At 48.8% G+C, this 68,579-nt stretch overlaps 4 protein-coding genes across 19 annotated transcripts; 3 read left to right on the top strand and 1 right to left on the bottom strand.

Annotated features, from left to right (window-relative positions):
- Nucleotides 1–23,547: 23,547 nt before the first annotated feature.
- On the top strand, nt 23,548–37,834 carry SYPL2 (synaptophysin like 2). 3 transcript variants are annotated; one of them, XM_046015966.1, is made up of 7 exons: nt 23,548–23,800; nt 23,963–24,037; nt 31,079–31,203; nt 32,290–32,491; nt 33,913–34,104; nt 35,288–35,448; nt 35,650–37,834. In XM_046015966.1, the coding sequence occupies exons 1-7, from the start codon at nt 23,747–23,749 to the stop codon at nt 36,044–36,046; spliced, it is 1,206 nt and encodes a 401-aa protein (XP_045871922.1). In that variant the 5' UTR covers nt 23,548–23,746; the 3' UTR covers nt 36,047–37,834. The 3 variants fall into 3 exon arrangements, with proteins under 3 accessions (XP_045871922.1, XP_045871933.1, XP_045871929.1); XM_046015977.1 differs by lacking the exon at nt 35,288–35,448 and having other exon boundaries at nt 35,650–35,887; XM_046015973.1 differs by having other exon boundaries at nt 35,288–35,728.
- Nucleotides 37,835–40,055: 2,221 nt separating this feature from the next.
- Nucleotides 40,056–48,965, top strand: ATXN7L2 (ataxin 7 like 2). 5 transcript variants are annotated; one of them, XR_006815040.1, is made up of 11 exons: nt 40,056–40,245; nt 42,142–42,207; nt 42,581–42,685; nt 43,100–43,310; nt 43,592–43,902; nt 44,491–44,573; nt 44,932–45,182; nt 45,962–46,160; nt 46,304–46,425; nt 47,064–48,240; nt 48,832–48,954. XR_006815040.1 is itself a non-coding variant. In XM_045979008.1 (11 exons), the coding sequence occupies exons 1-11, from the start codon at nt 40,119–40,121 to the stop codon at nt 48,844–48,846; spliced, it is 2,286 nt and encodes a 761-aa protein (XP_045834964.1). In that variant the 5' UTR covers nt 40,056–40,118; the 3' UTR covers nt 48,847–48,965. The 5 variants fall into 5 exon arrangements, 3 of the variants coding, with proteins under 3 accessions (XP_045834964.1, XP_045834879.1, XP_045834701.1); XR_006815043.1 differs by having other exon boundaries at nt 47,064–48,026; nt 48,832–48,953; XM_045979008.1 differs by having other exon boundaries at nt 47,064–47,859; nt 48,832–48,965.
- A 1,375-nt stretch (nt 48,966–50,340) lies between these two features.
- On the top strand, nt 50,341–56,008 carry LOC123941744 (probable transmembrane reductase CYB561D1). 8 transcript variants are annotated; one of them, XM_046005422.1, is made up of 4 exons: nt 50,472–50,574; nt 50,800–50,941; nt 51,127–51,164; nt 51,730–56,008. In XM_046005422.1, exons 3-4 carry the CDS (start codon nt 51,153–51,155, stop codon nt 52,279–52,281), a joined length of 564 nt encoding a protein of 187 aa, XP_045861378.1. In that variant the 5' UTR covers nt 50,472–50,574; nt 50,800–50,941; nt 51,127–51,152; the 3' UTR covers nt 52,282–56,008. The 8 variants fall into 8 exon arrangements, with proteins under 8 accessions (XP_045861346.1, XP_045861357.1, XP_045861378.1 ...); XM_046005430.1 differs by lacking the exon at nt 50,472–50,574 and adding an exon at nt 50,598–50,698; XM_046005440.1 differs by lacking the exon at nt 50,472–50,574 and adding an exon at nt 50,599–50,698 and having other exon boundaries at nt 50,808–50,941.
- A 3,964-nt stretch (nt 56,009–59,972) lies between these two features.
- AMIGO1 (adhesion molecule with Ig like domain 1) lies at nt 59,973–65,688 on the bottom strand. Of its 3 annotated transcripts, none has more exons than XM_046005377.1 (2): nt 65,222–65,688; nt 59,973–64,741 (listed from the first exon to the last, which is right to left on the bottom strand). In XM_046005377.1, exon 2 carries the CDS (start codon nt 64,674–64,676, stop codon nt 63,195–63,197), a length of 1,482 nt encoding a protein of 493 aa, XP_045861333.1. In that variant the 5' UTR covers nt 64,677–64,741; nt 65,222–65,688; the 3' UTR covers nt 59,973–63,194. The 3 variants fall into 3 exon arrangements, with proteins under 3 accessions (XP_045861333.1, XP_045861311.1, XP_045861322.1); XM_046005355.1 differs by having other exon boundaries at nt 64,994–65,364; XM_046005366.1 differs by having other exon boundaries at nt 65,157–65,364.
- Between the last annotated feature and the right edge of the window lie 2,891 nt (nt 65,689–68,579).

Here is a 68,579-nt window from a genome sequence, read left to right as displayed (position 1 = left end):
AGCCCCTTAACACAGCATCCAAGGTGCCTTCTGCCATCTTCTCGCTATAACTCTCTAATAGTACCAAATTTCTTGTATCTCCTCATGTCCTTGCCTCTGTCTGTTTTTTTTTTTAAAGATTTATTTACTTACTTATTTGTTTATTTATTTGTTTGACAGAGATCACAAGTAGGCAGAGAGGCAGGCGGGGGTGGGAGGGAAGCAAGCTCCCTGCTGAGCAGAGAGCCCGATGTGGGGCTGGATCTCAGGACCATGGGATCATGACCTGAGCTGAAGACAGGCTTTAACCCACTGAGCCACCCGGGTGCCCCCCTTGCCTCTGTCTTTTTTTTTTTTTTTTAAGATTTTATTTATTTATTTGACAGATAGAGATCACAAGTAGGGAGAGAGGCAGGCAGAGAGAGAGAGAGGAGGAAGCAGGCTCCCTGCCAAGCAGAGAGCCCGATGTGGGGCTTGATCCCAGGACCCTGGGATCACAACCTGAATGAAAGGCAGAGGCTTTAACCCACTGAGCCACCCAGGCGCCCCCCCTTGCCTCTGTCTTTAAGACATGTTGGTTCTTCTATTTAAGTGCCCTCTCTTAACTTTCAGAAATAGATAAATATTTCTTCCCTGTGGCCATACTTCTATTGCATTTATTATAAAGTGGTGAATTTGTTTGCATATATGCATGTCTCTTATTAAACTGAACTTCTTAAGGGAAGAGAGATGTTCCCAGGGTATAGCTCCTGTCACACAGTAAGAGATGTATGGAGGTGGGATTAGGGCATGGAGAATGTTGTAGAAGGAACTATGTGTATGCATATTCTGAGACATAAGAGAGCTTGGCAGCTTCAGAGAAGAGAGAAGGCTAGTGTAACTGGCCCGGTAAATGAGGGCCTGTGGCAGAAGAACAAGCTAGAAAGATTGTGGGAACCACATCATGCAAAGGCCCTGTTGGACATGCTAAGGATCTCAGACATTATCCTAAGAGAAATAGGAAGCTTCTAAAAGGTTTTAAGAAGGAGAGCAAGATAAAATTTGTATTTAAAAACGTCATGGGTTGGGGCGCCTGGGTGGCTCAGTGGATTAAGCCGCTGCCTTCGGCTCAGGTCATGATCTCAGGTTCCTGAGATCGAGCCCCGCATCGGGCTCTCTGCTCCACAGGGAGCCTGCTTCCTCCTCTCTCTCTGCCTGCCTCTCTGCCTACTTGTGATCTCTCTCTGTCAAATAAATAAAATAAAATCTTTAAAAAAAAAATAAAAAAAAATAAAAACGTCATGGGCACCTGGGTGGCTCAGTGGGTTAAGCCTCTGCCTTCGGCTCAGGTCGTGATCTCAGCGTCCTGGGATGGAGTCCCACATCAGGCTCTCTGCTCAGTGGGGAACGTGCTTCACCCCCCCCCCCCCCCGGCCTGTCTCTCTGCCTACTTGTGATCTCTCTCTCTGTCAAATAAATAAATAAATTCTTAAAATAAAATAAAAAATAAAAACGTCATGATGCAGGGCATCTGGGTGATGCCATGAGTTAAGTGGCTGACTCTTGGTTTCGGCTCAGGTTGTCACTTCAGAGTCCTGAGATTGAGCCTCACATTCGGCTCTGTGCTGAGCATGGCATGTGCTCAAGACTCTCTCTCCCTCTGCCCCTCCCCCCCCAAATAAATAAATGAATCTTAAAAAAAAAAAAAAAACCCAGTCATGATGCTTGCTATGTAAAGAACGGATTGGATGGATCGAAAGGATGCAAAATGAATGCAGAGAGACCAGATGGATATTATCGCGGTAGTCCAGGCAAAAGTGAGGATGGATTGGGCTGGGTTGATAATGAGAATGGTGAGAAATAAGTAAATTCAAGATACATGTTAGAGGTAAAATGGGACTTAGTGATAGAATAAATGAGGGGATGGAGAAGGTAGATTGCACAACTGAGTGGCTGGTGGGGTCATTCACTGAAATGCTGCAGATTTGCCAGAGGAGAGTCAAAGGAGCAATAGGTAAGTTTTCGGAGGTTAAGTATGAGATGCCTGAATATGAGACATGTAAAGGGATATGCCAAACAGGCAATTGAATATAGACAGAGGTATGGATTTCAGAAGAGAGCTCTGGGCTAGAAAAGTAAGAGTCACTAACACAGAGATTGTATGTAAAGCCATAAGAATTGATAAGAGAGCCTACGGAGAGATTGTAGCATGAGAAGAAAAGAGGATTACAGATGATGTGGAGCTGAGAAAAAATTCGTTGAATTGGAGATAATAAGAATATGACACTGAGAAGCCATATGGACCTTAATGTTACCCAGGAGAATGGCAGAAGTAGAGGAGGGCAGGAAAGCTGTGAGCCAGGTGCTTGTTAAAGAATGAGGAAAATGACCAAGAGTTTGAAGGATAATTGCATTGGGAGGGGAGAAAAGATGAGTGGATAAATGATATGAACCTCAGAAAGACATTTTACAAGAAGGAGAAGAAGTAATGAGAAACAGCCTAAATATCTCAACTATCGACTGTTTTAGATACAAGGATCTTCAGGAATGTCTTCAGAATGTTCAGGTTAAATAAGCTCAAAGAAATTCTACCCCTGCTGTTCCGGAATAAGCCAGTCCCCTGGGGCTTAATCAAAGCTGGGGAGGTGAGGCTTCGAGGCCTAAGCTGTGGGAAGGTTGCATGGAATGAGAGTGGGAACAAAGTGGGTCATAGGAGAATGAACTAACACCGAGGCAGAAGGGACGAAAAGGAGGAACAGCTTGAGGAAACATCTCTACCATAGCTGGAGATTGAGTTTAGCCAACTAGCCAAACATGCTTGTGTAATGAAATCCCAGTAAAATCTCTGGACTCTGTGGCTCAGAGAAGTTCCTGGTTAGTGAGCACAGTTGGTGCTAGGAAGGTGGTGCATCTGGATTCCATAGAGAAAAGGCGTGGAAGTTCTGTGTTTAAGACCCTCCCATGGGACGCCTGGGTGGTGCTGTTGGTTAAGCAGTTGACTCTTGGTTTCTGCTCAGGTACTGATCTCAGGGTTGTGAGACTGAGACACACGTCGGGCTCTGTGCAGAATGTGGAGTCAGCCTAAGACTCTCCTTTTCCCTCTGCCCCTTCCCCACCTTTCTAAAAATAAATTAAAAAAAAAAAAAAAGACCCACCCAGACCTCACCCTGCGTGTCTCTTCATTTGGCTGACCCTGATTTTTATTTTTTAAATAAAACTAATTCTAAGTATAGCACTTTCCTGAGTTCTGTGAGTCATTCTTGCGAATTTCTGAATGTGAAGGAGTCACGAATTTTCACCAAATAGTCAAAAGTATGGCTGGCCTGGGGGCCCCAAGCGCAGCCGATGTCTGAAGTAAGGGCAGTCTTGCTGAGGACTGTGCCCTTAAACCTGCAAAGTCTGACACTAAGTCTGAGTGGTTCGCATCAGAATTGCTTTGCAGTTGGAGTTGGTGTCAGAATAACTGGTAACAGAATTCTACTCAAACTCACTTTAAAAAGTAAAGGAAAAAAATAAAATAAAATAAAAATAAAAAGTAAAAGGAATTTATTGGTTCACATTACCAAAAAGTGAACAAGTATATCATTTCAGGCATGGCATGATCCAGCAACTCAATATGACCAGCACGACTCAAATCCAGCAACTCAAACAGTGTGACCAGGTTTTCTGTTTCAGTTTTTCTTGAGACCGGTGTCATTCTCAGGCAAACTCTCCCTTCCTGATGCAGGATGGCTGCCAATAGTTCCTGAGATTATGTGCTTGTGAATTCGTGTCCGGAAAAAAGGGTGGTGGGAGAGGAAAAGAGAAATTCTTCTACATTCAAATAGGTGTCCAAAAATTGAGATAATTGGCTTGAATTGGGGCATTTCCATCCTTGAATGAATTGTCATAACCAGGAGCATTGCTATAAATCAATTAGACCCTACCTCAAAAGCCAGAGGTGGAGTTTATCATACCTGAACCATTTGACTATGAATGCCTTTCTTAAGCAAAATGTGGGTGTTATCATTAGAAAAATGGGATATGAATACTGTGAAAGCAATAGGTAGTGAAAGTGTTCCATTGATAGTTATTGAAGTGACTCTTCCTTTTGTAAATTAGCTGCATCCTGGAAAGCAATCCCAGATTCTTTTAGTTCTTAAATTCTACACTTAGGAATTGTTCTATCTGTACTCCAGGTGGCTTAAGTATCCTGCAAGGTTCTCTTGGAAACCTAATGATTTGCTGGTGCAATTCTGAAATTGCAAGAAATACAACTTGTCAGATTATGGTACAACTCATCTTCTCCAGAGATCGTTTATGTGACAACTTAATTATTCAGAGAATAAAACCCTAAAAAATGCTTGCACTTAAAGATCTGACAGAGGAAGATGACTCTGCAAGAACAGCTCTATGCCTTCAGGTCTGTAAAACAACTTGGAACTACCAAAATATATGGCACAAAGTTTATATATTGGAATTGATGGACTTGATTTTTGGGACACATTCCTAGATCCTCACTTAGAGCAAATTTGCCATGGTTCTAGAAGCAGTTCTAAAGGTTTAGTTATCTGATGTAGTGAATGTCTATTGTTTTTGCTTGTTAACTGTCTATTCTTTCTTCTTTAGGCAAAAACACCCTGATTTGCTTTGAGGGAAACTAGGTCTCTCTAACTTTGAGTTTTGTGGTTTGGGTAGGACTGATATTATCCACAAGGTCCAAGAATGAGTATGTGACCAAGATCTGGCCAGTCCTTGGCCACAGTGACTGATTCTGAAATGGGAATGTGGCCCAAATTGGGACATTGAGAGCCCTACCGAGAACTTTGCTTACAGCCCTTATGGGATTGCTAGATTATTAAGATGTAATAAGGCTGGATCAGCCTCCTTCTCTGCTTCCTACCCACTATCACAGGAACAGCAGGAGTAAAAGTTTGTTTCTGGTCCTTTCTTTAGGATTAAGTCCTAAAAGTGGTGTTGCTAAGCTCAAAAATGTGTATATTCCAAAGACTTTGGGTACACACTGTCAAGCTGTCCTCTGTATGGACAGAACATTTGGCTTCCCAGCACTCCTGCCTTTGGAGAATCCTTTCCCATTCTATAGTAATCCTACCCCAAACATGTGGCCCAGATAAGCTGATCCAGCTCCCAGGCTCCAGAGCTGTCCTGGTGACCTGGCCTGGCCATCAAGAGAACTCCATCCCCTTGACCTAGACAGTAAGCAAGAAGGACAATGTGAACTTGGGTCTGCAGCACCTATCTCTTCACCATGTAGAGAGAGCTTGCCTGAGAATATAGCCACACAGAGGCAAGCAATGAAAGGGACAGAGGCAGAGGTAGAGACAGAATGAATGATTTGAACTACTAGATCCATCTGCATAAAGCCACTTCCATTCCTTGAACTTCTCAATGCATAAGCCAAAAAATTCCCTTTATCTGCCTAAACTAGTTTAAGCTTTGTTTCTGTTACAACAAATTCCTGCTACTGCTTTCCTGAAAGTTGTCTAAATGTGTTCCTTACTAGGTGTAAATGAGTGTCCGGCCCACCAAAATCCTTACACACTGAGAATTACCTTTAATAATAGCTTTGTTCATACATAGGCCAAAAAAAATTTTTTTAGATTTTTAGCAAGGTTGAATATTAGTATCAACCCTTATCTTTTATTTCATTAAATTGTCAATTTTTACATGAACTATATCTTATAGGATAATGTTAAATAAGAAAAAAAAAGATGAAAAGTCAGACTGATGTAGGATATCATAGTGAGAAGCCAGCTGGGAATGAAACCAACATAAAAGAAATCAGAGCAAGGAGTTGGAGAGGCAGAGACAGAGGAAGAACCCAGCTCTGATGGTATAATTTGGGCCTCTGGGACCAGTCATGACTAAAACTCAGACTTTTCAGTTACAGGAGGCAATAAATTATTTTTTCCTTAAGCCTGGTTGAGCTGGGTTTCTGCACTGAAAGTGTCTTAACAAACCCATCTGGTTTTCTGGTCAAACAAATTAGAAGCAACAATAGAAGAGAGGTTTTGGCTAGGAGGAATGTGAGTTAGCTTCAGCCTCTCCAATTTTTTTGTGCATTATAAATTCTGAACACTTGGGGGCACCTGGGTGGGTCAGTGGGTTAAGCCTCTGCCTTCGGCTCAGGTCATGATCTCAGCATCCTGGGATAGAACACCACATGGGGCTCTCTGCTTGGCGGGGAGCCTGCATCTCCCTCTCTCTCTGCCTGCCTCTCTGCCTACTTGTGATCTCTCTGTCAAATAAATAAATAAATAAATAAATAAAATCTTTAAAAAACAAATTCTGAACACTTAATGAAATAAAGTCCCATTTTTGGTACTTGGTACTGATAGCAAAGGAAGGCAAAGGAAAACTACAGAATCTCCCTCCCTTTCTCTCTCTCTGAGAAAGGAAGAAGTGGGGGAGAAAGGAAAGGAAGAGAAGGGAAGGGGAGGGGAGGAAAGGAAACAATTTGCGACCCTAGTTATGATATCGTATCTTACAGTACAATATCTTACAGTATGGGACAATGTTTGATAGTACTGATGGCATTCCTTATCTTTATAACTGTCCTCAGTGGTCTCTCATACTTCTTTGGTTCCACTCTCAGTGAGTAATTATGATACTAGGGCAAAATTGTATTATTCATATTTCTCTTTTAATTTCCTGCAAAACCAAAATACTGGATTTTACTTTTTACATGTTCACAATTCATAAAGTTTTTTTTAAAAAACTAATAAAACTGAGCATTATTTAACACATTTTATTTTATTTTTTAAGATTTTATTTATTTATTTGATAGAGAGAGAGAGATCACAAGTAGGCAGAGAAGCAGGCAGAGAGAGAGGAGGAAGCAGGCTCCCTGCTAAGCAGAGATCCTGATGCGGGGCTCCATCCCAGGACCCCAAGACCATGACCTGAGCCAAAGGCAGAGGCTTTAACCCACTGACCCACCCAGGCGCTCCTATTTAACACATTTTAAAACAAAAATTGTAAACACATTGCAAAATGTCCTTTTGGTCACTCCTGGCAATGTGGCTTTCTTGCAAATTTACTGCTCCCCTACTCCCTGCCACACACATCCATCATCTCTGATGTAGCTGGTCTGAAAGAGCTTCAAGGCTTTCTTGCCCAGTTTAGCTCCTCAAGGAATTTTCAGGACTACAGTCTCTGATTGAAAATGATTTCTCCTCCGTTAGCCCAAGAGAGATGACCCAAACTGGATCTGACTTTCCCATCCCCTGTGGCGAGACTTCCTACTTCACAGCCTCCTCCTCCCTTGTCCTTGCTCAGCACTTTTGCTGTGAGAGTGTGGTGGAGGACGAGGGCATTTGGAAGAGGTGAGGAATTGCTGGAACTGGGTGGTAAAGAGGGAATGGGGGGCTTGTGGTGACAGTGATGAGGAGGGGGTGGGGCAGGAGAAGGAAGGAGGGTTTGAAGAGATCTAAAAAGAGTAAATGAAGCTGCTGACCAGTGTTCAAAATAATGGTATTGCACCAACAAGGACATCTGCCTTTTGGTGCTTAAAAATAGTACAGGACACCAGAACACAGAAATAGAGAAAACAGTAATGCAATCAAGAAGAAGACTCCTTCTTCTCTGATCTTCGGTCAGTGCACCCTCTAACTCCTGTTAATTCAACTTAAGAGACATGAAATTCCACCTCAAGATTCCAGCTTCTGAAATGTTCTTGGCACAGACCTGGGAAGACCCTGGTTCCATTTTAAAAAGGAAAAACATATGCTTATACCATCTATGCACATAGCTGCCAGATCAATATTCCTGAAGCACAGTTCTAACCAAGTAGTCACTAATATTTATTGAATAGTTGCTATGGGCTGGGCATCATACATCATCTTATTAATCATCATACATCATCTTATTTAATCTTCACAATAACCCTTTGTAGCAGGTACTATCATTAACCCTATTCTGGAGATAAGAAAACAAAAGCTTAAAGAAACTACATCTCTTGAAACTAAATCTCTTGAAAAAGCATAACTACTAAATGGCAGAACTAGGTGGAGAACTTGGTCCTTCACCACTTCTGTATTACCTCTTCTACTCAAAACCTGAAAGTAAGTGTCAATGACATCTAAGGGTTTATCATGCAAGACCCTTATCTCCAACTGCCTTTCCAATTTTAATTTCAACTACTCCCGTTCATACATCCTATTTTCAGGGCAAGATTTGCTGATCACCAACATCCCTCAATATTCACACTTTTATGCTTTTATTTGTGTAAAATTGTTCTCTCTATGTCACTAGCTCCAGAGGGAAAAAATTTCTTTAGGTCTTTGTTTTACACAGTAATTGTCATGACTTTTATTTTTCAATACAATAGCAGCTATTGACTTTTATTCTCAAATATGTATTTTCCCTTAAACTATTTTCTTCTGAAGCATGAAATTAAGTGATTTTTGATATTAGGCCTTTACAAGTTGTTTACAAATCTCAATCCAACAGAATTAGGATTCCGGACAGTAGAAGTCATTTTAACAAAGTCCCAAGAATTTTTCATTTTTAAAGATTTTATTTATTCATGGAAGGAAAACTTCCAAACTCATTTTATGAGGCCAGCATTACCTTTTCCCCAAAACCAAAGATCCCATCAAAAAAGAGAATTAAAGACCAATATCCTTGATGAACACAGATGAGAAAAGTCTCACCAAAATACTAGCCAATAGGATCCAACAGTACATTAAAAGGATTATTCACCACAACCAAGTGGGATTTATTCCTGGGCTGCAAGTTTGGCTCAACATCTGCAAATCAATCAATGTGATACAATACAGTAATGAAAGAATAAGAACCATATGATACTCTCAATAGATGCTGAAAAAGCATTTGAAAAAAAAAAAAGCATTTGACAAAGTACAGCATCCTTTCTTGATCAAAACTCTTCAGATTGTAGGGATAGAAGGTACATACCTCAATATCATCAAAGCCATCTAGGAAAAACCCACAGCGAATATCATTTTTGATGGAGAAAAACTGAGAGCTTTTCTGCTAAGGTCAGGAACATGGTAGGGATGTCCATTATCACCCCTGCTATTCAACATAGTACTAGAAGTCCTAGCCTCAGCAATCAGACAACAAAAAGAAATTAAAGGCATCCAAATCGGCAAAGAAGAAGTCAAACTATCACTCTTTGCAGAGATATGATACTTTATGTGGAAAACCCAAAAGATTCCACTCCAAATCTGCTAGAACTCATACAGGAATTCAATAAAGTGTCAGGATATAAAATAAATACACAGAAATCAGTTTCATTTCTATACACCAAGAAAACAGAAGAAAGAGAAATTAAGGAGTCAATCCCATTTACAATTGCACCCAAAACCATAAGATACCTAGGAATAAACCTAACCAAAGAGGCAAAGAATCTGTATTCAGAAAACAATAGAATATTCATGAAAGAAATTGAGGAAGACACACAAAAAATGGAAAAATGTTCCATGCTCATGGATTGGAAGAACAAATATTGCAAAAATGTCTATGTTACCTAAAGCAATGTACACATTTAAAACAATCGCTATCAAAATACCACCATTTTTTTTTCAAGGAAATGGAACAAACCATCCTAAAATTTATATGGAAACAGAAAAGACCTTGAATAGCCAGAGGAATGTTGAAAAACAAAGCCAAAGTTGGTGGCATCACAATTCCAGACTTCAAGCTCTATTACAAAGCTGTCATCATCAAGACAATATGGTCTTGGCACAAAAACAGACACATAGATCAATGGAACAGAATAGAGAGTCCAGAAATAGACCCTCAACTCTATGGTCAACTAATCTTCGACAAATCAGGAAAGAATGTCCAGTGGAAAAAAGACAGCCTCTTCAACAAATGGTGTTGGGAGAATTGGACAACCACATGCAGAAGAATGAAACTGGACCACTTTCTTACACCACACACAAAAACAGACTAAAAATGGATGAAGGACCTCAGTGTGAGAAAGGAACCCATCAAAATCCTTGAGGAGGACACAGGCAGCAACCTCTTCAACCTCAGCCGCAGCAACTTCTTCCCAGAAACATCGTCAAAGGCAAGGGAAGCAAGGGCAAAAATGAACTATTGGGACTTCATCAGGACCAAAAGCTTCTGCACAGCAAAGGAAACAGTTGACGAAACCAAAAGACAACTGACAGAATGGGAGAAGATATTTGCAAATGACATATCAGATAAAGGGCTTAGTATCCAAAATCTATAAAGAACTTATCAAATTCAATATGCAAAGAACAAATAGTCCAATCAAGAAATGGGAAGAGAAAAAAAAAAAAAAAGAAATGGGAAGAGGACATGAACAGACATTTCTGCAAAGAAAATATCCAGATGGCCAACAGACACATGAAAACGTGCTCCACATCACTCGGCATCAGGGAAATACAAATCAAAACCACAATGAGATACCACCTCACACCAGTCAGAATGGCTAAAATTAACGTGTCAGGAAATGAGAGATGCTGGTAAGGATGTGGAGAAAGGGGAAACCTCCTATACTGTTGGTGGGAATGCAAGCTGGTGCAACCATTCTGGGAAACAGCATGGAGGTTCCTCAAAAAGTTGAAAATAGAGGGGCGCCTGGGTGGCTCAGTGGGTTAAAGCCTCTGCTTTTGGCTCAGGTCATGATCCTGGGGTCCTGGGATCGAGCCCCGCATCGGGCTCTCTGCTCGGCAGGGAGCCTGCTTCCTCCTCCTCTCTCTCTCTGCCTCTCTGCCTGCTTGTGATCTCTGTCTGTCAAATAAATAAATAAAATCTTAAAAAAAAAAAAAGTTGAAAATAGAGCTACCCTATGACCCAGCAATGGCACTACTGGGTATTTACCCTAAAGATACAAATGTAATGATCTGAAGGGGCACGTGCACCCGAATGTTTATAGCAGCAATGTCTACAATAGCCAAACTATGGAAAGAACCTAGATGTCCATCAACAGATGAATGGATAAAGAAGATGTGGTATATATGTATATATATACACACACACACAAAAGAATACTATACAGCCATCAAAAGAAATGAAACCTAGCAAACTAAGGTTGCCGGGGAAGAGGGGTAGGGAGAGGGTGGTGGGGTTATGGACATTGGGGAGAGTATGTACTATGGTGAGTGTTGTGAAGTGAGTAAACCTGGCGATTCACAGACCTGTAGCCCTGGGGCAGGTATATTATACATATACATTATATATAATAATATATTATATTATACATTATATATTATATAATATATATTATAATATATAATATACATTATATGTTAATAAAAAATTTAAAAATTAAATTTAAAAAATTACAAAAATAGATTTTATTTATTCATTTGAGAGAGAGAGACAAGCAGACTCCCCACTGAGCAGGGAGCCTGACACAGGGCTCAATCCCAGTACCCCAAGAGCTTTTCGAAGGCGAAGTCAGATACTTAACCAACCCTACCCAGTTCTGGTTTCTGTTCACTGGCTTTTCTGAAATGGCTTTCTCCCACCTCAGGGACTTTGCCTTTGGTAGGGCCCTTCTAGTCTCTGATGGTCACCATGACTTTTTTTTTTTAAATAAAGATTTTTATTTATTTATTTGACAGACAGAGATCACAAGTAGACAGAGAGGCAGGCAGAGAGAGAGGAAGGGAAACAGGCTCCCCATTGAGCAGAGAGCCCAATTCTGGGCTTGATCCCAGACCCTGGGATCATGACCTGAGCCTAAGGCAGAGGCTTTAACCCACTGAGCCACCCAGGCACCCCGCACTATGCCCTTTTAATCAGGGATTCATTTCGGGAAAAGCAGTTGCCTATGGAGATACAATGTTTTTACATTTAAAGATGCCTTTCATGAGAACTTAGATCAGGAAGAGAAGCTTTTCCTCATTTTTGCTGCCTGGTAAGAAATAGGATTTTCTGTTAGGTACAGTTTAGTTTTAATGATGGCCAGGAATCAAAATTCAAGTTTTTGGCAAGCAGGATTAGTATAATACTAATTCCATCCATCCATGTCATTGCAAATGGCAAGATTTCATTTTTTGATGGCTGTGTCAAATAAGCTTGTGTTATCTCTGTTGCAATTTGTTAGCCAAAAGACGACTAACATGATGGTTAATTGTCCCATCAAAGTTTTCATAGGAAATTGTTAAAATAGCTTCAAAGTCTTTGGGATTAAATTCATAGGACATCTAAGTCTTTCCAAATAGGATAAGGTGTTAATCATTGATTACTAGACAAAAGTTTGTGCTTTTGACTACTTATTGCAAAGAAACTAAGAATATTTAAGTTGGCTGGTAAACATGCTTTGTGCTTAACCATCATAAATGTTGGGTCCATGGTCAAAGAAGTGAGACTTATATAAAGCGAAGGTCAAGCAAAGCTTTATTTCGCGCCAAGCATCGAGAATCAAACTGACTGGCCAGGGCTGTCTCTTGCAAAGAGGCGACCCCTCCCAGCCTCACAGACTAACTTTTATAGAGCAAAGGCCATGTGGTTGAGCCTGGCCACACACAGGTGGCCAATTGAATTACAATTCACCCTATAGAAGCTATTTGAACTAGCCTATCACACTGGTCAGAATTGGTGCCCAAAAGGCAGGGCCCACATTCTTGGGTGGTTAGGGAGCTGTTTTCCTGATTGGATGTCTCCACCTGGCTTGACTCATCCTTGTATTCTGGGCTCTGTTACCTCCCCCTGACCCGACACGTCCTGGTATATGGGCTCTGTTATCAGGGGCTGGTCAGTCATATTTTACTGGTTTCCCAGACTTGTTTCTAAGTAAGTTCCTCAGGGGGGCGGGGGGGGGGGGGAGGGTCAATCTAAGTTTACTGCATAAACAACAAAATGACTCACAGGCCCTTACAATAAATAAATAAATAAAGCAGGCCCTTACAATAAATTTGCCATCTAAAGAACTCTGGTGTGACAGTTCACAATTGGTTACTACTTAGTCTTCACTGGAGACCAAGATTTCTAAGAGTGCAAAATTCAGCAACTCTATATGTAGAAAAGTAGGAGATATGTAAGAAAGATGTAAGGAATGGGAACACATTTTTGTTGAATGTAAAAGAAGGTAATTTTGGGGCACCTGGGTGGCTCAGTGGGTTAAAGCCTCTGCCTTTGGCTCAGGTTGTGATCCCAGGGTCCTGGGATGGAGCCCCACATCGGGCTCTCTGCTCAGCAGGGAGCCTCCTTCCCTTCCTCTCTCTCTGCCTGTTTGTGGTCTCTGTCAAATAAATAAATAAAATCTTTTTTTTTAAATAAAAGGTAATTTTGTCCTAAATAAGATGTTTGTTTGGAGAAAAATAGCTTGTGACTAAATCTGAATGCAAAAGAAAGTTGTACAAGGTTTCTGAAGAAAAATCTTTGGAAAGGAATTTTAGGTGTGGTCAGGATGAACCAAAATTAAAATAAAGGGATTTTAGAGGTACAGTGGTAGGGGTGCCTGGGTGGCTCACTCAATAAGCATCTTCCTTTGGCTCAGGTCAGGATCCCAGAGTCCTGGGATGGAGCCTCATATGGGGCTCCCTGCTCAGTAGAAAGCCTGCTTCTCACTCTCCCACTCCCCCTGCTTGTGTTCCCTCTCTTGCTATCTCTCTGTCAAATAAATAAAATCTTTTAAAATAAAAAAAAATAAAAGTACAGTAGTATATAAGATTGGAATTCTCTCTCTATCCAAAAGAGAGTTTTCTGGGGTGCTTGGGTGGCTCAGTGGGTTAAGCCTTCTGCCTTGGGCTCAGGTCCTGATGCCAGGGTCCTGGGATCCAGCCCTGCATCGGGCTCTCTGCTCAGTGGGGAGCCTGCTTCCCCCCCTCTCTCTGCCTGCCTCTCTGCCTAGTTGTGATTTCTTTCTGTCAAATAAATAAATAAAATCTTAAATAAAGAGAGAGAGTCTTCTTGAACTATTGGTCTGCTTGATGAGGGAGCAGAAGGCTAGCTGAGGACAAAGCAAAAGGCTGACACCTCGCAATCTCCCCCTCACCCCCACCACTCCTGGGTGCGACATTCTTTAGGAATCTCCCAACTATCTTGATGTTAATGGCTTGCCAAAAGGGAAAAGACAACATTGATCAGGCCGCAGGACCACCAGGTATCCCGGTACCTTGTAGGCCCTCTTTAGCATATGAAAGCTCCGTTGAAACCTCCCTTTCCCTCACCTTCCCCCAGCTGCAGGGTACAAAACCTGCCATCCCTCACAACCCAGGGCAGCAGCTCTTCCTGCCCATGGGTCCTGTCCCCATGCTTTAATAAACCACCATTTTGCACCAAAGATGTTGCAAGAATTCTTTCTTGGTCATCGGCTCCGGACTTCGCCCCACCGAACCTCACGTGTATTCTAGAACTTCATCATGCTCTTAATAAGAAAATGTAAATAGCTATTTTTTCTTTGCCTGCCCAGAAAACCAGTTCTATGTTTTTCCTTTATTAAGTCTTTGATGATCCCTAATCCTATTTATGCATGTGCTTTAAAACTTTCTAAAGTTTTAACAAACTTCCCCAAGATTTAAATCATGAACGAAGTCTCTTTGACTCATTAGGCCTTTTATTTGGTATGTTAAATTACTCTGACAACACTGTTAAACAAATGATAAGCCTTCAGTTGCATTTGGGTAAATGTTCTAACTATTCTAGAGATGATCTACAATTTATAAAGGTTTAATATTTTAAGATAAACTCATCACTTAATATTTTGATTATTGAAAGTGTTATGCGACACAAAAATAACTGAGTATCTTTGTCACTTGCATCATAATGAACACTCAGATCATTAACAATGCCCATTTCTGAGTTTTTGTCTTTATAATTGTTCTTATTCTCTTGCAAAGTGAGTTTCTTCCTCAAGGAGATTCGTTAAAAGGACTTTAGGGCAAATACAGGTATTCAATATCTTTAAAGATTAAAACTGAAATAGGTAAAAATTTCTGGAACTAAAACTGCATTCAAACTAAACAAGAATTGGTAATGTGGGACTAGGGGAACTGAAAAGATGATAATAGTTTTGTGACTTTTGTTTGAAACACTGCTGGTTCTTTAATGTTTGCTTTCATGTTCTTTAATGTTTGTTTCCAGATTGAGGAAACTTCTCTTAAGATATGACTTACAGAAATGTGATAAAGTATTCACTTGTAAACATAATGAAGCATTTAGCTTTTCTCTCTGCCTGAACCCTTTGAAATTGAAAAGGTCTCAGTAAGTATTCTTTCTTCCCTGGCGATCATGGTCATTTGCATAAATTCAGTAAGAATCTGTTCTCCTTGCAAGGGGACACGGTTGGAAATATTGGTTATTTTCTCAAGGCTTTGATTGGAATGTCATGTTTGAGAGAGAAATGCATAGACTCGGATATGACCACACAGCTTTGAGGAACTGAGGTTGATTTTATGAAACGAGGACTCTTAAAGCCCCTTGGAACTGTTGGCCTGATACCTTGCTTACAGAATTCCCAGCAGCCTCACCAGGTGGGTAAAGAATGTCACCTCCTGACAGGAGCAGGAACCTCAGGGTATACTGGGGACCTCGGGAAGAGGGATATGCCCAAATCTGCGGACATTGCAGGCATGTCTGATGGCAAGTGTTGGCCGGGCTTCTGGCCTGAGGAAGCTACTAAAAGTTAACCTAGAGAGATTCCTTATGAAAGTTCCAGCAAAGCAGATTCTAAAAGATCTATATGATAAATCATTCTTGCTGAACTTATGTAAATAATTATGCCGTTTATTGAAACTAGACTTGTTTTTCAAACAAATTAGTCTTACTTGGCTATTTCTGGAAATATGGGTTATTATTGAGAGAAAAATTGTGTTTTAATGACACACCTTTGTGGATGTGATATTTTAGTTCTGATTGTCTTTCAATGGTGTTTGCCTAAGTTAGACAACTTGAGGAAAACCTCAGAGAAATTGCCACAATAGCTCATGTATAGACAATCTCCTTGCTTGTTATTCTGTGGTGATAACAAGACCCCATGGGCATATGATTACTCGAACAACTGGGAAATGGAATAGATGCCCAACAATTGTATAACTCAGCTATCACCTTGACCAATTCTGTGTAGCTGGGATGACAAAATTACTCTTTAAAAGCCAGACTATACCCATGGAGATAATGGATGGCCCCACTTTCTTTATGATTAGATTGGATGATACACTTGGGGTTGCCCTTATCTCTTGAGACAAGTCTTTTCCCATTTGCCAGTGATTCCTCATAATTAGGATAGTGTTAAGGCTGGACTTCAAACAAAAAGTGCTTCTTGATGATTTCATCCCTCATAGTCATTTATCCTGGAAGCCACCTCTACTGACATACTAACCGTGCATATTAACAGCCCTCCTGGTAAAAAGAGCCTCAAAGCTCACTATGGGACTGCCAGGACTTATGTTAGGACTGCAATATAGAATAAGCCAAACAGTATGCTTGCACTCATGCAAGAACCAAATGTAGTCAGAGAAGGACTTCTCGAGAAACACACCACAGCTGACTGTCTACTATTGCTACACCATTTGGGGTGTGAAAAATTTCCTCACACGTGTTGTTTTAACATTACAGTTAACTCCTGCAAGGTGTCTCAATTAATAAAAGACATTTGTGATCAATTAAATAAGATCAAAATATCCACTGATCTATTTGACAAAATTGGTAATTGGGGATCTTATCACATGGACATTTATAGTAGCTTTATTCATAATCACTAAAACTTGGAAGCAACCAAAATGTCCTTCCATAGGTGAATGGATACATAAACTGTGGTACATCCATACAATGGGATATCATTTGTTACTAAAAGAAATGAGCTATTAAGCCATGAAAAGACAGGAAACTTAGAAGTATATTACTAAGGTCTATTACTGAAGAGGTTACATATGAGTGATTCCAACCATATGGTGTTCTGGATAAGACAAGACTATACAGGCAGTAAGAAGATTAATGGTTGTCAGAGGGTTGGGGGAGCGAGAGATGAATGGATAGAACATAAGGGATTTTTAGGGCAGTGAAATTATTCTGTATGATACTATATGGGTGGATATATGTCATTATACATTTGTCAAAACCCACAGAATATATAACATGAAAAGTAAACTCCAATGTAAACTATGGTCTTTGGTTGATAATGATGTGTCAATGTTGACTCATTGATTGTGAAAAATAAAGTTACTGTACTGATTCAGGATGTTGATGGTGGGAGAGGTTATATGTGGAGAAGGGGAGGGGAGATGGGAACTTTCTGCACTTTCTGTCCAGTTTTGCTCTGAACCTAAAACTGTCCTAAAAGTACAGTGTAGTTATATATAGAGAGAGACAAGGCAAGGACTGGGAGATATATGTATCTTTAAAAATTATGTACTTGTGGTGCCTGGGTAGCTCAGTCATTAAGCATCTGCCTTCAGCTCAGGTCATCTATCCCAGGGTGCAGGTATAGAGCCCGATATTGGGCTCCCTGCTCAGCGGAAAGCCTGCTTCTCCCTCTCCCACTCCCCCTGCTTTTGTTGCCTCTCTCGCTGTGTCTCTCTCTGTCAAATAAAAAATAAAATCTTCAAAAAATAATAAAAATAAATAAAAATTATGTACTTTATATTGTAATTATAGTATATTTTTAAATTGTAGATCTTTAAATATTTTAAAAAAATATATCAATTTGATCTGCCATACTAATAATCCAAAGAAGAAAAAGTTCAGGATTGTTATTGATACAGAAAAAATATTTGACAAAATTCAACATCCATTCATGATAAAAACTTTCAGCAAACTGGGAATAGAGAGGAACATCTTTAACTTGATAAGAAGAATCTGTATATTACCTAGAGGTAACATCATACTAAATGGTGAAAAACTGAACAGTTTCTCCTAAGAGGAATGAGGCACTCTTACCACACATGTTCAACGTTACTAGAAGTCTTAGCCAGTGCACTAAGGCAAGGAAAAAAAATAAAAGGCATTCATGTTGTAAAATGAGAAAGAAAACTGCCCCAATTTGCAGACAACATAATTGTCTATATAACAAACCCAAAGGAGTCTACAAAAACTCACAGAACTAAAACACGAGTTTAGAAATCTCACAGGATACTAGGTCAATAGAAAAATACAAGTTTCTAGAAATTGCCAAATGGAAACTTGAATTTAAAATAATACCATTTAGGGGCGCCTGGGTGGTTCAATGGGTTAAACCCTCTGCCTTCAGCTCAGGTCATGATGCCATGGTCCTAGGATCGAGCCCTGCATGGAGCTCTCTGCTCAGCAGGGAGCCTGCTCCCCTCCCCCATGCCTGTCTCTCTGCCTACTTGTGATCTCTGTCTGTCAAATAAATAAATAAAATCTTTAAAAAAAAAAATATCATTTAGGGGCGCCTGGGTGGCTCAGTGGATTAAGCCGCTGCCTTCGGCTCAGGTCATGATCTCAGGGTCCTGGGATCGAGCCCCGCATCGGGCTCTCTGCTCTGCAGGGAGCCTGCTTCCTCCTCTCTCTCTGCCTGCCTCTCTGCCTACTTGTGACCTCTCTCCCTGTCAAATAAATAAATAAAATCTTTAAAAAAAAATACCATTTATAGTGGCTCCAAAAAATTAAATATTTAGGTATAAGTCTACCAAAACATGTACATGAATGCTGTGTGCTTAAAACTGCCAGTGCTGATACAGAAATCAAATAAGACCTAAATAAATGGAGAGGCATTCTCTGTTCATGGGCTAGAAAATGCAACATAGTAATGATGTCAATTTTGTCTAAATTGATCTATAGATTTAATGCAATTCTAATCAATATCCCAGCAGAATTTTTTTTTTTTTTTTTTTAAGACTTCATTCATTTATTTGGCAGAGAGAGATCACAAGTAGGCAGAGAGGCAGGGAGAGAGAGAGAGAGAGAGGGAGAAGCAGGCTCCCTGCTGAGCAGAGAGCCCGATGCGGGACTCGATCCCAGGACCCTGAGATCATGACCTGAGCCAAAGGCAGCAGCTTAACCCACTGAGCCACCCAGGCGCCCCGCAGAATTGTTTTGTAGATATAGACAAACTGATTCTAAAATTTATTTTGAAAGTCAAAGGAACTAGATAACTAAAACAATTTTGAAGAAGACCAAAGTTGGAGGAATCATTTTAGCCTATTTTAAGATTTACTAGAAAACTACAGTATCTGAGCCAATGTGGTATTGGCAAAAGTACAGACACATAGATTAAATAGAAAGTCCAGAAATAGACTCACACAAATATGGCCAATTGATTTTTTAAAAAGATTTTTATTTATTTATTTGACAGAGAGAAAGATCACAAGTAGGCAGAGAGGCAGGCAGAGAGAGGGGGAAGCAGGCTCCCCGATGAGCAGAGAGCCCGATGCGGGGCTTGATCCCAGGACCCTGAGATCATGACCTGAGCCGAAGGCAGAAGCTTAACCCACTGAGCCACCCAGGTGGCCCCCTTGATTTTTTTCTTAAACAAAAGTGCAAAAGCAATTAAATGGAGAAAGAATAGTGTGTTCAAAAACTGGTGTTAGAACACCCGGATATCTACATGTCAAAAAATATAATAATAACCCATACCTTATACAAAAAATAACTCAAAAATAAAATTATAAAACATTTAGAATAAAACAAAGGAGAAAATATTTGTGATCTAAGGTTAAGCAGAGAGTGATTAAACATGATGCCAAAAGCATGAGCCATTTAAAAAAATAGTGAAATAGACTTCACCAAAATGTAAAACTTTGTTCTGCAAAAGACAATTAAAAGAATGAAAAAGACGAACTACAGATTGGGAGAAAGTATTTGTAAATCACATATTCAACAAAGGACTTATATTCAGAATATATAAAGAATTCTCAAAACTCAGCCCAATTTAAAAACGGGCAAAAGACCTGAACAGATACACAGATGGCAAATAAGCACATTAAAAGATGCTCTACATCATTAGCCATTAGGGTTAAATTAAAACCACAAAAAGATACCACTACATACCTTTCAGAATGGTTAAAATAACAAACAAGCGAACAACCCCCTCCCCCACCAAAAAAAAACCTCAACCCAACCCAAACAAAACAAAAAAACCGAAACAACTAATAATACCAAGTGCTGGAGAAGATGTAAAGCAACTGGAATACATTGTTGATGGGAAAGCAAAATGAAACAGCCACTCTTGGGGCACCTGGGTGGTTCAGTGGGTTAAAGCCTCTGCCTTCAGCTCAGGTCATGATCCCAGCATCCTGGGATTGAGCCCTGCATGGGGCTTTCTGCTTGGCAGGGAGACTGCTTCCTCCTGCCTCTCTGCCTACTTGAGATTGCTGTCTGTCAAATAAAACAAAATAAAATAAATAAATAAGAAACAGCCACTCTTGAAAATAGTTTGGTACTTTTGTATAAAGTTAAACACATGTATTTACATATAACCCAGAAATCTCACTTCTGGGTATTTACCCTAGAGATAAATACTTACATTCACTCAAAAATCTGTACATGAATGTTTGTGCCAGGTCTAGTCATAATAGCGAGAAAAGAAAAGAAAAGAAACTACCTAAATGTACTTCGGCAGTTGAATAGATACACAGTTATGGATCATATTTCATAATATGATGGACTACTACTCAGCAACAAAAAGGAGCAAACCACTGATAAGTACAACAATATAGATTAATCTCAAAAACTAGGCTGGGTGAAAAAAGCCAGTCACAAAAGAGTACATAGTGCATACTTCCACTCATTTGCAATTCTAGAAAAAAGCAAAATTAAATTATGATGACAGAGAGCAGATCAGTAATCGCTGGGGGATTGATTACAAAAGGGCAAGAGGGAGTTATTTGGAATGATAGAAATATTCTATATCTGTCTCGTGGCGGTGGTTTCATGGGTACAGACATTTATCAAAATTCAAAGGTGAAGAGGCGCCTGGGTGGCTCAGTGGGTTAAAGCCTCTGCCTTCAGCTCGGGTCATGATCCAAGGGTCCTTGGATCGAGCCTCGCGCCTGCTTCCTCCTCTCTCTCTGCCTGCTTCTCTGCCTACTTGTGATCTCCATCTGTCAAATAAATAAATAAAAATCTTTAAAAAAAAAATTCAAAGTTGAAATGTTCGAGTCTTCTGTCCTAGCCGGTTCACTTTTAGGTATAGAGCAATGTTCATCAAACTGCTGGTAAAGACCCATTGTTAGTGAACCATTAAAGCAACCTAGTGTGACTCCTAGAGGCGTGTTTACTTGAAACTAATGGTGGTTAAGCTTCAGGCTCCCTCACTTGCAAAGTCTTCTTTCAAGACCTGGTTACTAATTTTGTATTCATAATTGTATATCCTTTTTCTACAGGGGACCCCCAAATTATATAAATTTTAGGCAAATTTAGACAAAACCTAGATTGGCCTCCAGATGGCCTGATTTTTTTTAATGGAATGTAATAGAAATAATGAAAATGGTTTATGAAACATTTGTTTCATTTTATACAATGGGTCATGACTTAAAAATTTGTTTTTTACCAGGATTTGTGTTTAAGGGGGAAAAAAAGAAAGAAAGTTGGAAATTCAGGACTGTGTGGAGACTATGGACATATGTATACATTCAATGCAACACTGTTTGTAAAAGTATATATTTGGAAATCACCTTAATGCCCATCAATATGAGAATAACATAGTGGTATATGTATGTTGTGGAATTATCTATAGTTAAAATGAAGGGACTAAAGATACACACATCTGGCCAGATGACTCTTGTAAATCACCACCGAGTATAAAAAAAATTAAAAAACAACAAACAAACCCACAAGTTAAAGAAGGTTACCTAAAACCCATTATTTAGATAAAATTTAAAATCATGTGAAAAACAATAGTAAGTCTGGTGAATTTTAATTTATTGTTTGCAGATACAGTCATTCTACAGTACAAGTATTAAAATATGTATGAAGTTGATAAAAAAATAGAGGATAGGATAGTGGTTACTTCCGGGGAGAAAGGAGAGAATGATATCAGAACACACAGGGCTTTGTTTTTATATGCCTTTTGTTGTTGTTGTTGTTAAAGAATGGGTTTGAGGGGCGCCTGGGTGGCTCAGTGGGTTGGGCCGCTGCCTTCCGCTCGGGTCATGATCCAAGGGTCCTGGGATCGAGCCCCGCGTCGGGCTCCTTGCTCGGTGGGGAGCCTGCTTCTCTCTCTGCCTCTGCCTGCCTCTCTGCCTGCTTGTGCTCTCTCTCTCTGTCAAATAAATAGGTAAAGTCTTTAAAAAAAAAAAAAAAGAATGGGTTTGAGGCAAAGAAGGAAAAGTGTTAAAATTTATAAAATTTAGTAAGGCTACTTGGTAGATGTGTGGGATTTTTGCTGTATTATTCTGAATTTTCTGATGGTGTTATATTCTGTATGCATATTATTATAAACATTAGTAATAAATAGTTCATATTTGTATAGTGTGGGCATTTACACATCACACCACTTAATCCTTATGCAGTAAGTAGGGCAGTTAATATTATTATTATTCCAATTCTACAGTTAAGGAACTAAAACTGCAGAAAGATTTGTTAAAAACTGGATCTGGAACTCTGTTGTTTCTTATTTCGTCCAGATTTGCATGGAAATATGCTGGAGAAGTTTCCTTCAAGTCCAGCCACGCCCTCCTGCCCGAACCTTGCTTGGTAAGGCACTTACTCAATGGGGGATTGAATTGTTTTAATAATAGCTAAATGTTTGTTCCAAAAGTAGTCATTCTAAAGTATCAGAGGGGACCTCCAATAATGACTTTGTGAGGGGAAGGATACATACTTAGAAGTAAATTCTTCAGAGGCACAGGCAGGTTTTGTCCTGGCCGCCACCCCCTGGCTCACTTAGTGACCTTGGCCGAATAACTTAACCTTTCACTATTTACAGTGAAGTAAACCGAACGTGTAATATTCATGACTGGCCACTCAGGGCTCCTGCCAAACACTTTTTTGAAAATTAGGGATCGATTTAAGGTCAATCATAACACAACAATGCCAACTTTTCAATGCAAATATTCTCCAAGCCCCCTATTCCTCAAAGACTGTTTTTCACTCTCATTTAAATGGTGATGTCTATTATAAAGGAGAATGAATTTATACTTTCTAAGGATTAATAGTTTTTGTCACCAATTTACGAATATCTTTTGTTAAAAAGAAATTAAACCAACACCTAACTAGACGGAATAAAAAGTGAGCAATTTCTGTTCTATTGCCCTTCCCCTCTGCAGGGGATCTCGGAGCTTTTTGGAAGTAGTTTGTTAACCATAAGGTTCAGAATCTTGTATCAATGCTGATCATGCTTTGTGAAAATGGTGTAGGTTCTGGATACTGTGGTGCGGAAGAAGAGAAAAACGGCCCAGAGCGGCCCCAAATCCAGGCCAAAGGGGAAAGATGAACTAGGGAACGGCGGTGCGTCCAGGCTGGTTCCTACTTCGGCCGCGACTTGGAGCGGCTGCGGTGTAGGGCTTGAGACTGGCCCGGGAGGCTTCTGGCCGGGAACTTGAGCCCCCTCGCGGCCGAACTGTCCGCGGAGGCCACAGGTCCCTTTAAGGCGCACTGCGGGCAGACCCGGGGCAGAGGGGGCGGGAGGAGGGTTCGCGAGCGCACGCCACGTGACTCGGCTGCCAAGTGCGCTCGCGAGTTTGACAGAAGTTTGAATCGGACTCGGGGGCTTTCTGCAGCCGGAGAGGCAGAGCGGCGGTCCCGGCCTCGGGGAGCGCCAGCTGCAGCGCCCCCGCCATCAGCCCAGCCAGTCTGGAGCCCCGGCCTCCGACGGCCGCCCGCGCTCCCGCACAGCTCGCTGCCCCCGCGGCCGGTCAGCAGCCCCTCGTCCCACCGCGGTACCCGCAGCCTCCCGGCCAGGGAGCCGAGCCCCGGCGCTGCGCCCCGGCCCCGCTCTGCCAGCATGTCTTCGACGGAGGGCTCGAGTCGCGCGGCGGACAAGTCGCCCCGCCAGCAGGTACTACCCGCGCGCCCCTGGGGCTGTCTTACCACCCCTTCTCCACCTGGGGGTCAGGCCGGACCCTTACTCCGCCCCCTCCCCCGAATGTGAGTGGGAGGAGGACCAGCGCTTTCCTGGGTCCCCCACCGCCCTGACCCTCCGCCGGCCCTGTCTCCGCAGGTGGACCGCCTGCTGATGGGGTTGCGCTGGCAGCGGCTGGAGGAGCCGCTGGGCTTCATCAAAGTTCTCCAGTGGGTGAGTCGACGCTCTAGCTGCAGGCTATTTCGGGAGTCTGGGCTGTGACGCTGACCCGAAGCAATGTGGCCGGAGTGGGGGGCGGGGAGGTGCTGCGGCCCGCCGTAACGGAAGGGTGGGGGGCGGCGACAGGTGGGCGGGGGAGGGGCGGGCTGGGGCTGCTTCTCCAGCACTTGGTGGCTGGAGAGCGAGGAGCAAGGCATGCGGAGCCCGGGATTCGGTCCTTCTATGTGCAAGAAGCCCTTGCCCAGGGCGCTCACATTTCACCCGGGCGACAGAACCCGGGTGTAACCTTTCCAGAACTCTGATCCTGCACATACCACTCCTCGGTGGCGGGAGGGGGGAGGAGGACAAGGAGGACGAGGAAAGCTACGGAGGGCAGAGGAGAGGAGGAGTGCGATGGAAAACATCCTGCCCCCCAACCCACTGGGACCTGGCTGATCTTGAAGGTGGGCTCCAGAAACAGGGTCCTGGCTGGCAATTGTCCTGTTGAGGTCACTAGAGTGATCTGGGTTCTTGTGACTGTGTGAAAGTGTGAATGAATGAATGAATGAAGTCTAGGGCACTAAGAGTAAATAAAAGAAAAAAAATATTAAGACAATAAAAATCACACTGTGGCCAAAATGTGGCTTGTAGAATAAGATAAAACATTGAGTAGGGAAGCTGGGGCTCTGGGTTTCAGATGTGGACCTGCCTTTTCCAGCTTTGTGACCTTGGGCAAGTCACTTCTTTGGACCTCAGTTTCCAAAATTAGTTAACTGTTGATCACACCATCCCCAGGGTCCTCTTCTGTTCTAAATGGCCCGGTATGCCAGAATATTGCCCTTCATTAGGCTCACCCTGTGACCTTGAAGAAATCACTTGCCTATAGCCTCAGTTTCCTCTGTAATGGTCGATGGGAAATATATCTCCTTACCTCACTGGTACTTTGAGATATTAGTATATTCTCTGTCCTTACCAGTGCCAAGGCTTCCTGAGTGTGAGTTAGGAATGGGGGAAGGTGTAGTCACCCTTCCAAATCATGAAAACTTGTTGGGAGCATTTAGTGCACTATAACAGAGGAGATTTAAGTTAGACAATCTACACACCAAATGGTGTGTGAATAACTTAATTAATGTGCTTCCAGCACAGAATTCAGCTAACAAATAAGTTACCATTAAGACTGAGGAAGATTGAGTTCTAGAAGGCTTTTAACTCACAGGAGACAAGAGTGAGCACCATGTCACCGATTCCTAAATCATCGTTTGGATGGGAATCATCAGACCTGGAATTCAGGGGCAATAGTGCATTTGGGGTTATCTCCAGATATCTGAGAACTTGACTGGGGCTATAGGCCAAGCAAGGAGCTCTGGAGTGCAAACTCTGAGACCTGGTGGGGACTTTTCACCCTCCCTACTGCCTCAAGAGCAGTTGGATGGACTGCTGACTGAGCAATTTCACACACACACAGCCCCCACTTCCCTGTTCTGATCCACCACTTGAATACCAGTGGTGGCCGTATAAGAATGTTATTAAGGCTCCTTGTGACTGCCATCCAGAACTAGGGAGCCATTATGAGGAGCAGAACCTGAAATGTAAGAGTACAATTTTATCATTAAACTAGACAAATAGATCTAGGGGAAATTTGAGAAAGACTGTCAAGGGATAAGGGAAACAATGAAGTTATTAGACCATGGAATCATCCGTGCTCGCTTCGGCAGCACATATACTAGACCATGGAATCATCCTTTTTTGGGGGGGGGGGGATTCTGAAATCCTTCCATCTTCAATCCTTCTATACTTTTCTCAGTGCCACCCCCCTCCCCATCCACAATACCTCATTTCTATATAGGCTGCACAAAGCAATGCCTAGGAAAATATCCAGTCTCCTCCCAGGGTCAGCACTGATCCCTAAGAGTTAAGACCCATTTGACTTTTATGATCCTCAACTTCTTAGAGAGGGTGATGCCTTTCTCTCATAGTGCTAAATCCGGGGGCCCAGGGCTAGATTCTGAACTCTGCTTTCGTGGGAAGGACAGCATCAAAGGGAGACATAATTTGCTTTTACTTCCATCCCGGCAGCCTGAATTCAGAGCGTGAGTTTCACTGGCCCTGAATTTCTGCAGGATGAGCTCCTGTAAATGAGCACAGGAACCAGCACCAGAAATTACAGTGAAGATGTCCTTTGGGGTTCTCACTCATTTCCTGCTTGGGGGCTCAAATGCTCCTGGGCTGGAAAGGGAAAAAAAGAACACACAGGTCTTGCATTTATCCTAATGATGCTTGAAAACTTTTGTTGTCATTGTTTGTTATCCAAAAATAATTTTGCTGGAATCCTGGTAAGAAGAAAGCAATGTTAGACTTTTATTAGTCAGGAGCTTGGCTTAGAGTATCTTTTTTTTAAATTCAGAAATTCATCTCACCTCAATTCCAATTCTGGAGTCTCACTAAGTCTTCACAAAGCTAGCAAAATAACATGGGTTTAGACCAATTATTAAAGAACTGGTTTCCTTAAAAAAAAATGGCAGATTCTGAGGTTGATGGGCTTTGGTTTAAACTGAGTCTCCTCTGCTTTCTAGTTGTAGAATCTAGGGTACCTAGGGTAAGTAACAAAATCTTAGTGGGCCTTGGTTTCATATATGTAAGTGAGGGTACGATCTATCTTATGGGTTTACTGGAGGATTATAGGAGGTGATTTCTATGAAGCATCTAAGCATTCAGTCCAAGCAACTCAGAAGTTATTCAGTGAGTGTTGGTTCCCCTTCCTCCCGCTCCTAAACCTCCCCTCTCCCTTAAATTTCTTCTTTATGCAGTCTGTCAGCTAGACTTGTCCTTTGGTTAGATTACTCAAATGTCACTGCCAAATCCTCACTTTGAGGGTAAGGCACAAAAGAATCTCCTGAATTACTCAGTCACTGTTCCCATAATAAGTCATATTATCATCAACTGGGTGTGCCCCTGATCAGTAATTCACCTTTGAGGTGCCAAAACCACTTGCTTGGCTCTGGGGGACTCTGTAATGAAAATAAACTATTTCAGTTGGTGTGGGGAATGTGAAAGAATCCCATCAGAGTCCATAAAACCAATGAGATGACTGTAGAGGTGGGAGTAGGGGAAGAACTTGTCTTCCTTGTGCCCTGCACTAACTGGGGATGGGAGTGTTCTCAGCGGATCATCACCATCAAGCAAGTTGGCACCAAACTGGTGAGGTTATTCTGACACCTTTCCCAAAGAGAAGCAGAGACGGGAGGAGGAGGGTGTGGAGAGCAGCCTATGACCAACGTGTTCCCAGCAATACGGGACCAGGAGGAGGAAGGCTGGTTGGCATCAGAACTTAAGAGATTCCTCCCTACCCCCCCAACCCATCCCCAGCTCAGGGACTCCATTTCTCCTTGGTTCCTGTTCTTTTTGAGCAGTTTGCTCAATTCAGATCCTCGTATTTGGTGACATGGATGGTTTCAGTTCTTTCCTGCTCTTCCCTGTGCCTCAGTCTCCTGGCACATTTAGGGAAGAAGGCAAATCTGGTGCCAAAATGTCGAGGGGGCCGGGTCAGTGTGTCTTTCTCTGCTCCTGCATCCCAAGTACAGAGCTACTCCCTGCCTCCTTATAATCTTTGCTGAACATAAGAGACATCTCTCTCTCTCTCTCTCTCTTTTAGCCTTAATAACTTTGTGATGCAGAATTTTATTTTGTTTGAACATGACACTTTTTTCCTTGTCATAAACTTGAAAGAGAAGGTACCAGGTCTTATTCATCTTTGTGTCACCAGCACTTGGCACACAGGGGATAGTCAGTAACTGTTGATTAATGAATGAATGAAGTAGAAAGAGCACTGGACAGGGAATCAGGAGATTTGAATTCCAAGGTTGGCTCTCACAATGGCTAAATGGGACCTTGGGAGAGTCAATTGATCTTTTGGGACTTTAATTTCCACCTCTGTGAAATGAGACCATTGGGCTTAATAATCTCTGAGATCTTTTTTTTTTTTTTAAAGATTTTTATTTATTTATTTGACAGAGAGAGATCACAAGTAGGCAGAGAGGCAGGCAGAGAGAGAGAGGAGGAAGCAGGCTCCCCACGGAGCAGAGAGCCTGATGCGGGGCTCGATCCCAGGACCCCGAGATCATGACCTGAGCCGAAGGCAGCGGCTTAATCCACTGAGCCACCCAGGCGCCCCGAGATCTTTTTTTTAATAAAGATTTTATTTATTTATTGGCCAGAGAGAGAGCAAGCATGTGTGAGAGAGCACAAACAGGGGGGAAAGGAGTAGAGGGAAAAGCAGGCGCCCCACTGGGCAAGGATCCTGACATGGGGCTCAGTCCCAGGACCCTGGGATCATGACCTGAGCTGAAGGCAGCTGCTTAACCAGCTGAGCCACCCAGGCGCCCCCGTCTGAGATCTTTTTTGCTCTGCTGTCCTGTGAACCTGTGAGGTTCCTCTCAGATTTTTCCCTTTGTCCACTTACCTAGCAAACTTTATGTTTTCTGGCATCATATGGCTGTATGATGTTCAGATTTAATTATATATTCTGATTGATAAAGAGCTGTGTAAGGTGGCTAGGGAGTCCTGACTTTCAGAGAATCAGCAGAGAAGAGGATACAGCTAGTACTAAAGCTCTTGTGGTATATTTCACTCTTGGAGGAATCACAGAACAGGGCTCAGGATTTTAAGAACTTCAAGGTTATCATCTAGCTGTAACAGAACTTTGGACAATGACAGTGAAGTTCTATGGTCTGCGTTGTCCAGTATGGTACCTGCTAGCCCCACGTGGCTATTAAAATGTTGCCCTTGGAATGTGGCTAGTGTGACGGAGCATCTGAATTTTTAACTTTATGTAATTTTAATGAGTTTGAATGTGAATAGCAACAACTTGGCTACTGGCTACGGTGGTGGATAAAGCAGCCCTAGAGCATGAGTTCCACAAAGACAGAGATTTTTCTCTTCTGTTCACTACTAAATGATAGTGCCTAGAACAGTGCCTGGTACACAGTAGGTGCTCAGTAAGTATCATCTTTTTGTAGATGTGCCTGTCAAGGAAGTGCTGGTGAAGAGAAGGCTCCGCAACTGACCATTCATTGCCCAAAGTTAGGAATACCTATTTTCTTAGGGGACCTAGATAGAGTTAACTGCTGATGGGTAAAAATATATCCAACTGTGCTCCCCTTCCTAGAATGGGACACCCTAATTGTGTGTCCACTTCTGAGGTCCAGAAGCTAAGAGGAATAAAGAAACCCGTAAGAGGCTCACAGAGCTGACAAAAATTCGGGAATTCCTGAGGAAGAGTGAGAGAGGCCATTGTTACACCAGTGAGGAGGCTGGGGTCTTTATGGGGTAATGAGGCTGAGCCTTTGGGCAACTTCTTTTCAGCTCTGTCTACAGGAGCCAACAGGGCTCCACTTCAGCCTCTGTAAATTAAGCCAGATGAGGAAGTTATTCAGGTCCTGGAGAGAGTGACGCTCTCTCCTTTCCTGATGTTTTTTAAAAATGGAGACAATTCTCATCTGTCTGAACTAAACCTCCTGGAAACAGAGAGGTGTTCACTGTGACCTTTAGAGAGGGGTCAATGGCTCCAGCACAGAGAAGCTCTGCCAGGCCGGGCGATGCGAGGTGGGGCAGTGGCGCCGGGCACTACCCAGGGGCAGAGCACAGCTGCTGGCCAGCACAGCCAAGAGCACACTGACAGCATTACCCTCGTCCTGTGAGAGCAGGGCCTCTCGACTGCCTGCTCCAAACCCCTCCTTGTACAGATGAGAAAACGGAGACTCAGAGAGCGGAGCCCTTTATTAGAGTTCACCTGGCTGCTGAGTGACCGGACCCGGGCTAGAACCCAGATTTCCTAACTCCTAACCTAGGCCTCTTCTCACTCCACAACACTCGGAAGCATTAGGAAAATCACATGCACACAGCTCTATTCTAAACGCTGGGTGCAAGCCTGGGACGTAGATGAGCTGTCTTCTTGGTGCTTAATGTCCAAGACACCAAGACACGGGGAAACACACAGAAAAAATCATTAGCAGGATAAGCTCTGTGCTTACTCAGAATGATTCCATCATGTACAAGCCTGTACGAGGTAAGTGCACAGGAGATGGGACCTGGACCAATGATGTGGGACATTTAGAGAGTCAAGCTTCTCGCCTCCTTTTCTAATCAGTGTGTTTTCCCAGAAAGAAATTTGAAAACCATAGGGTAAGGAAATTTCATCTCATTCAAGACAGGAGGTTTAGTAAAACGTGATGAAAAGTGGAGAGGAAAGCAATTCAAGTGATCTGAAGTGCCCCTGGTTCTTAACACTGAGTGACGGCAGCCTCAACAGATTACAAAGGGAAACACCACTGGGGAGTGAGTGGAGGCTGATAAGGCAAGTGGAAGGTACTTTCCTCTGGGCTTGAGCCAGGACGGTCAGCAGAGACGTGGCTCTGGCTGTGCTCTGGCCGTGAGGAAAAGAACCTCTGGGGGAGGAGGAGTTAGACTGGCAGAGCATGCGATAGCTCCCTGCCTAGCTCCTCTCTGAAGGCTTGGCAGAATTTGTCCCTTCTAGCTATACCTCCAGTGAGGCAGGAAGCCACTGGAAGGTAGTGACGCAGTGACAAGATTCAACGACAGATCCAAAGGAGAAATGGAAGGAATTCAACACATGCCTGATCCCAGGTGGCACAGAGGAATCTATTTCTGGGGTGTCTCTCCCCTGGGGAAGAAATTCAGGTTTAGCTTTATGCAAGACATTTCCAAAAGCCTGAATAGCTTTGAGTTCGTCATCATCTTAAGGAGGTTACCTGTCACATCTGGTGAGATTTGTTCTCTCTACGTCTCCCTTCTGGACCCCACTCCAAATTAACCTCATTCATTGAGCTATTTTGTCTGCACTCAGGTGCAGTGAGCAAAGCAACCTGAGGCCGGAAGGCCAAGGGAAGCCATGAGTCCCTTCCTAGGAGGGGCTTGATTAAAGGAAATCCTTCCCGCCCCTGTAACCGCACCTGCTGAGAGTCAGAAGGTGGTTCTGAGGAGATATTCCTTGGCCAGCTGAGGCCTTCCGACTCTCAAAGGGCCTTCCCTCTCCCTCAGCTCTTTGCTATTTTCGCCTTCGGGTCCTGCGGCTCCTACAGCGGGGAGACAGGAGCAACAGTTCGCTGCAACAACGAAGCCAAGGATGTGAGCTCCATCATTGTTTTGTTCGGCTATCCCTTCAGGTGAGCAGGAATTGATTCTGACCCCACACAGCCTGCCTCGCTGGTTTAACAGGACCTGCTTGGTCTCTTCCTCCTCCAGAAGCCTAATGAATGACCTTCTACTGAACCACGCCAGGTTCAAATAGAACTACAAGACTTGGGTCCTTCTCATCCTTTAGGAATTTCAGACGCACTAACCATAGAAAAATATCAGGGAAACTCAGAAGGTCATTGTTATAATAACATCCCAGTCCATAGATAACCAGTAGCAGGGAACAAGAGTTCCTACAGAAAGAACTCATGCAGTTTGGGATGGAGGCTAATTGGGCAGGTCTCTCTGACCTTCAGTGACCTTCTCCTTGCCTTGAAGGTTAGGGAGCTTGTTAGTATTTAGATCCAAAAAGTTCATGTGGGGTGCTCACCTAGTACCCTAGAATCTAAGGAGGTACACCTTGACCAGGAGGTAGAAAAGAAGACTCTTTCCTGGCTATTTAAGAGCCTATGGAGTGGAGTCCCAACTGCTCAGAGAGAACTGGGGGCAGGGCTTGCCTTCTCAGAAATTTTTAGTACCAATAGTCAATTTAAGTTAACTGTCTCTCATATATAAAAGGGTGTTTGTTTTTTTGTTTTTTCCCCTGTCCTTTTTGGTCCCATATAGTCTCATGGGGGAGGGATGCTAAATAAGGCCTGAGAATGGGCAAGTCCAACCCTAACCTGGCCACTGTGGACCTGTACAGGGGCAAAATGAAGCCGATCTCCCTGGTGGTTTGGCTACTAGAAATAGATGGCACTGTATATATATTGTGGTTGCGACCTAAAGGGCCCTGGAGACACGTGGAAATACACAGTCTCTGTATCTGAGCGAGGTAGATGAGGGATGGGTAGCGGCTGAATGGGAGATAGAGTTGGACCAGATTTCTGGGGATGTTCCTGTCTTGACTGCAAGGTTGCCTCTAGAAACATTCCTCCCCCCAGGCCCCTCCCTTGGCTCTGTAAGAGTCTCAGGGCGAGACGCAGCCCATAATGACTCCCAGCTCGGGCTGGTCCCCTACCTCCACAGGGAGAGGATTGCCCCGAGCTCAGGATGGCACCCCTTGCCCCCTGCAGGTTGAACCGGGTCCAGTATGAGATGCCCCTCTGTGATGATGACTCCACCTCCAAGACCATGCACCTGATGGGGGATTTCTCTGCTCCTGCCGAGTTCTTTGTGACCCTGGGCATCTTCTCCTTCTTCTACACCATGGCTGCGCTAGTCCTCTACCTGCGCTTCCACAACCTCTACACAGAGAACAAGCGCTTCCCACTGGTGGTGAGTGCACATCGGCCAGATGGGATGGGGTGGAGAAACTGAGGAGATGCGCCTTCTGGGACTGATGTCACATTGAGGAGGGAGGACACCCCTGTGTGGAACCTGTGGGTCTCCCTGCCAGCTCTTTGCTGTTCATCCCCTTCAGGTTCTGTGACTCCCACAGCTCTGAGGACTCTGCTTCTACCAGGCCCCCATCACTTGCTGTGCTCACAGATGGCATAATAGCATCAAGAAGTGGGCCCTGGAGCCAGACTACCTGGGTTCAGATTCCAGGACAGTCCTTTACTAGATGTGTGCTCTTGGACAAGTCACTTCTACTGAGCTTTCTCAATATAAAATAAGGATAAAAGAATACCTATCTCATAGCGTGTGTGGGGGGTTAAGTGAAAATGCATGTACTATGGAAAGAGCCTAGATGTCCATCAACAGATGAATGGATAAAGAAGATGTGGTATATATACACAATGGAATACTATGCAGCCATCAAAAACCTGAAATCCTGCCATTTGCAATGACATGGGTGGAATTAGAAAGGATTATGCTAAGCGAAATAAGTCAATCAGAGAAAGACAATTATCATGTGCTCTCTCTGATATGAGGAATTTAAGAAGCAGGGTGAGAGGTCATGGTGGGTAGGGAGGGAAAAAATGAAACAAGATGGGACCGGGGAGGGAGAGAAACCATAAGAGACTTTTAATCCCAGGAAACAAACTGAGGGTTGCTGGTTGCTAGGGGGTGGGAGGGGAGGGATAGGGTGGCTGGGTTTTGGAGATTGGGGAGGGTATGTGCTATGGTGAGTGCTGTGAATTGCGTAATATTGATGATTCACAGACCTGTACCCCCGAAGCAAGTAGTACATTATATGTTAATTTAAAAAACTCTAAAAAAATTTAAAAATAATAAAAAAAAGAAAATGCATGTAAATATCTGGTATCTAGTTAGCTTCAGTGGGTGTTAGCCATCATTAACATTCTCCCGCCTCTACCATTTCCCTATCCCAGGCATGCAAGGTGAAAGGGTAACTTAGAGGACCCCATTTGTCTCCTGCAGTCTGCTCTCACTCTGCCACCAACTGTAGCTGAGCAATGGTGATCGAAGAAAAGGCTTGAAGTCGAGAGTGGGGGTTTAGGCCACCTGGGTTTGGGGGTGGCAGTGACCAGCAGGTGCCTTGATACATTGTTGCCTGAATTCAGTTCTGAGGGACCGGGCGGGAGTAGCCCTGGGTGGCAGTGTTCCTTGGGTGGCAGTGAACAGATTCCTTAAGATGACTTGGGCTCCCTGAGGCTCCAGATGTTGGGTAGGACGGCAAGAGGTAGCTGTCCTAGCACCGCAGGATCCCAGTGCCTTATAGCCAGAGGAAGAGAAGTAGACAATCAGGGGGGCCTTTCTGAGTATATTTCCTGTCCCTCTACTCCTCCCAGGACTTCTGTGTGACTGTCTCCTTCACCTTCTTCTGGCTGGTAGCTGCGGCCGCCTGGGGCAAGGGCTTGACGGACATCAAGGGGGCCACGCGGCCATCCAGCCTGACCGCAGCCATGTCTGTGTGCCACGGAGAGGAAGCAGTGTGCAGTGCTGGGGCCACGCCCTCAATGGGACTGGCCAACATCTCTGTGGTGAGATCTGCAGCCGCTGAAGGGGTCTGGGGGAGGCAGTGTTATCCCAGATACCCAGGCTTGTCCCAGCTAGCAGGTTCTGAGAGGAGCAGAGGGGTGTCTCTCCAGCTGGTATCCCCTGCAACTGGAGCGGGTGACCCCGGCACCTAAGTATGGCTGCTGGCCCCTGGATGATCCCGAGAGGCCATTTTGTTTTTGGGGGGGACCCAAGAGCCACTTAGCCTCCTGTTCTTTCCTCCTTCTGTACTCTGCCCTCCTATCTCCCTTCTCCCCACATCCAGGCATGCTCCCACTCTTCCTGCCTCTTGACAATGTGTGTTTATGTGCACGTGTGTGCATGTGCATGTGAGCATGTGAAGGGGCACACAGGCTGTGGTGGGGCTCAAGAATGGGAACACACCCAGAGCGAGAGAAAGGGGTTCACTGTCACTCAGGTCTCCAGGCAGGAAAGGGGCTTTGGGCAGGGGTGTGTCCAGCGGTACACACTGGTTTGGCCATCCTGGTTGTTAGAATGCGGAAATCTTTCCATATCAGTTGGCACATAGCTGAGGCTTTGAGCTTTTCAGATGCCCCCTGTTACCTTAGCCTTGCCCTGAAAATGGCCTGGAACTCCCCAAGGCCCAGACACTGAAGGGGTTTCATCACTGATATACCAGGGAGCCTTCTAGACCTTGCTGGAACCCTGCTGATAGGTTTTAGCCCCCAATGTTTTATTGTAAAAAATTTCACACATACAGTAAAGTCGAAAGACTTTTAAAAATGAACACCCACACACTCATCACCTAAACTGTACCATTAACTTTTTCCTAGACATGCTTTATCACATATCTATCTGCCCCTCTTTATCCATCAAACCACTGTATTCTTTTGTTTTTTAGATTTTATTTTTTAATGTATTTGACAGGGAGAGGGAGATCACAAATAGGCAGAGAGGCAGGCAGAGAGAAAGGGGGAAGCAGGCTCCCCACTGAGCAGAGAACCCCATGTGGGGCCGCATACCAGGACCCTGAGATCATGATCTGAGCTGAAGGCAGAGGATTAACCCACTGAGCCACTCAGGCGCCCCAATCCACCATATTTTTAATGCATTTCAAAGTTAATTGTGGACATCAGTACGCTCCCCACCCCCAGTACTTCCTGCTGACAGGTTTTTAAGTATTTTTGAATAAATGTTTGAATACAGCCCTGGCTGGGTCCCTGGCCCCAGGAAAGGAGCACCTTGGACAGCTCTGGTCACACCCACCCTCGGAAAAGGCACTCAGGACCCGGCTGTGGAAAGCGCCTTGCTCTGCTTTGTGTGATGCTTCGCTCTAGGGGCCTCCCAGCGATCAAGCTACAACTCAGGTGCATGCTGTGGACAGTGAGAGACTTTGGCCCGAGAACCGCTAGTGGGAATCGGCACTGAACCTGCCTCTACATCCAGTTCTCTGTATTTTAGTCTTCCCAGCCTTTTGCCTTCTCCCCCACCCACCCCAGGGACTCCCCCTCCCTGTTCCCACAATGCCCTCCTTACCACTCTCACAAACTCCCCTGGTGTTTTTGCAGCTCTTCGGCTTCATCAACTTTTTCCTGTGGGCTGGGAACTGTTGGTTTGTGTTCAAGGAGACCCCATGGCACGGGCAGGGCCAGGACCAGGGCCAGGGCCCTAGCCAGGAGAGCGCAGCGGAGCAGGGAGCAGTGGAGAAGCAGTAAGCAGCCCCTACCTGGCTACTCCCGAACAGGACAGCACCTCTTCAACCACCTCCGGCTTCCAGGACCTCCCTCTTCTTCCTTCTCCAACTCCCCTCCCCCATCATTCTGGTCTCTGAGCTTTGAGACTTCGCTGATGGATGGGCAGGCGTCAGCTGTCAGAAACCCAGGCAGCCCTCCCAGTGGCTTCCTATCCGGTCTCTGGCTGGAGCCTCAGATGGCAGGAGCTCAGTGCTTCTTGCCTACTGCCTGAAACCCAGCATCTTACTTGGGGTTTTACTCGTACCCTTGCAGCCTCTGAGAATGAGCATCTACCGCAGGGGGCTGGAGAGCAGAGTCCTGAGACTGGTTTCTAGCAGCCACTTCCATCAACCTGTTGACTTCAATAAAAGTGGGGGGAGGGGAAATTGGCTGGCAACCTTTTTCCTGGTCCCTTGCATGAAGGGCCCACCAGTGGTTCAGGAACCCCCTCCCCCTCAGTGGCTATTATCTAAGCCTTGTGTTTCCCCAATCACCAGTCAGCCCCAGCTCTCCCCCTTTTCCCTCTGGCCTCTGCTCACCCACATAGCCTACTGCGTGGGAAGCCAGGAGGCCAACTAGCCTAGAAAAAAGCTCTGGAGAGGGTCCTGATGAGGCCTGGACTTAGTGGGGAGCAGAAATATTGCAACTGGGTTGCAACTTCAAGACACTGAAGCCAGGACACTTGCTGGGGAAGCATTTCTTCCGTTCCCTCTGTCCTCCCAACCCTCCAGGCTGGGGCACTTTCTACCAATACTACACTTGTACTTGCCCTAGAAATCTGACCTTCCTTCCTGTCCTCCTTCTCGGGCTTAGTCCCACATATGGGACACAAGATGAGGGGTCTAGGAACATCTCCATTTCAGTCCTCCCTGCCTCCAACCTCTCCGTCCATCTCCCTTCCCCAGCCTCTTGGGTCTGAGGCATTCAAGATCCTTTTCCATGTCTGTCCAGGCCTTCCTTTCATTCCTGTGGGTCCAGATAGGGCCTTTGGAAGGGTCCAAAGGACCATCATGAGGCTAAGTTGCCCAGAGCCCCAGGATATGGATGGATGGGCCCATTTCTTCCTCATTCCCCACCCCCCAACCCACAATTCCTTCTCTGGCCTCTTTTTCATACTTCCCTGTCTCACCTTTACAAAAGGACATGCCCTCTTGGTTTGCCCTCATTTCCTCCTCTGCTTCCTCATTTCTCCCAGGCTCTATCCCTTCCCACCCGAACCCTGTCCAGGGCAGGCCAATGCTATTGGTGCTTCTTCACTTCGGGACCCAGTTCCATATTTGTCTTTGATATGTCTCCTCTTTCTGACACCTCCTTCAGTCCCTCTCTGGACCCCAGGGCCTAAGAGTCAATGCTGACTGGGAAAGGGACATCCATTTCCTACCCAACTTGAAACATTTCAGTCAGCCCTGGCCATACGGCTCCTCAGAGAAGGATGAAGAAAGAAGAATCCAGCCATTTTCCAGTCTGGTGCCAATTAGCCCACTTATCATCCCAAAGGTGAATGTGCCCTGTGCCAATTTCTCCTCAGGACTGAGACAACCCCTTCAACCTTCTCACCTCCCTAAACACCATCCATAGTAATGTGCACATGACTGGGGTACCCAGAAGACAGGATCTTTGACTTTGGGCTATCACTTCTTCTTTGGGTCAGAGTTTCCCCACTTGAGAGGGGGAGTGTGAAATTTATATCCTCAAATGCTCCAGAACCTTTCAATGAAAGAATTAGGTTTTCTGTTTTGTTTTTGTTTTGTTTTTAGATTTGGGGGAAGGGATTTGAGGAGGGAAGAGAGGTGTTGGGATGAGTGTGTCTAAGTCTGAACCTCTCTCTGTCCTGAGCTGTCCCCATGGTTACTCAAGGAAGAGGGAGAACAGTTTTGCCTGCAGCTGCAGAGACACAGAGGACAAAGAAGTGACGATTTTTGTTTAAGCTGGCCCCTGTGAGGGTCTGTGAGCAGCTTCTACTGGAACTTTGTTTGGATTCTGTGTATATATTTATAATTTATTTGAAATGTGATGGATAAAATGTTCTCATTTTGGGGCTGAAGTTAGCAACTGGCCCTTGAGCTTGGGGAAGGGTGCTGGGGTGGGTATGAACTTCTGCCAAGGACTCCTAGCCCAGAACTCTCAAGAAGCTCTTTCTCCTTCTCAAGAGCTGGCTTGTTCTCTTCCAGAAGGGCCTTGATTTTGGGTATGGCCTTGCTTTCCATGACCTAAGAGGAAAGCCTACTTCACCTCATTACCTCCAGAGGGCTGGGCTAGGCGAAGAGCTGAGGGCAGATCTGTCCTCATAGGATTCATGTCCCTCTAACCAGGGCTGGCACCACTGCTTTGCCTAGTGGGGTCTGGGGTAGGAGACTGTGTCTGGTTTCTCCAGATTGTAGGAGGCCAACAGGCAGGGCACTCACCCTCCGCCCTACTAAACTCTGACACTGCCAGGGTGCACACGGAGGACATTTTCAGAATTTTGAGTTCACTCCACTATCACAATCATAGGTCTCCTACTTCTGGGATTGAAGATCGGGGCTGGGTGGGGGGAGAATGTTGCATGTTGTTTTCTGGTGCTTGTTATTACACATTTAAATAAACAGTGCTTCAAAACATTTGCTATGACAGAGCTAAGACTAGAGCCCTTCCAGGGATTTTTATTCTCTTCCTCCCATTGCTTTACATTCTTGGACAAATATCAGCATTTCCGCCAAAAATCATTCCACTTCTCTCCACTCTGCACCCCAAGCAATAGAGTCTGCGTTTTCTCTTTTGGTAGCACCAATTAGTCCAAAGTAACTGAGACTATTTACCAAATTTGAGCAAACTCAAAAGGCAAGAGACAGTAGCTTCCACTATGCTGTTTTCATCTGCTCTCCTAAGCTTCCTGTCAGGAGGTGAGGGCCATATGTCTTGCCCTTTTAACTATAAAGGTTCTTCCTGAACAAACTTGCACCTCTATCCCGCTTTTTCTTACATTGTCCAGAAAAACACACTTGGTCACGATGTCACAATTTCAACAAGTTCCTGGTCACCGCCTCCCACCCCTGCCCAGGGATCATCTGTAGTTCTCAGCTTAAGAATCACTGCCCTCAGAGATTATTTTTGCAGTGCTTAAACCTTCCCAGGGTGAAAATGAGAAGAAAGTCTGAGGTCTTGAAGTCACACCCTTCAATTTGGTTTCCTCTAGCTGAAGGAATAAATATGGGCTGAGCTGTGAGGTTTGAAGAGGGAAAGGAGAACTAGTCTCTCTTTTCTGATATGATGGGGGGGGGGGAGCCTTTTGTCTTTTGATTGTGGGAGGGTGGGAAGAAATGTTATCAGCTGAGAAAAAGAAAGAGGATGATTAAGGTATTTTCCAGGCCTTAGCAAAGAAAATGACAGATCTGATGAGAAATCTCCCTATGCTGAGGCTCTGGTAGCAGCCCTTCCAGCAGAGAAAATATTAGAAAAAGAAGCCAAAGTGATGGATGGAGTCAGGGTCCAGCCAGGGTTTGGGAAGAGGCGGTACAGGGTATTGATCGTAGTTCTCAGGAGGAGAGAAGGATCAGCAGAGATGCTGCAAATACCAGCAGCCTCGGGGCCACCCCAGTTCCGGGGCTGGCTCTGGCTCGGAGATAGCCTTCTGTCATCCTGACAGGTGATCTTGATCAGCTCATCTACGTCCTCCCAAACCCAGACAACGCCACTCCAACCCTCTACCCTGCATCAGGGCACCGTGGGTTTCCCATAGAAGAGGCACAACACGGGAGCCGAGGACCCTCCCCCCACTCCAACCCTTGTGTCCTTCAGCACATCCTACAGACTCCCTCCCCTTGCCCTTCTGATTCACAGCGCCCACCTCCCTGCACCTACCCTATTCGATCTACAGGGGAGCGAAGTCGCTTCTTGACCGCCAGCCCGAGAAGGGGCGCCAGCCAGCTGGCGAAGGCACGGCTTAGAGGGGCGTCTTGGGCAGAGAGAGGTTTGGGGCGTGGGTGTGTATGCAGTGAGCTTGGGAGGGCGGGCTGGTAGCACAAAGAATGTGTGCACAAGGGTCAGGAGACGAGGTCCTGGGGCTTTGGTCTCTTCGCCCTCCGCAGTTGTGCATTTTGGAGGGGCTCTTGCTGCAAGCTCGGTAGGCAACAGCACCCCCGCCAAGACTACACTTCCCAGAAGGCTATGCGAGAGGGAGAGTGAGGGGCAGCCAACCTGTGCTGCGCTTGCGCAAAGAGTGAGCTGGAAAGGTGGGAGGGAGAGGGGAGGCGTGCCCGCGGCGGGGCTAGGGGGAGGGGGCCGCGCGGCGGTGGTGCCGGGGCGGGCGCGCGTCCGCGGCGGTGATGGCGGTGCGTGAACGCGCGGCGGCAGCAATGGCCGCTCTGGAGCGGCGGGTGCCGAGTCTCGATGACTTCGCGGGACAGAGCTGGAGCTCGTGGGTGGAACGGGCCGACCTGCCCGCGGCCGACGGTGAGTGAAGCTCCCGTAGAGTCCGGGGACCCCAGCACTGTCTCCCCTCCCCCTCTCCGGGCCCCCGCCAGCAGAGGGGAGCCGCCGACGGGAGCCGCCGTCCGGCTCCCCGGCCCCCCAAACAAAGGACCCGCCGGGTCCTAGTGCCCGCCTGCTCCGTCACCTTCGCGCCTCCGGGTCCTAGCGCCGTCCCACCGCCCGCAGCCCACCCTGCCCACCTCTGCTTCTGCCGGTGCCCAGTACCTGCCCCCACATCTGTTTGCCTTTACCTTTCTCTTCGCCTGCTGTCCTCTAGCTTCCGTCCCTCCTGCACCTTCCTAGGGCTTTCCCCGTCCGCAACAGTCCTCTCCACGTGTTTCCCACGCACCCCACTTCTGTGCCCCCCTCCCAACCCCCCTTGTTCCTTCGCCTTCTGCCCCACACCTCCTGCTCCTTTTCGGCGTTTGCCTGAGGGTTGCAGTACCACTGGACCCCCGCCCCCTCTGCATTAGTTCGTCGGTCCATCCATCTATCCATCCTCCCGTCCTCCCTCCTTCCCTTCTTTCCGTCCATCCATCCCTCTGTGCCTCAACCCTCAGTCCTTTCCCGGGCCTCTTGCCTGCCTCTTGGCTCTCTCCCCTGACCCCCACCTTCTCTAGGCCCCTGAGTGCCTTTGGTAAGCGGGCTGACATCCCCTTCTGCTGATCTTTGTCTCCTGGGCCCCAGGGGGCACCTGGCCTCATGGCCTTTGGGGTGACAGCAGGCATCACAGCCCTGAAGAAGTTTGCAAGTGAGAAGAGGTGGAGGAGGAGACCGCATGGAGCGGTCTCTGATGACACTTGTTCTCCTCGGAGACGTCTGACTCCCAGCTCAGTTCTGCCCATCAGTGCATTTTAACGGACTTAAGAGTGGGAGCTGCCCCTTGTCTCTTGCATGCCTGACCCACCACCCCTCATATCTGGAGATTATATAAGACTGTCAGCGATCTTCTCATCCTAGAAAGGGGCAAATCTGTCAGTAGGTGTTAGAAGCACATCTAAGTGGATGCCCAGGCCACCCTAGGGCTGTCCCATGCTGGGTGGGCAAGGATGGGGCCATTGTCAGGGTCTGGGTGCTTTGAGAACCGGAAATGGAATCAGACGGGTTTGGTGACTCAGAATTGATTTTTTTTCCAAGGGACAGGGAGGGGGCATAGAGGAGGGAGGGGAGAGGAGTAAGGTAGGGGGATGGGGGAAAGAGCTGCTTTGCACAGCTAAGATGTTTTTGTCATCAACCCAGAAACTGAGGTATAAGGGCAACCCTTGCCCAAAGCCCTCTAAAGAAGGGGAGGGGCTTGCATAGCTGACCAAATGGACTTTGAAGATGCCAGAGGACCCCCTGAGATGGCAATTTCTCTGCTCTGTGACCATCCTGTCAATGCAGGACCTGAGAAGCTGGGTGTAACTTTGTCAGTACCACAGTAACCCAGGTGGAAGAAAGTCATATTCATGGGAATTGGGACCTGGGAGATATCTGTTTGGTGTGGCACAGAGTAGCAGGAAGGACCGTCTGAGAAATCTCAAGAAGGGACTTCAAGATTTATAGCAAAATATGTTAAGGATCGTTTCCCATTTAAATGGGGAAGTGGCCCAGAAAAGAGATCATACTTATTCACAATCACCCAGCTACTCAGCAGTGGAACCCTTGGAGTGAAGGGTCCATAAGAAAGGTGGCAGGGGCTCAGCTCATTCCAGAGGTAGCAGCTGAAGGAAGAACGGGCACTTGAGAATGACCCACTGAAAGGCTCTCCAAGGGGTCTTGAGCACCAGAAGCTTATTAGAGAGTATGGGCTTCCTACTGCTTGGCTGCCAGTGCTGGTTGGGTATGAGATGGGGTTTCTAGTGGGGATGGTCCTTCTAAGCTGTGTTTCTCCTCCAGGGGCTGAGCTGGAGGAGAGTAACAAAAATACGAAGAAGTTGGATGCCATGACCCTCATTAAAGAAGGTGGGAGTTGACACACATTAGGTCTGGGGCCTAGGGTAGACAGGACCACCTTCCTCTCTTCCAACATATCCCAGGAGGTGGCTGCTTGAAGCAGCAGGTCTGGGGATCCTCGCTTTGCTAGGTCTGAGTCAGCCCATTCCCCTGCCTCCTGTGACCTGTTGTGGGAGATCTTAATCATAGGTGATTGGGCTCACTAACCTGACAGCCTGTGTTCTTAGGTTGAGCTCTAGAAGCTGAGGGCATGCAGCATAAAGCCTGTCATGTCAGCTGGGGAGGGTAAAGTGTCTTCTGGGAGTTGGGGGGAGTGCTGTCTGATCTTACAGGGAAACCCTGGGATCCCCAGCCCCAGTGATAAGGGCTTCTGTCATTGCAGACATGTCCATCTTCGGGCACTGCCCTGCCCATGACGACTTCTATTTGGTTGTGTGTAACCACTGCAGCCAAGTGGTGAAGCCTCAAGCTTTCCAGAAGCACTGCGGTGAGGGGAGCCCTAGGGAGGAGATAGAGGGGATAGAGAAATGTGGAACGTGGAACTCTGAGGAGAGGGTCAGTTGGGAGGTCATGTGGGTCATGGAGGGGGAGGCCTTGGGGATCAGAAGGTCCTGGGGGTGGCTTCGGATGATTGTGGCCTGTCAGGGTGATTGTTTGAGCAAAATTCTAGGAGAATTTTGGGGAAGAATTAGGGGAAGAGCGGAAAGGTTCAGGAAGTCGAGTCCTAGAATTTTGAGTCTTGGAAGGGTCAGATTCAAGTGGGAAGATGGCAAATTTAAAATCTCGGACTTAGGCAATTGCAGATTTTGATATCATGAGTCTGTGAGCAGGCTTAGGAGGTTGGGGAAGGAAGCACTTGATACCACTCACCTCGATTACTCTCTCCACCTCCTGGTGACAGAAAGAAGACATGGGCCCCTCAGCAAGCTTTACGCCCGGGCCCCACCCCCACCTCCAGCCCCTGCCAGCTCTCAGAAATGCCATGTAGTGAATGGGCAGGGCCCAGCTTGTAGGGCCCCGGGTTCCACCAAAACCTCCTCCAGGGAGAAGGGCCAGGGGTCCCGGAGCCGTGGCCACCCGCCTCCTGAGAAGACACAGAAGGACAACCTCTGGTAAGGAGAGGCTGGAGACTCCCTGAGACCAGCCTTGACCCTGACCCTAGTCCAGGGAGGGGTTAACACGAATGGAGACAGCTGTGGGGCAGTGAGCACTGCTCACAGCAGGAGGCAGCCACTCTCTCTCTGCAGCTCCCTTCCCTGTGCTCCAAGGAATATTGGGTCCCCTGTCCCCATGTTCTGCACCCCTCTGGAGCCCACCCAAGTTTCAGGGCTGGGAAGGAGATGTCTCTGGGCTAGAGAGTCCAGGGCCCAAGCCCAACCCCCCTGCCCCCCAGCCCACACCCTCTCTCCATGTGTAGCCTTTTCGTGCCTGTGGTGAATCTGGAGAAGATGTCCAGTCTCCCGAAGCCCGATGGACATGGAATCAGGGTGGCCCCGCCCTCTGCTTTCCTCAGCCAGCCTGGTGGCCTCACCAAGGACTCCCCTGGGAAAAACCCCATGGCACCCCCTTCTAAAGAACCTCCGGGGAGAGAGAGCATCGAGATGACCCCCAGCGAGGGCCCCAGTCACCGGGCTGAAGGCAGCCCCCCTGAAAAGGAGCCCGGTGGGGCCAGGCTGCCCCCCAAAACCCATCGGAAGATGGCCCGTGAGTAGTCATGGTCTTGGGAGTCAGGAAGGTAGAGTGGGGGACCCCTTTGGACTGCTTTGTCCTTGGGCTTAATGGAGAGGGTTAGGAAGGAGTGGGCCTGGCCATCCCTGGTCACCACTTGACATGGGCATACACTTGAACTCCTTGCTTTCTAGGAAGCTTCTCTCCAGCTCAGGTCTCCTGACCAAGGCTAAGAGAGCTTATGCCCAAGCAGGGGAAGGTATTCTTCCTTACCCTGGACCATTGACCTTTATCTCTCCTCTCACCTAGATCCAGGGCACCAGACCACTCCCACAGCTGGTTTCCCTGGCATCCCAGATGCCTGTGGCTGCTTTTGTTGCTTGATCTGTGTTGCCCTGTTTTGGCCTTGGAGTCACCAAAAGGAGCACCTGGGCTGGGAATGGGAGCGGGGATGGTTCTTGTGCCCAGCACAGAGTTTCTCTCTGATGCCCAGAGGAGTTTCTCTGGAAGGCTACAGCCTGGACTTGAAGGCTCGAGGTTCTTCTGCCTTAGGCCCAGCTCTTCCCAGGCCTTCTGTGGGCCTCCTGGAAATGGCCTTGAGGTTCATGGGAATTTTCCCCACAGGGAAGGAGTGCGACCTCAACAGGCAGTGTGGGGTAATAAACCCAGAGACCAAAAAGATCTGTACGCGCCTGCTGACCTGCAAGGTAATCTCCGTCCTGCTGCACAGTGAGGGAGGACAGCACAGACATGGGCCCTGGGCAAGGAGAGAAACTGCAGTGTTATCCAAGATTCAGCTCAGGGTGGGGTGAAGCCCAGGTAAGGCAAGGGGGAGAGGAGGCTGCCCCCAGTGGGGCCAGGCTGTAGGAGGCAGTAGGAAGACTGCTCCACTCCAAAGGAAGATTCTGGGCCTGTGGCGGCGGGGAGTGAAACAAAGACACAGAAGTACCCCTACAAACACACTCAAACCCCCTCTCTCTGCTTGCCTAGGCTTGCACACACTGCTGCCCCTTACTCCTGCTCAGCTCACACGCCCTCCCCACCCTTCACCCTGCTCTGTTCTAGATCCACTCGGTGCACCAGCGCCGGGAGGTCCAGGGCCGAGCCAAGGACTTTGACGTGCTAGTGGCAGAGCTGAAGGCCAATTCCCGCAAAGGGGAGTCTCCCAAAGAGAAGAGCCCAGGGCGCAAGGAGCCCACTCTTGAGCGCCCCTCCCAGGAGCCCCCCTCCTCAGTCCAGGTTGTGGCAGCGGCCGCCCCCAGCAGCACCTTCTCTGCTCGCGCCAAGCAGACCTACCCATTCTGTGCACTGCCCAGGTACGTCCAGGTCTAGTCCCCCACCTGGGGACACTTGGGCCCAAGCCATCAGGGACCCTGGGAGACAGGCCCAGGGAGTGGCACTCCACCCCGAGTTGGGGAGCTAGCTGGGGCCCCTGGTAGCTGTACAGAAGCAGGGGACTCCCTGCTCTTACCCCAGCACGTCGAGGTACCTCAGCCTCTGTAGGGGCCTGATTCCAGTGCCTGGGATAAAAACCTGTACCTGGGGAACTGAAAGGGTCAGAGTCCTGGATGAGGCAGTCCTACTCTGTGTTCATTCACTGGCCCCTTCATGTGCAGAGGCTGCGCCAGAGCCCAGGGAGAACCCACCTTGCCAAAGGAGACACACACACATCTCTGCCCATAACACAAGGGGCAGACCCGAAACAGGCTCAGCTCCCAGAAAGGCTGACAGGAATATGTGATGCGAGAGGGGGTTGAAAGAATTGACGGGGCTGACCGGGGCTGGGTGCAGTTAAGCTCAGAAGATGTTCTGGAGGAGGCGAATCTGGAGCAGATTCCCCACCACCCCAGGAGGCAGGGCCTGGGAAGTGAAGGGGCTGGGGAGAGGATCCCTTGGGAGCTGTGGCCCTGACCTTTCTGGCTCTCACTCTTGTGAGCTCTGTTGTTCTCTCCCTTCCCGTCCTCCTTTCTCTTTGTCTCATTGCCCAGCAGGGTGTCTACCCTGGCTTTTTTTTTTGAGCTTGGCGGGTTCAGGGACACCCCCACCCTGACCCACTCCTGTCTCATCGCCCTCACGTCCCCTTTGGCCCTTCCAGGTCCCGGGCCTCCTCTGAGAGTGAGTTGGATGATGAAGGCCCTTGTGGTGGTGATGGGGACCCAGGCCTGTTCCCCTTTCCCCTGCCCCGGGGTGGGGCCCAGGCCTCCAGCGAGGAGAGTGAGGAGGAGGGGACATCTGACGACCTCCACCTCCCCCCTGACTGCCATTATGCAACCCGGCCCCCGCGGCCACAGGCGGTAAGGACCTGGGGCAGGGACCTGGGGTGGGGGGTGGCCCAGCCGTCCCGGCCCACAGCGTGGGGAGGAGGTCAGATCCTTTGCGCAGGCGCCCTCCCTGCCTCCCAGGCCCCACTAACCATGGCCCTTCCTTCTGCCTCTAGTTCTGCACCTTTGGGAGCCGGCTGGTGAGTCCAGGATGCTACGTGTTTAGCCGCCGGCTGGACCGGTTCTGCTCAGCACTGAGCTCCATGCTGGAACGGCACCTCAGCTCACACATGTGGAAGTGAGTCTTTTGGGCCTGGAATTGCCCTCCCTAGATCCCGGGCCCCGGACATCCGTGGGCTTCAGAAGCCCCTCATTCTTCTCACCTACCTGTAGATGCGGTTCGGCTGTTCGGGCGAGACCCCAGATAGAATGAAGAGGAGGTGAGGGAACCTGACAGTCTGAGCCTGGGCCGAGGCAGGGCAACAATGGGGGGTGTGGGAGTAAAGCCTGACTCTTATCTGTCACTTCCAGTACTTTTTGGGTAACTAGGGATAGGGGTGCCCAAACTGAAATTTAAAATAAGGTTTTGTTATTTATTTATTTATTTATTTTCAGCATAACAGTATTCATTGTTTTTGCACCACACCCAGCGCTCCATGCAATACATGCCCTCTCTATTACCCACCACCTGGTTCCCCAGCCTCCCACTCCCGCCCCTTCAAATGAAATAAGGTTCTTAATGGGTCCATATACTAGTTCACAGCTGTTTACCCCTGTGCTTTCTTCCTAAGCCTCAGTTCTAGCATCTCCCAGCAGATGGCAGCAAGGCTGGGGCTCTGTGGGCCATTTCTAGGTGGGGCAGAGAGCCGGGTGGAGGTTGGTGGGGAGGTCCCCTTGCTTGCTTGGCGTCACAGCAGAGGTCTCTTTTTGTTGCAGGAAGATACCACCCGCGGCTGAGCCTCCGTCGCACCTTATCAGCTCCCCACTGTCTGCTCCCCTGAGCCCGTCCTCTACAGGCAGCTGCCCCCGCCTTCCAGGCCTGCCCCCCAGACCTGCCTGCCCAGCTTCCACACCCCCTACCAAGGACAGCCTGGTCCCCAGCTACCCTGCAGGCTCCCCCAGTGTGGCCGCGGCCTGCAGCCAGGCAGAATGCATGGGGGGGACCCAGGCCATCACCTCACCACTGCCCGCCAACACGCCATCCCCATCCTTCAGCAAACTCCCGCCTTCGAAGGCCAGCAAGTCGTCCAAAGGCAAGGACGGGGTCGAGGTGGAGGCCCCTTCTCGAAAGCGAAAGTTATCCCCCGGCCCCACTACCTTCAAACGGACCTGCATCCTGGAGCCCTCTGGAAAAGGCAAACCATCTGGCTGCCGCGGCCTCTCGGCCAAGACTAAAACAGCCCTGGGCATGGGGCTCAATGGGACGGTGGGGCCAAGAGTGAAGCGGGCAGGGCCTCTGGACTGTCGGGGCTCCCCTCATCAACCCCCGACACCTGTCAAGTCTTCTCAGCTGGACAGCCGGGGAGCAGCCGGACACCCAGCCAAGGCCCTGCCCACCAACTGCCTCTCCGAGGAGGAGGTAGCCAAGAAGCGGAAAAACCTGGCCACTTACTGCCGGCCGGTGAAGGCCAAGCACTGCCAGGCTGGCGCCCGTGCCGATGCGGCCTGTTCCGTGCGCCGCAAGAAGCCGGGTCCTGCCATGGCCTTTGAGGAGAAGTGTTCTACACTGAAGGTACCAGCCCAGCTCTCTGGAGAGCATGGGCAGGGAGAGGTCAGGATGGACCAGGGTAGAGCACACAGTGGGAACCTGGCACAGAGAAGGTGCTAAGTGTTTGTGCAGGGAAGGGATTCTGAAAGGGGAAGTTGAGAGAGTTCCCGGGCCGTCTCCTCTAAGGAGAGGTAGGTCAGCTCCTTGAAAGGTGACCCAGCTTTTGCTTGATGGGCCTTCCCCTGCCCCCTGAGGAAATGCTGCCTGTCCCCTGCCCCCACACCTCCTTCTGTTTTAACAAAAGGGCCACTTTCTGATCTGGCTGTAGCCTTCACACCAGGAACTGGAGCCACCCCTATTCCCTGAAGGAAAGGAAGCTGGACTTCATGAACTCTGATGGGAAAGGTTTGGGCAGTGGGGTTGAGCGTGGGTCCCTAAGCAGTGGCCTGATATGCTGGGTGGCAGAGTGGGTGGGCTGGTCTTGTTCATGGTTCTGCCTCTGGGCCTCAGAGCCTAGAAGGCCAGGGACGCCACCTGAGGTCCTTGTAAGCATATGTGCCCACATTCAGGATTTCATGCACCAGGCAAGTCCTCCAGGGTTTCTGGGAAAGCCAGCAGCCAGTTTATGCGCCTCTTCTGACGGGAGCCCTGGAGTAGCACACTCTGGGCTGTCCATAGGAGGGCCGGAGGGGCTTGCCGGCGGCAAGAAGTTAGGTGCCCTCCTGGTGTAGGCCCAGGCTAGATGCATACCCATTCCTTTGGCACCGTTATGAGAGTAGTGAGTTGGACCATGCCCCCATGTGTGTGCGCGTGTGTGCACGGACATTTTCAGGCTGTCCCCGCTCCACTGGCATTCATTATTCCCCTCACCCATCATTGGGCAGCAGCCCAGCCAGGAGGAAAGCAAGCTTTAGCTCTCATGGTCCACACAGTTCACTGGGTAGGACTGGTAGGCCCCTAGCCTGACCGCGTCTCTTGCCTCTTGTCTTCCTGCAGTCGAAAGCCCATTAACAAGAAAGTGCCTGCCCACCACGATGGAGCCGCCAGCACCTCCTCCCCTCCAGATCCGGGCCCCAGGCTGCTGCCGCTTTTTATAACTTTATATTATTTTTTTTAAGAAAAAAAACTCTTTAAAATACCTCAAGACTGTCTCCCTGTTCTGTTGCTGCTAAGAAAATGTAAAAACAGAAACAGAGAAAAGGAAGGAAAAAGATGTAATAAAATGAGTGTCCTTGCTGTCCCCATCCGCACCCCAGGAGGTGGAGATTATAGGCAGCCAGACTCTAGCTCCTGGCGCTTGCCTGCAGAAGTCTCTTATGCTCCTATATTTTTGTCTAAACGGTGTGGGAATGGCCTGGGTTGTGTCATGGGGGAGTCTCCTCTCCAGAGAGGAGGATGAGGCATATGGCTCAGAGCAAGAAGGGCTCACCGGAATCTTTATCCCAGAGATGACTCCTGTCGGGCTGGGAAGGGAAACAGCAGGGGCAAGGGAGCCACTCCTCCGGCTCTCCTTTCAGGTCTTTGCCCTGAGGGCCTGTGGGAGTCGGCCTGGGCCCTTTCCCAGTCTTCCAGCACTGCCAGGCCTCCATCCTGTCTCTGAACTATTGCCTCAATCTCTTCAGCTGTTCCTGCCCTTGCCGTCTCCCTAGCAGCCTCATTTTCTCAACCACTGGGGGAGCTCGAATTAAGCTGGTAACTGCTCTAACGATGTCCGTGATTTCTGTGGGACAGGCTGTTTTGGTCCCTGGTCCCTGTCCCAGTGGGTTTGCCCTTCAGGAAGGGGTAGAGTCTCTCCCAGGTAGGCCTCCTTAAGCTGAACTACATCTTTTTGCAGGCAGGAAGGGGAAAGGTATGATCACTTACGAAACTTACGGTGTGGGAGGCAGCAGGAATGTGGGAGGTCCTGGTCCCTCAAGATCACCTGGCTTCCCAGGGCTGAGCAGATGATGTGGAGGTGGGAAGGGCTGGGAGTGCCCTAGTTCTTCCATGTATGTCACCGGAGGCTAGTGTGCCAACAGGGGTGACAGTTGTACCCCCCCCACCTTTGGTCCTCAAACCTGAACTCACCAGGCATGGGCAGTATTTTCTGGCTTGCTCTTTACCTTCCAGTGTCCTTGCTTTTAGGCAGGGAGGACTCTTAACTCCCTTAACAAGCCAGAAGAAGGGACGGCAGGAGGGCGTGGGCAAGCTGAGAAATCCAGTGTTTCTGGAAGACAGTTCAAAGCACTGGTTTCACACTCTTGGTTCATCGTGCGAAGTTTGTGATTGGGGGATGGGTGGAATCAGTTGCCATAAGTGTAATTTCCACAGGCTACTTGAGACGTAAGCCCTTGTGGACAGAAAGGTACAAACGAGGATGACAGAAGAAACCGGCTGGCCACCTGCTGTCTGGTTCCCTTCTGCCCCAGCCCCAGGTTCTCCAGGGCGGATGCGCTTTCCCCCCAGCCCCCAGAGGGCGCTGTGGGCGAGGCCGCCGTAGTGTCGGCGGCGGCCGGGGGAGGGGCCTCTCCCGCAGCAGCGGCCGCCTCCGCGATCGCAAACCCGGAAGACGCGCTCCAGCCGCTGGGAGTGTGCGCCGGACCGGCCCGGCCATGCAGCCCCTGGAGGCAGGTCTGGTTCCCGCTCCGCCGAGGGAGCCGAGACTGACCCTCTGGCTGCGGACAGGCAGTGGGATCTTGGCGCACCTGGTGGCTTTGGGTTTCACCATCTTCCTGACTGTGCTGTCCCGGCCAGGAACCAGTGAGTGTGCAAGGCGGGGCGGGGCCAGGGAAGGGGCGGAGCCGGGATGCTAGAGGAGCGTCGCTGGGAGCGCTACGAGACCCGGAGTGGGGACCCCCGCAGTGGAGGGGCGAGCTGTTGAGAGGTAGTAACGGCGTGGTGGGGCGGGCCCCGGGAGGTGGGTCCTGGAAGGGTGGGGCTTTGGGCGCGGGGGTCGGAAGGCAGACACTCAGTTGAACTCACCAGTTCAACAGAAGCGAAGCCCCTCGTGGAGGATGCAAGTAAGGGAGGCCAAGGTCCACCCTAGCACTGGGCTGACTGCTGCGAGCTGCAGAGCTGAGCTGCTGAGCTGCCAAGCTACCGGATGGGGAAGCCAGGCCAGACTGGTGTATGTTTGCCCCCTTGGTTGCTCACCTTAAGCCCAATTAGCTGCTCCACTTTACACGGAGTTCCTCTTTCGGGCTGGGAATAGTGCACTGACCTGGCCCCTGTAGCTGGATTGTTTGGGTTCCAACCAGCCACAGGGGCAGAAACATGGTGCCCAGCCGTCAGTCTGTTCTCTTTGATTCTTAGGTCTTTTCTCCTGGCACCCTGTATTCATGGCCTTGGCGGTAAGTTTGAGTTTCTTTTCTGCAGCTGATTTGTTTGGAAATGCCCGGTAGGGAAGCGTCAGGTCCTCAGAGGCTCAGCCTTTTTCTAAGGCTCAGAGAGGTGGGGGAATGAGCAAGGGTTCCATCCTCCCCTGCAAGTTGATTGGGAGACATGGAAGGCTGGGCTGTAGTTAATGTCAGGTGGTTGAGGGGTGTTGGGAGGGTATGGAAGATGTGTCTGTCTCTCCTAGGGTCTGAAAGGAGGAAGTAGTAGTGGTGTTGTGTAATCATCCCTCCTCCCCAACTCCCTTACCCCCCACTCCCCACTCGCAAAATTCAGGAGGCAGTTTAACATTTGCCATAGATTTGCTTAACATTGGTTAAGAAATAGGGAGTCATTGCCTGTGGAGGAGGTCAGCATGCCGGTCAGCCTGAATGATAAGATTTCCACTCAAGTGTTGATTCCCACTTCTGCCCAGAAATGCTGACCTGTGAGGCAGGAGGTTGGGGGGGGGTGGAGTTCTTTAGCCATCACCCTTTGTCTACCTTGTTTGATAGATGTATGAGAGCACCTCCTTTTCCTTAGGCCTCCACGCTGGGCCTGAGGCTCACTGGCCCTCTCCTGTGTTCACAGTTCTGCCTCTGCATGGCTGAGGCCATCCTACTCTTCTCGCCTGAACACTCCCTGTTCTTCTTCTGCTCCCGCAAGGCCCGGATCCGGCTCCACTGGGCAGGGCAGACCCTGGCCATCCTCTGTGCAGCCCTGGGCCTGGGCTTCATCATCTTCAGCAGGACCCGCAGTGAGCTGCCCCACCTGGTGTCGTGGCACAGCTGGGTAGGGGCTCTGACACTGCTGGCCACTAGTGGTCAGGCATTGTGTGGGTTCTGCCTCCTCTGTCCTCGAGCAGCCAGGGTCTCAAGAGTGGCTCGCCTCAAGCTCTACCATCTGACTTGTGGACTGGTAGTCTATCTGCTGGCTACAGTAACGGTGCTCCTGGGCATGTACTCAGTGTGGTTCCAGGCCCAGATCAAAGGCACAGCCTGGTACCTGTGCCTGGCCCTGCCCCTCTATCCGGCCCTGGTGATCATGCACCAGATCTCCAGCTCCTACCTGCCAAAGAAGAAAATGGAAATGTGAGTTCCTCCGAACTCTGAATGTAGATGGGACACTTGCCTCGGACCTAAATGTTCCCTTTGATGACCTTCAGGGGATCCATTTCAGAAGTAGTAGGGGTTTTGTACTTCTTAGCTGGGCCAGCAGCTGCAGAAACCCAAAGTGCTATTTCTGATGACGACTCAGTGGGTCAAAGTGGGGAAATATACTGGGTGCCAGTGGAAGGTGGTGGGCAGGGCGGGGGGAGGCTTGATCCTGAAGCCTCTGCTCTTGATTGGAGACAAAAGTTTTGGGTGGTAGTGGTGAGGATGTTCACAGTCATTTCTTGCTTGTGTGTCTGATGGAGAATTGGGTTCCAGTAACTTATGAATGACAACAGTGGTTTTGGCAGGGGTGGGGGGTCTTCCAGAAAGCAATGTGGAGAGAGACCATGGGTTATGATTCTTGTAGGGTCTGTTGGGCAACCTTAGGCAAGTCACACATCTTGGGACCAGTTTCCGCATCTGTGTCATGGGTGAGTGTTTCTAAACAATCTCCAACATTCAGTGTCTGTCAGGTTGATGCCACAGAAACACACTCCCCTCTCTGGACCGTGGTCTGGACCGCTAAGCAGACTCAGGATGTCATTCCTAAATTCATTATCCCGTTATCCCTTTGGAGGGAAAGGTCTGCCCCCGTGGCCTTCCAGGAATCTGCTGATTGGGCTCCCAGATTAGGGCACAGGGGGTCAGGCACGGTGGAGAGAAGAGTCCTGGATTAGGCTCTCTTGAACTCCAAGACAGTTAAAAGCACTGAAGTCACTTTAAAGCATTTGTAGGAGTGGAAGAGCATTGGCTTCAGCAAGCCTCTGGCTCCTGGCTGGCATTCTTAGCTCAGTTAAGAACATCCTTCAGCCCACCTCAGAATCTGGGCTTGAGGGCTGCAGGACATGGGTAAGTGCCTTTCCCTGCCAGGTGTTCTGAGTGGCACAGTTTTCCTGAACCTCTCAGCCCTTCCTAGGGCTCAGGTTCGTGCCCTAGCACATATCTTTGTGGAGGTATTCCAAAGTTTTTAGAACAAAATAAGAGTTAAGGAAGTGGGGTAGGGCTATTCTGATCTAGGAAAAACAGTCTCCCTGGTTCCCCTTCTCAAGGGGAGCAGTCCAGACCAGCTCTTTGGCCCTGGAGGGGGCTGAGTGTGGCACCAGTTGGCAAAAAGGGGCTGGGTCCTCTTCCCTGCAGAAACCCACTCCTTGTTCCAAACTGAAGGTAGTTCCCCAGGCTTTCCTCAGTGGTGAGCTGGCTACCAGATGGGTTTAACTGTGGTCCGGCTCAGTCGGGGTTGGACCTCCATAGATCATGGCAAGGACTGAAGACAGCCATGCCAGGAAAGCTGGTGTTGAGGTGGATAGACAGCTCAGTGGGAGCTGCAGGAGGCCTGGGTGAAGGGACGGGAGCCCCAGGTCCCGGGAGCAGAGCAGGAGTTCCTAGATGGCAGTAATTTAGATGCCCTGGCTCTTCCTAAGATTGAAGACCTCCCTCTCTGAGTGGTTCAGAAGCAAGGAGGTTGGCATGGTTTAACAGTCTAGGAATGGGGACTGCAAGGGCAAAAGTCCTCTGAACGAATCTCACTGGGTCAGATGGCGTCTCCCTGAAGCTCTCCATACTTGGAGGATCTAAACTGAGGGTCTGTGTACCTTCAGAGGGTGATTATTCCTGTCTGCTTGGCTTCTCTCCCCTCTCAGACTACTACCCAGTGTGGTCTGAACTTGGAAGAGATGGTGCCCGGCATGGCATGAAGGACATTGTTATTGAGGGTCACTGCTTGGGGACTCTGTCTCCTCTCCCCCATCACAGCCAGTGCTGGGAGTCTCACTCTGTCTATGGCAGGGTGATGGATTGGGGTGAGGTTCACCAGCTTCTGCGAGCCAGGCAGCCAGCGCCATAAAGCCTGAGCCTGCCTGAGGTGTCGCCTGCTCCCAGGTGGTGCGGGGGCTGCTGGGCAGGCGGGCGGGCGGGCTGACAGCCGGTAGTTTGCGTGGGCTGTGCCAGCTGATGTCTATTCCCAGCCTTCGGAGGAAGGGGGAAGTCATTTATATTCCGCAGGAGGAAGGGGCCCCAGCTGTCACCTCTCTGACCAGGAGGCATAGAGGGCAGGGGCACAGGGGGGAGAGGAGGGCACAGGTGGTCTTCTAAAGAGCCTGTCTGACTGCAGTATGGGGAATAGGTCACCAGGAGGAGCCCTTCTTCCTGGTCCGCCAGATTGTCCGTGGGGGTGGGGGGGGACTTCCCTCCCCCTTCTGCATATCTCCCTCCATCGCCACCTGCCCTCACATCCTGGGGCAGCAGCTGGACAACCATTAGACCTCAGTGCCAGGGCACTCTTCCTCCAGCTGGGAGCTGGGTGGCTGCCGGCTGCACACGCCTCCTGCTTGTGTGTGTTTCCTCCTCCCTTAGCCCTCCTCCCTCTGTTCTCCCCACCTCTCTGTATCTCCCCATCTGGGATGTTAGCTGGGCACCTCCACAATGAGGCAGAGGCCTTGGGGGGAGGAAGCAAATGGCTGCCCTTTTGCCCTTGTTCCCTGGCTAGGGAAAGCTGCTAGTAGTCAGCCTGTTTTGCCTTTAAAAAAACAACAACAACAAAAACCCAACCAGGGTGCTCAAATTAAAAAAAAAATTGCATGTAATTTGCACAAATTTGCATATCAGGCTCACTAAGACTTGATTCCAAATATTATATTTCAAACTCAACCTTGAGGACATTAGAAATGTAGATGTTTTTTGTAACCAAATCCAAATGGTAACAGGATTACTGTTCTGGGTTCAGACCCCTCCCATCTCCCCCTACCACCAACCACGCCTTCCCTGGAGCACGCCCTCCCCCACCCCCCAGCCTGGGGGGTTTGTGTCGGATGGCAGGGCGCTGTGTCTGGGGAAGTCTTAAAGCCTCCCCTTGGCCGTTGAGCTGCATCAAAGGTGGGCTGCTGTCCCTTGCTGACCTGTTCCTCCTCTCCCTACAGCCCCCCAGGGCACACTGCCCCTCCCGGTTCCTGACACCAGCCAGTCCCTTCTTTCTCATTGTCCCCACCCTTCCACCCCCATGCGTGGCTGCTCTGGGTCTTGTTTTTCAAACCTCGCTGTGGGAGATCTAGGCATCCTCCCTGAGCCAGCTGGCTGCTGTGCCAAGGCCTGCTCAGAGTTAATAATAATCATTAGCTGCACAGTGCTGGGGCCTTTCAGCTCCAGAGCTCCAGGCACTTGCAGACTGAGTCAGCCAGCCCTCACCTTCCCCCTCCTCCTGGGCCGCTGGAGTGTAATGGAATGGGGAGAGCATGAGGGCGGTTAGAGGGTCACTTCCTAGCCGTGGCTTGAAGCTTCTTTCCTCTGGGAGTGGGCCCTGAGCACCCCGAGTAAATTACTAAGGCCTTCTCACTTGACAAAGGCAGACGTGGGGATCACAGTGTAGGCTCCACTGAAAATGGCAGTGCTGGCCCTGATGCCTCAGTCTCAGCATTACTGGGGGCTTAGGGAACAGGGAGGCTTTTGGGTTAGTGCTCTGTTGCCCCCATATCTGGTTGACGTCAGAGCCTGTGGATCAGGCAGTGAAAAGCACAGCACTGACCTGGGAGCCAGGACTGGGTTTGCTGGGCTCCTAACAGCAGTGGTGTGGGGCTCACTGCTCCCCCTACCTCACAGGGGTGTTGTGAGGGTCAGCAGAGAATGCATGTTAACAGGCACTGGAAAGTCCAAAGCATTAAACAAATGGAAACAGGTGTGTTTCTAAGTATGTTCTTGTCCTTGACTCTCTTAGTCGGCCTGGCTCTGGGTTTGATGCTTCTTTCAGGGAGGCGGTCAATGGTTATGGATACGAGGCCACGGGGACCCAAGTCTCGGGTTGTTTTGTTGGCCATCAAAATGGAACACACACACATTTCCTCCTGCTAGGTGCAAGGTCAGCTGTCGTGCACTCCGTGACCAGTTATGACCCTAGCGAAGCCAGCCCTAAGTGCTGCCTGCCTGGTGGTTTCAGGGCATGGGGCTGATTGTAAATTTGGAAGTCAGTGCACTTGTCCCCTCATCCGGCCTGTAGTTCCTAGAGCAGGTCCTACATCTGTCTAGTTTCTCCTACCTAATTCTGCGCTTCTGAAGGAAAAGCAGAGTGGAGCAGTCCAGCCAGGAAGGCAGGAGCAATGGTAATGGACACAAACTGCTCTCCCCTCCCTCACTCTGGTTTCCCCTGTAGCCCCAGGCTGAGCAAGGCCAGCCTCAGGCCTTCAGACCAGACACTGGAGCTGCAGAGGTGTGACACGCGGCACCTAGCTTGGTCACAGGCTTCTCTTTCCCTGTTACAGGCTTGTTGGGGAGGATCCAGTCCCCTCCTCCTTAAAGCACTTTATAGGAATTAAAACACACACACACACACACACACACCCCACCCCAGGAAGGCAGTTCTATTTAAATGTTAAATTAGGGGAAGGATACTTTCCATTCCATTTGTCTGAGAGCTGCCCCCAGTCTGCCTGGGGTGCAAGCGGAGGCAGGAATCACAGGCGTGCAGAGGCTGTGTATTGTGTATTCGGGTTTTTATCTTATTTTTTGTTTGTTTGTTTGTTTGTTTTTCCTAACCTGGGATCTGGCAATGAGACACTAGTCAGGTGTTGTGGGCATAGCCCCGGCACATCTCACCAGCACAGTCACAGAGAAGACCTAGGTGACGGTGCAGAACCACAGGGCCCCAGACTCGAGGGTGGTTTGAAGGAGACAGTTCCCAGCACGGGGCTAAGCTTAAAGCAGACCAAAATACCTCCAGTAAGACAGCCTTCCCCCACCCATCCACCCAGAAGGCTTGGCTAGTCACCAACATGCAGGGAATAAGAGCCCCAGTTTTTAATCTACCCATTATCATCAGAATTTCCCAGTTGATTTTTTCAATCTCCACTAAAAGCAGATTAAACAGCTACTTCAGGCCATTCTGTGGTACTAGAGGCCCCAGCTCTGTCTCACTGAGTATGCATGAGGGGCCCCCAGTACCCCTCTCTTTAAAACAGATTGTGAGTTATCTCCCCATGCTTTCTAAGGATGCCCAGGATGGAACTGGGCCTTTCCGGCTGGACCCCACCAAAAGCCAACTATGGCCAAGCGACGGAGCAGTGGGAGGTGAGGGGAAAGCAGCATCAAGCTCTGTCCAGCTGCGGTGATCCTCACCCTGCGTCCATGTGTGTGTGCAAAACACACACACATGCATGCACACACCCCTAACTTTGGTGCCAGTGACTATCACCTTATGTATGCCAGTGCCATAGGATGCCTGGAAGGCTCCCTGCAGGGTTGTGTCCTAACTCACGGAGGGATGGTTCTCTTAGTCCACGATTCCACACCCTCTATGTTTCTGGGACAGTAACCTCGCTGATGGAGATTGGAAGGCCTCAGGGCAGGTCTATGTATCTTTACCACTTGGGATCTCCTACCCGATGGAATATAAGCCCAATGAAGGGGCTTGATGTGGCAGCTGCCTTAGCCTTCCTCTCTCAAGCCCCAGGAGAGGAAGCAAAGGCTCCCTGTAGCAGACCAGAAAAGCCAACCTTCCTACTGCACAGGTCTGAGCCTTTTCTACAGTGTGGATGGGGAAAGTGGTTTCCTGCGAGACAAGATCAGCGGTACAAGAACTACAACTGCAAAGGAAAGAAGGTGAGAGATCAAGAGGAAGGGAGACGAGGCTGGCCAGTGCAACTGAACTCTCAGGTTCTGTTCTACAAGGCAGCTCTCCTATTAGCTTCCCCCACTCCCCTGAAATGCCACTTATGAGGAGCTAAGGAGAGTGCCGCAAGATATGGCAGACAAAATTGCAATCTTGACGAGAACCTTAGGGAGTTTCTTGTGCCTTGGGGGTGGGGGTGCTGAGATGCAGCCATGGACTTCTTTGGCATGATGGTGGAAAGGAGCACCACAACTTTTCAGGCTCAGAGACAGGGCTAGGCACAGGCCATGATGGGAGAACACCCAGGAGTCTTCCGAGACCTATTCTCTTTACCAGCGTCCTCTTCTTGGCCAATGTCAGCCGCAGCAAAAACTGCTTTAGAAAGATGAAAAAACACCATGTAAATGTAGACTATGGGGGCACTCTGGCATTGACATCTGCCATTTCACTTGCCTGCCAAGGTTGATTTGTCTGATGTGGCTGGTGAGTGACTCCATCCCCTCATCACTTTGGTGGTTCCTCATGAAGAGAACAGGACAACTTTCCAGACGGAGGAGGGCTGCCCTTTGGGCAAGATTTTATCAATACAGGAAATTAGGTAATGATTCAAATTCTGGTTTTTAATTTCTGTTTTCCTTATACCATTTCCTTTCCCCTCTTGGATTCTACCATGACAATCCCCTTCTAGAAGTACCAAGAGAATAGCCAAAGAATTTGCATGTTCAGAGTTTAGTAGAATCTGGTTCAACTTCTGGTAGGCTATGTCTGTACCAAGAATGTGGGGGTTCCATTTCTCTGTTCTATGCAATGCCTAGGACACATTAAACTGTCAATGAATATTAATCTGCCCATTCAATTAATATGCTCTGAGCCAAACCAAGAGAGTTACCATTTACAGTATGAAAAAAAAATACAGGTAATAATCAAAATACCGAAACTGAGCTGCTTTCCACTGACTTTTTTACTCCAGTGCAAGTGGTTTTCCATAGCCCAGTCAGAAGGCTTCATCCAGACTTTTAAGAGAACTCTGTGGGGAGGCAGCCCTCCTCCCCAGGGATCCAGGAAGACTCCGCTATCCACAGGCAGTAGCCCCAAGTGAAGGAATTTCTAAACGCTCTCCTGCTACAGCATCAGTGACATTTCTTTTGAGAATCTATCAGTTCGGGAAACTATGGTCTGCTGGCCAAAACCAGCCACTGCAGGGTTTTGTATGGTCTGTGGGCTAATAAAGTTTTTTATATTTTTAAATGGTTGAAAAAACTCAAAAGCCACATGACAATGATGTGAAATTCAAATTTCAATGTGTGGGGGCGCCTGGGTGGCTCAGTGGGTTAAGCCTCTGCCTTCAGCTCAGGTCATGATCTCAGGGTCCTGGGATCGAGCCCCGTATCGGGCTCTCTGCTTGGCAGGGAGCCTGCTTCCTCCCCTCTCTGGCTGCTGCTCTGCCTACTTGTAATCTCTCTCTCTCTCTCTCTCTCTCAATCTGTAAAAAAGAAAAAAAAAATTAAAAAAAAATTTCAATGTGTGTAAATAAAGTGTTACTGGAACAGAGCCTCACTCATCAGTTCACATACTATCTGTGGTGGCCATTCTGCTACCATGGCCCGAATGAGTAGCTCTACCCGAGAGCGTCTGGCCTGCAAAGCCTAACGTATTTACTGCCTGGCTCCTCACAGAAGAAAGTTCATTGACCCTGGTCTATTTTCATGCCTGGATGTGGACTCTACCCTTGCCTTTAGAACAGCATTTAAGGGGCACCTGGGTGGCTCAGTCATTAAGTGTCTGCCTTCGGCTCAGGTCACAGGTCCTGGGATGGAGCCCCACATTGGGCTCCCTGCTCAGCGGGAAGCCTGCTTCTCCCTCTCCCACTACCCCTGCTTGTGTTCCCTCCCTCACTGTGTCTCTCTCTGTCAAATAAATAAATAAAATGTTTTAAAAAATAGCATTTGAAAATCCTTTCCTTAGGCCACACATTTAGGAGGCACAGTGAGCCCCACCCACAGGCTGAAAAGATAAATAAACCAGTCAGAGACTGCCCAAACGGAGACTCAAGCCAGGTTTAATGATCATGGTCTAGTTTTCAGAGCCCAGAGGCTCCAAGGTTTGCCAGCCTGGGTGTACATAAGTGGGAGGGACTGGGTCCTGGACACAGGGAGGCCTTGCTTCGCCAGCAGGGCGACAAGAAGTACAGAGGTAAGAACACACAGAAAATGGGAATCAGTCAGCTTTACTGTCCCCAGCTGGGCTGTACCCTCTCCTGGCCCCTTCCTAGGAGCCCCATAAATACAGGCAAAAGAAAAAAAGATCACAAATAATCACATAGACAGATTGTAGAGCCCTGCCATATTCTGTCTCCAGGGACACCTGCTTCCTGGGAGATATGTCTGGTTTATGGGTTCAGGGTGGGGGGAAGGGAGGGAGAGATTTCTCAGCTTGTTCTTATGATCGGACCTGGCAGTTTCCTACGCAAGGTTCTAGTGAGCTTATATATGCTGAATTCCTAATCCCCCAAGTAGAAAGCTACCTTTGGGTTCTATCAACTGAAACCATGGAAAGAGGCTAATCAGTTCAATGTCCTGGTGGGGCAGCCAGACACATCTACCAGTATTTCAAACGAGGGGGGCGACCTAGCGGATACAGTAGGGAGATGCAGGGCCTCAGGGTCTTTTCTTATTCCCTAAGCTGGGTAGGACTTCTGAAGAAATTGGCCCTCCTAGTCCTCAGGAGCTCAAAATGCTCCAGAAGGCCAACTTCACTCGACATCTATTTTAAAGATTTTCAGAGTCCTAGGTGGTGCCCAGTGGGAAACTGCAGCATGGAGATGAGATTTCCCCCAGTGCCCTAATAAGTCTGAGGAGGGCGCCCAGGACCAAAATCCTCAGAAGTCTCCGAAATATAACAAGACGACTTTTTCTTCATGCCCCTATCTTTCCAGGGCAGTTAATGAAGGAAGAACAACTTAGAGCTGCTTATTCCCCTATCCGTCTCCTTCTGGGGCCATCATTGACCTGCATTTATTTCTCATGTATATTGTCTTTAATCTGAGAAGGTTTCTGAGGGGTCTGAAGAACCAGCCAGCTCCTCAGCATCCCTCCTCCCCAGGTCACCAGCCTGCGGTTCTCCTAACTCCAGCCTTCGCAGAGAAGTTACTCAGTGCCACAGATGTACGGGGAAAGCTTCAGGGAGTTCGGAAATTAAAAGTACAAAAGTTTGTATCTGGGGAGCCTGGCGTGGTCACTGTCTCTCCTACGGAGCAAGATAGCTGTGTGCATGAGGCTGGGCACATAGGTGGAACCCACTGTGACCGGGGACTTTAGCGGGGACTGCAGAGTCACTGTCCTGAGGGGAGTCAAGGCGCTAGTGTGCTCGCGCACTTGGAAGCATGCATACCGAGGAGCATGCAAGTACTTGAGGGAAATGCTGCACCTCTCTTGACAAACTAAGTTACTGAGAAAGGATGGACAGCAGTTTTGACATCCCAGGAACAGACAGGAAGATGTTGAGTTCCAGTCCCCTTTCCCAATCTTAATAGGCAGCGGGAGTCAGGCCTCCTAGCAAGCAGCGCTCACCCACAGGTAGAGGACATACTCCTTGGAACCTAGAGAGCAGGTCCGAAAACCAGAAGATCTGGAGAACGTCCAACGGACAGGGAGCTTGGTTGGGAGAAGGGGAGACACTGAAAAAGACCAACGTCAGAGAACATTTTCACCTTTGCCCTGCTCATCCCTTTGCCAAAGCTCAGAGCACCAGTCTCCCTGGGCCTGCGGGATAGTCAAAGGGCGCAGTCATCTCCATACCCAAAGTGTTCTGCAACCCTAGATGGAAGGGAATGCTGGGTCTGCTCTTAAGTTCCCCCGGCCTGACCACCAGCAACTACACAGACCTTTGGCTGAGAGGGATGGCGGCAGCAGAACTTTCCTTTGGAAAGTTTAGTGCCAGTGTCTCTGTTAACAAGACTGCCTGGAACCTTGTGGAGAGGGGCAGAACTCTAAGCAGCACTCCAGCTTGCCATTCTGGGGCAGAGACCATCCAATTCCACCCCCCTGGCTGATGAAATCCCATGCTTTGGCTTTGCAGCAGGATGAGATCTAAGAGAAGACCAAGCCTGCTTTCTCAACATAGAGATCCATAACTGGTCCCCTCCATCCCCAGGCCCAGTCTCACGAAGCTGCGGGCCAGACTCTCCAGGCTTCCTCCACTGGCAGAGCAGCATATTAGGGAAAACTCAATCCCACCTGAACTTGCTAAGGAGACTGAGAGAAGAGATGGCATCAGGAAACCAGGTAGGCCCAGCTGAATGCTACGTAACAGAGGCTGGTTTACTCTCCTCTTCCTCCTAGGGTGGAAGTGGCCCCCCTTCCCAGGTCTGTAGCAGGCATGCATAAAATCTCTGCCTTCAGCAGCCCCCACGCTGGGAACCAAGTGCTAACCAAGGGTTTCACCAACCAGAGAATTAGCAAACCTGGAGTTTATGCCCCATCTACAAGTTTTGTACCGGCACCCATGCCGTGACACAGACCCCTCAGATCAAGCTGTATCCCTCTGTGCCCCCGGTTCCAGGGCCTGGCACAAAGACCACGTCTCACGTTGTTGCCGTACCTCATAGGCAATAGGCCAGGCTCCCACAAAGATCCGTCCGTCCAGGACTCATCGGGAAAGAGAGGCATTAGTGGGAAATCACAACAGCTTTGGGGAGCGTTACTGATTGAGGTCTCAGCCTTTTCCTGACTCATTTTTCCAAAGGTTTCCAATTTCCCCAGCTGTGAAGTGTGACTTCCTGGCCAAAGAAGACACTCCAGCTCTTCCCCAGTGTGGCTCCTGTGGAAGATCCGCCCCCCAACACACACAACATCATAGGTGTGGGTGGGCAGAGATAGAAAAAAAAATTTTTCCCCCAGATGATTTTCTCTTAAGGAGCTAAGGATGACCTCGAAAAAGTTTAGGGAATCTGCTCTTCCCCCCACCCCTTCCTCATTCCCACCCAACTCAGACATGCTCCTCTTCCTCCACCGCACGGAGAATTCCCAGGGCTTGGGGGGTAAGGGTGTAGCACTTGCCTGAGGATTAGTATATCCCTATTTGGAAATTGTGGCAGCCACACCCTGGTTGAGGACTTGCCAGCTGTTGTACCCGTGACCAGTTCCCTGGAGGTCGGGGGGAACCCACTCCCTTGGGCAGCCAGCCCGCTCTTCCATCCCCTCATATCCTTCAGGGGTGCGTTACCTCTCCTGGGGCAGAATCTCCCCACCAACCCATCCTGCTCACACCACAATGGGTGTATCAGAGAAGACCGAGCTGACCGACTCCGGATCCGACATCCTCCGCTGGCCCTTGCCGGTTGCCTCCGGCACTGGCAGGGTGTTGCCTGGCTTGAGCTTGCCGTTTTGGCCCTGCCCGGGACCAGCAGGCTCCAGGAAGGCCACCCGGCGGTCAAAACCATCATCCTTGTCCCCGCCAGCCATAGGATCGTGGTTGGGTGTGGTGCTAAGCATGGATGAGCTGAGGCTGTCTCCTTGATGGCTGGACGGTTTCTCGACACCCCGGCACCAGCATCGGCAAGGGGTAAGGTACAGGTATATGAGGACCAGGACCACACTGAGGATGCAGCCCACGAGGGTCGTATAGGCTGTGTTAAGGGTGTCATGGTGGCCATGCAAGGTGAAATTGTACACTTTCAACTCCACAGACAGGGTCTCATTGAAAGTCTCCCCCATGGCGTAGCAGGTATACACACCAGCATCCTCAACCCGCACCTGCTGGAAATACAGACTGCCGTCCTCGGACACCGTCACCGTGCCATTGGCCACTTCATCGAGCACCCGTTCATTGCTAGGCGTCACCCACACCTTGGCCATCCCCTGCTGCTTGGTGTCGCACTTGATGGTCAAGGTGTCCCCCAGGTGGGCCTCCCAGGCGCGCTCCTTGTACTCGCTGCAGTTGAGGAAGCTCAGGTTGAAGACGTTGTGCAGCTTCTTGGAGCTCATGCAGTACAGGTCCTCCTGGAAGTCCACCACGGAGCTCAGTTGCCGGTACTGCCAGTGAGAGAAGAGCTGGTAGAGCTCACAGTCGCAGTGCAGGGGGTTGTTATGTAGGTACAGCCCGTTTTTGATCCACGCGGGCAGCTTCTGCAGGTCGGGCAGCGGTAAGTTCTTCAGCTTGTTGGACGAGAGATCTAGGAGGGTGAGCTTGGGTAGCTTGGCTCCTTCCTTGACCAGTTCCAGGGGGAAGCGGGAGATCTGGTTCTGGCTCAGGTAGAGCTTCTGCAGCTGGGCCATGTCGTCGAAGGCGCAGCGGTCCACCGCCATGATGTGGTTGTTGTAGAGCAGAAGCACCTCTAGCGCCTGCAACTCACTGAACAGGAACTCGTCCAGCGTACGCAGCTGGTTGGAGGACAGGTCCAGGTAGCGCAGGTTGGGGACTGGGGAAAAGGCCTCGGAGGAGATGAAGTTCAGGTGGTTGTGGCTCAGCAGCAGGGACTGCAGGTGGATCAGGCGCGTGGGGGTCCACTCGGCCCGCAGGCGGCTCAGGTTGTTGTGGCTGAGGTCTAACAGTGCGGTGTAGCTGGGCAACGAGTGGGGCACGTTGGGCAGCTGCTGCTTGGAGCAACTGAGGATGTTGCTGGCGCACAGACAGGCGGCAGGGCAGCTAACCACCGGCCGGCCGGCCCTGGCCACCTCAAAGAGGAGCAGGAACAAGGACAGCAGCAGGAGCCAGAGGCCTCGAGGGTCGCGCTGGGGTTGCATAGTGTCACTGGGAAGGGCGAGGAAGGCCACTAGGAAGATCTGGGAGAGAGTCACCCGGGCATGTTCTGGTGGGATAAGGAAGGGGCACTTTCACTACAGGCTTGAGAGAGAGGGAGGTGGGGTTTGGGGGTGACCAGGGCCTCTGCAGGGAAGGACTGACCATTCCTCCTCTCTGTCACACTCCCCCCGCCCCCGCTCCGCCCCCACCCCTATGTTGGCCTAGAAGAGAAACGAAGAGAGATGCTGGGTAGTTTCCAAGCGCTGTGCAAGCAGTGGGCTCAAAACACTGGGCAGAGGAGGGGAGCACAGGGGCTTACGGGGCTCGGGTCACAGGAGTGTAGGATGGGGGTATGCCCGGGATATTAGGGGCTGCTGGTTTCACAGGGGCTGCAAGGGCCGAGTTTGACGGCGGGGTCAGCAGCGCCTCTAGGGAGAAGCCGAGGGAAGGTCAACAGGGCACCGGCTGGGTAGGGCACCTACTGACAGGGTTGAGGGTTCCCGGGGCCTGTCGGGGCGAGCACTCCCGGGACCGCTGGTCACTGCACCTGCTCGGCAAGGACGTGTCTCAGCCCATGGCGGGTCCGGGAGCTCCGTCGCGGCCTCCCCCAAGCGGCGCCTCACCGTCCGGCCTGTCGCGGCGCCCGCCTTACGCAGGGGCCCGCGCCCGGCCACATCGCCTCCCGGGGACTTGCCGGGTTCCGCTGCGCTCCCCGCGCACCGCTGCCTCGACCGCTGCACCTGCAAGAGCCCACCGACCACGGCCGCCGCCTCCGATTCCGCGGGTCCGGCGTGGAGCGGTGCCGGGAGCGGGAGGCGCCGCGATCCGAGAGGAGGGAGCGGCGTGGGGGCAGCGAGCACCGCGCGCGCGCCCGTCGCCGCCGCCGGAGCCTCGGGGCGCGTGCGCGCGGCGGGGGCGGGGCGCACGTGCGTGTGTTTGTGTCGGAGTCGGAGGGGCGGCCGCGCGCTGGCTGTCCTCTCTCGGAGGGAGTCGGGGGCCCGGACCTGGGGACAGAAAGCAGCACGAGGGGATTCTGGCCCCTAGCTCCCCTATTACTTCCTCCACCTTCTTGAATTCTTTCCACACTCCCCCACCCTTCCACCTACCGAAACCGCTCCCAGGAAAACTAGGTCTAGCTGGAATGAATTCGCAGCAACTGACTCCGGGGCAAGAAGCGTCACGTGTCTTCTAATCCTACGAATTAAAGCAATCTGGCTCAGTTCCCGCCTGTCAGTGTTGGCGGGAAATTCATTAGTCACGTTATGAGATTCTCCCACTTTTCTCTCTAGGGCTGTGAAGTTTCACAAATTTGGGGGAAGGATTTGGGGAAGAGCCTTGTTTTTGTGTTTGTTTCAGTCTTGATGTAATTATTCCCCCACCCTTGGAGTACCGAATACACCGAAGGGTGCATTTCCAAAGTCTGCAAGCCAGATGGGCAGGAGTGGAGGTAAGGGTGTGTGGTCTGGGGTGCATAGCCAGGCCCCAGGATCCCATTTGCCCAGACTTCCCATGAAGTGATCCCCACTGCAATACACACACACACACAGACAGACAGACAGACAGACAGACACACACACACACACACACACACACACACAGTGCAAGCCAGGGACAGGCTTCCACTTCTGGAAACTCAGAAATCGTTCCCAGCCTGGGGAAAGTTATTCACCCCTTTGGCCTGGCCACTTGCCCTCTTCTTGAATCAATCCCAGCTTTTCCCCCTCCCTTTATGGAGCAATTCCAACATATTTTCTCTATTGCCTAATCCTCAAGATAAAGCTGGGGTGGGGGTTTGGTGAGGTGAGTGAGAGGTCGGGGTGATGGTCTTCTTTAACACCAAGAAACTGTTTTTTGGTTGTGTGTGTGTGTGTGTGTGTTTTAAGATTTTATTTATTTATTTGACAGAGATCACAAGTAGGCAGAGAGAGAGGCAGAGAAAGGGGGAGGGAAGCAGGCTCCCTGCTGAGCAGATAGCCGGATGCCGGACTCCATCCCAAGACCCTGAGATCATGACTTGAGCGGAAGGCAGAGGCTTAACCCACTGAGCCACCCAGAGGCCCCGTTTTTTTTTTTGTTTTGTTTTGTTTGTTTTTTAAGATTTTTTTATTTGAGAGAGAGGGAGAGGGAGAGAGTGCATGAGTGGGGTGGAGGGACAGAGGGAGAAGCAGACTCCCCAGTGGCCCTGGAACCCAAGGTTGATCCTAGGACTCTGAGGTCATGACCCCCGTTGAAGGCAGAGGCTTAACCAACTGAGCCACCCTGGTGCCTCTAGCATCAAGAAGCTGTTAACCAGTATGTGTGTGTTGGGGGGGAGGGGGTTAGGGGGTGTGCACGCTGGGCATGGAGTGAGGGAGATGTAAGAAAAGCTTAGACTTTATAACTCAAGACTATAGCTGTTCTTGGGATGGTAGACCCTGAGGGAGAAATTACCTTTTTATTCTTTCCAGTCTCTTACAACAGCAGGAGTGAGACTGAAATGAATGTCTCAATACATTAGCTTGCTAAGTTTTAAAAAGAAAGAATTTATATCTGTCACATATGTTTTACATTGAATTTAAGTGAATATAAATTATCTCTTCAAGGGGTATTAGCATGTTTACGCATCGTGTGAAAGGTTTTTTCCTGTTCATTTGAGGCATTAGTGATAAGGTGGAGAGGGTATTCACGGAGTAGGAAATGCGGAGATGAAGTTGCTTCAGTACTCTATTGCTGCATAACTAACTACTGCAATACTCAGTGGCTTAATACAATCATATACATTGAGTGCCTTTCACAGTTTTCCTTTGGTCAGAGATTTGGGTGTGGGTTGGTAGCCCATTCTGGCTGGGAGATCTGTCAGGCAGTTGCAGCCATACTGGAAGGTGTGACTGGGGCTAGAAAATCAACTCCAGGGGCGTCTGGGTGGCTCAGCGGGTTAAAGCCTCTGCCTTCGGCTCAGGTAATGATCCCAGGGTCCTGGGATGGAGCCCTGCATCGGGCTCTCTGCTCCACAGGGAGCCTGCTTCCCCACCCCCTCTCTGCCTGCCTCTCTGCCTACTTGTGATCTCTGTCAAATAAATAAATAAAGTCTTTAAAGAAAAGAAAAGAAAATCAACTCCACAGAAGCTTGCTCACGTGGCTTGCTCTCACTGCTGGCTGTTGGCAGGAGGCCTTGGCTCCTATTAAAGGCCTCTCCACAAGTCTGCTTGAGTGTCCTCACAGCATGGTAGCTGACTTCCTTTAGAGCAAGAGATCCAAGAGAGAACAAGGCAGAAATCACTACCTCTCTAGTGTCATGCCTGCTCTTTCCACTTTGGTCTCACGGACCAGCCCTGGTTCAATATGAAAGACTACACAAAGGCATGAATACGAGAAGGATAGGCTCACTGGGGGCCATCCTGGAGGTTAGGACTCACACCATCTTTTTTAAAAAAGATTTTATTTATTTATTTGACAGAGAGACAGCAAGAGAACACAAGCAGGGAGTCAGGCTTCCCACCAAGCAGGGAGCCTGATGCGGGGCTTGATCCCAGGATGCTGGAATCATGACCCGAGCCAAAGGCAGGCAGACGTTTAACCAACTGAGCCACCCGGGTGCCCCACACCCATCATCTTTGAAATCACATCTATTTTTTAATTTTGAAAATTTCCAAGTTATACAGAGGCAGAGAAAATAGTACAATGAACTCTCATATACCCATCATCCATGTTCAGTAATTATCAAGGGAAGTTCATCATTTATTTTGTATATGTATCCCTGAGAATCACATGCTCTTCCCATCCCATCCCCGACCCCCTATCCAACACTAACTTTCCTTGGACCCCATATTCTATGTTTCTTTCCCTTTCCCCCTTTCTGTTAAAGGAATGAAAGAGAGGAAGGTACAAAGAAAGAAGGCCCTTAAAGGTATCTGGGTGTCTCAGCT

The sequence above is a fragment of the Meles meles genome, chromosome 1 (genome assembly GCF_922984935.1).
Source record: "Meles meles chromosome 1, mMelMel3.1 paternal haplotype, whole genome shotgun sequence".
Taxonomy (NCBI): Eukaryota; Metazoa; Chordata; class Mammalia; order Carnivora; family Mustelidae; genus Meles; species Meles meles.
This window is presented reverse-complemented; position numbering and strand designations above follow the sequence as displayed.

Bases quoted from the DNA above. Each gene is read 5' to 3' on its own strand.
- LOC123941744 (XM_046005390.1), top strand. From the start codon at position 50,427: ATGCAGCCCCTGGAGGCAGGTCTGGTTCCCGCTCCGCCGAGGGAGCCG. The intron at 50,575-51,126 runs GTGAGTGTGCAA...TTTGATTCTTAG, and splicing joins GCTGTCCCGGCCAGGAACCA to GTCTTTTCTCCTGGCACCCT. The intron at 51,165-51,729 runs GTAAGTTTGAGT...CCTTTTCCTTAG, and splicing joins CTGTATTCATGGCCTTGGCG to GCCTCCACGCTGGGCCTGAG.
- SYPL2 (XM_046015966.1), top strand. From the start codon at position 23,747: ATGTCTTCGACGGAGGGCTCGAGTCGCGCGGCGGACAAGTCGCCCCGC. The intron at 32,492-33,912 runs GTGAGTGCACAT...TACTCCTCCCAG, and splicing joins ACAAGCGCTTCCCACTGGTG to GACTTCTGTGTGACTGTCTC. The intron at 34,105-35,287 runs GTGAGATCTGCA...GTTTGAATACAG, and splicing joins GACTGGCCAACATCTCTGTG to CCCTGGCTGGGTCCCTGGCC.
- ATXN7L2 (XM_045978745.1), top strand. From the start codon at position 40,119: ATGGCGGTGCGTGAACGCGCGGCGGCAGCAATGGCCGCTCTGGAGCGG. The intron at 43,311-43,591 runs GTAAGGAGAGGC...CCTGCCCCCCAG, and splicing joins ACACAGAAGGACAACCTCTG to CCCACACCCTCTCTCCATGT. The intron at 46,161-46,303 runs GTAAGGACCTGG...TTCTGCCTCTAG, and splicing joins GGCCCCCGCGGCCACAGGCG to TTCTGCACCTTTGGGAGCCG.
- AMIGO1 (XM_046005377.1), bottom strand. From the start codon at position 64,676: ATGCAACCCCAGCGCGACCCTCGAGGCCTCTGGCTCCTGCTGCTGTCC.